This window comes from Miniopterus natalensis, chromosome X, assembly GCF_054644295.1.
Source record: "Miniopterus natalensis isolate mMinNat1 chromosome X, mMinNat1.hap1, whole genome shotgun sequence".
In the NCBI taxonomy this organism is placed as follows: domain Eukaryota; kingdom Metazoa; phylum Chordata; class Mammalia; order Chiroptera; family Miniopteridae; genus Miniopterus; species Miniopterus natalensis.
The window spans coordinates 54,371,031-54,443,119 of NC_142103.1; the positions used below are offsets into that span (position 1 = coordinate 54,371,031).

Consider the following 72,089-nt stretch of genomic DNA (forward strand, 5'->3'; position numbering starts at 1 on the left):
TCTTAGCAAACTAGTGATAGGAGAAAACTTTCTTAAATTATATCTACTAAAATCCTACAGCAGACTTAATATTTAATAGTGAAATGGTAGGGGTGTTCCCTATAAAATCACGAACTAGACAAGAAGCTATCACCAGTAGTCATCACTATTGTATGAGAGCCTTAGCTGGTTTGGCTCAGTGTTTAGAGTGTAGGCTTGCAAACAGAAGGGTCCTGGGTTTGATTCTGGCCAAGGGCACATACCTCGGTTCCGGGCTCGATCCTCAGCCCTGGTAGGGGCGCATGCAGAAGGCAAACAATTGATGTGTCTCTCTCACATTGATGTTTCTCTCTCTCCCTTCCAATTTTTCTGAAAAGCAATGGAAAAAATATCCTTCGATGAGGATTAAAATATATATAGTACTAGAGAACAAGAATATGAAACAGCAGTGAAAGAAAGAGCACATCGAAAGACACATAGATTGTGATTAAATTTAAAGTGAATTTTAGAAGGTGTGGAGTGGGGCAGGGGGACAAAAGGGGGAAATGGGAGACTTTTGTAATATTATCAACAATAAAAAATAAATTATGCCTTGGCCAGTGTTTCTAAGTGGTTAGAGCATTGGCCTGCACACCAAAGGGTCGTGCCTTCAATTCCTGGTCAAGGGCATGTACCTCGGTTGCTGGTTCTCTCCCTGCCTCCAGATGGGGCGTGTGCGGGAGGCAACCAGTAGATGTGTCTCTGTCACATCGATGTTTCTCTCTCTCTCCCTCCCTTCCTTCTACTCTCTTTCTGAAAAAGCAATGGAAAAAATCCTCAGGTGAGGATTAACAAAAAACATTTAAAAATTTAAAAATACAGTAAAAATAAAAGCAATGGAATAATATACGCAAATGCAGCTATCTGTAAGGCATTCATTTTCAAAGATGTGATATTTCTCCCAAGGGACAAAAGTTGATTTGGAGGGAGGCAAAAATACTTTAATCTGGTAATGTTAAATATTTTTCACCCTACTTTGTAGGTAACTTGACCCTATGATACAGTTCTAACCAATGAGATCTAGATAGATTTCATCTGAAAGAAAGGTGTTCTGTGAAGCTTTTTTTGTACTAATTAAAGGATATGGAAATGACGCCCCACTTTTGGCCCTTTGCTTTTCCATCCTAGAAGTAAGGACATGATGGCCTCTTATGACCATGAAGCAACAATCCAACATGTGAAGGATGACCCAGCAGAAAGATAGAAAGGACCTGGTACATTTGTCACAATTGATGAACCAACATTGATATGTTATCATGAACTGAAATCCATACTTTATTTATATTTTATTAGTTTATACCTAAAGTCATTTCTTTTATTCCAGGATCCCACCAAGGATACCATAACATATTTAGTCATTATATCTTTTTAGATTCCTCCTGACTGTGGCAGTTTTTCAGACATTCCTGTTTTTAGGTGACTTGAATAGCTTTAAGGCATGGTTAGGTATTTTGCAGAACGTTCCTCAATTAATATTCATCTTAAGGTTTTGGGGAGTTATCCTCCACCACCTGAAGGGTAGAGTATCTACATAAATTATTTTGAATTCTTTTGTATAAGGGATTTTCCTATTATCCCCCATTTATTTATTTATTCAATCACTTATTTATATCAATATGTACTCATGGCTACTTATTTTAAATATGGGCTATGATTCTATACTACTTTATTTTGTTACTCAAATTATTCCAGGTTTGACCATTGGGATCTCTTTTAATTGACATTATATCTTGTGTCTTTTTGTCATGGTCCATAATTTGTGGGCCTTTTTCTTGAGCACTTCATTACTTTCTGACTATACATGCTCTAGGTTCGTCTTGTATATTTCTTTCCCCAGTCCTAGAATAAGTGACTTCTTCATGGAACCTTGTTTCCTTTTAAGGGAGAATGGCTTAGAAACCAAGATCTGGGTGCTTGATGTACTATTTGATCCTGGAATATTGTTGCTCCTAGTCCCTCTCAACTTAGTGTGAAAGAGATATGTGTGTTTACTAACACTTCTATGCACACACATCGGTAAATATTTCTATATGCATCCATCTGTATATATATATTAAGCTCAAAATAAGTCATATTGACGTCTCCAACTTTAATTTATTACCACAGAGATCATTCTAACCTTCTCTTGTTGCTTATCTGTAACCTCCCTCTCCAACTATGAGAAATTCCTAACATCTGCCTTCAATTTACTAAATTTTCCAGTTCCACTATACATGTCATTAGAACTGTTAACTGATACCTGTGTAAGAAACAGCTTTATCAACTAGGGTACACTGCTTATATGCAATTACTTTTTACTTTAGTCTTACATAGTGCACTCATTTGAAAAATGACTTAGATTAGTAAATTTTTCCCCACCCGATTCAGTAAAATTGTTTCATTTCTTTGTAATAGAGTTAGACTGTTTTGTAACATTCTGCATTTCATCCCTGTGTCTCTGGATCTCCTAAATAATACTTAACATTTTATATAAATTAAGGTTTATTCTTTCTGCAGTAGAAATCTACAGTTTTTGACAAACAGTGTTATGTGCCCACAGAATTTCACTGCTCTAAAAGTACCCATGTGCTTCACTTCTTAACCTATCTACCACTTTCTTAAACCCTGGTAACTACAGATCTGTTTACCAGCTCTATAGTTTTTCCCTTTCCAGAATGTCATATAATTGTAACCAGACAGTATGTAGCCAGTGTAAACTGGCTGCTCTCATTTAGGACTATGCACATAACATTCATCCATACCTTTGCATGACGTGGTAATTCATTCCACTTTATCACTTAATAGTAAACCATTGGGTGACTGTACCACAATTTGCTTATCCATTTATCTAAAGAATATTTTTATTGCTTTCAGTTTGGGGCGATTATTAATAAAGCTGTTGTAAACATTTGTGTATGAGGTTTTGTGTTGACATAAATTTGAAATACATTGTGTAAATATGTAGGAGCTCAGTTACTGAATTGTATGGTAAGACTCTGTTTAACTTTGTAAGAATCTGACAAATTGTCTTCTAAAGTGGCTGTACCATTTTACATTTTCACCAGAAGTGATGAGAGTTCCTATTGTCCTGAATGTTCACCAGCAATTGGTATTATCAGGTTTTTAGATTTTGGGTTTAGTGAGTAGTGATATCTCATTGTGTTTTTAAAAAATCCTTACCCAAAGATATGTTTTCCATTGTTTTTCAGAGAGAGTGGAAAGGAGAGAGAGAAAAAAACAACAACCATCAATGTGAGAAAGACACATCAATTGGTTGCCTCCTGCATGAGCCCCAACCAGGGCAGGGAATTGAGCCTGCAACCAAGGTATGTGCCACCCCAAGACCCTTCAGTCTGCAAGCATTCAGTTCTAATCATTGAGCTACACTGGCTAGGGTGAGATCTGATTGTTTTAATTTACATTTACCTGATGACAAATGATGTTGATGATCTTTTCATATGCCATCTGTATATATTTGGCATCTGTATATATTCTGTGGTGAGGTGTCTATTCATATATTTTTCCCACTTTTTAATTAAATTGTTTGTTTTCAATTTTTTAAATTTAAGAAATTGAAGGAAAATTTACAGATTAAATTTCTAAAACTATTTCAGTGACATTTAGTACATTCACAATGTACAACCACAGCCTCTATTTAGTTACAAAACATTTCATCACTTCAAGTGAAAATTACCACGTACCTGTTAAGCAGCCACTTTCTTTTACTTCTTCCCTCCAGCCTCTGGCAAACATCAATCTTTTTTCTTTCTCTATTGATTTACCTACTCTGTATATTTTATATAAATGGAATCACACACTATGTGACCTTTTGTGTCAGGCTTTTTTCACTTAACATGACATTTTTAAGGTTTTTCCCATGTTGTAGCATGTATCAGTACTTCATTACTTTTTATGACTGAGTAATATTCCACTGTATGGATATACCACTTTTGTTTATCCATTCATTTATAGATGCGCAATTGGATTTTTCCTCTTTTTATCATAAAATATAGGAAACAAAAACTGCTAGCTTCTTAGGTTCTGATCCCCAAAACTTGAACAGTTTTACTTTTACTATTCTGATAAGCAGTCACAGACCACAGATACAAGGAGAAGGGATAAAGAGTCCATCTCTCAATGGGAGGACTGTCAAAGAATTTTGGAACCATGTTTTAAAACTCCCACAAAACCCCTGATCTCATGGAACTTATATTCTAGTTGAGAAGCACATAATAAACAAGTAACTATTTAATAGTCATAAGTGCTATAAATAATGTGATAAAGAGTATTTTGGGAAGGGCACCCTTAGTATGGTGATCAATGGAAGGCCTCTCTAAGCACATAACTTTTGAGTTGGGGCTTAAATGACCAGATGGAGCCAGTCATGTGAGGATAGGTATACTATCACATTTAAGGTCATGAGATAGATTGAGAGTTAGGTTTCAAACTCAGGCTCTTGACTCCAGAACCTATGCTTATATTCACCAGGGTATATCATCTGTCAACATATCTTGGCAGTAATATTGCAAAGGGAATGCAGACATTGTACTGGGCTTTGCATTGGATGGTCTTCATGGTCCCTGCCTGCTCTGGGATACTGTGAACTTTTGATGCTTTAAGTTTGTCCAAATAGTAGTAATAATAGTAGTAGTAATGATACATAATAGATTTTCAGTGCTTATTGTTTGCAAGATATCATTCTAACTGCTTTGTATTACATGTACTAATTCATCCACTTCTTTCAGGAACACAAAAGGTAGGTACCTTTATTATTATTATTTTCTGAATGAAGAAAACAAGGCACATAGAAGCTAACTTAATTGTACATGGTCACTCAATTAGTAAGTAAAAGAGTTAGGATTTGACAACATACAATCTGACTCCAGAGTTTATCTTTTTGTTAACTATCCCAAATCCTATCTCATGCATCCATAAACAGAGACCTTTACTATTTTCATCTTTTATAGTGACCTATTCTCATAAGTGCACCAATGAACACATACCCATATAGAACCATGTCAGCATATGGACCTTCATATGTACATGCTTTGTTGCGATATAGAAGACTTGAGTATGACTTGGTTAAATTAATTATAAATCGGCTGTCCTCTCAGCCTGAGCTAGGATGGGGAAAATATTGGGATAAAGCATGGATTTGGAGAGATGATGTAGAGAGGGAAAAGTTCTGTTCTAGTTCTTCTAGGAAAGTAGTGTGAGAAAGGAAACTTTATAGGAATACTTATCCATAAAGAGCCCCTCTCACTCTCAACACACACACACACACACACACACACACACACACGATATCTATGTATATTTAGATGAAGGCATATAAACCACATGCATACAAATCCTTATATACAGACAAGATTTTTATACATCACACACCTACATATATCCACACTGCCAACACACACACAGACATAGGAGTGAACTCACAGACCTTTCATATACAAACATAGACATACCAACAACACATGCATCTGCCCATAAATTCACAAGACCTTAAACACATGTGCACACACACATACTTCCATAGTAATGGCAATATGTATACTCTTCCTAAATGGCTATACACATATAAACACATAATCCCATGCATAAACACAGCATACACACATACACAGATAAAGCAGATAGATACCAAACTAAGGAAGTGACCTGAAAGTTGTTCATATCAATTCCACGTTCATTCCATCAGCCTCAATTTAGGTTCCTGGCCACACATAGCTGCAAAGGAAGTTGCGTAATGTAGTCTGAAAATATGTAGCCATATATGTAAATGGTGAAAGTACAGATGGTACTGTTACTAAAAGGAACAAGAGGAAAATGGATGCTTAGGGACAATTAACTGCATCTGGAACAGTAGGTCTTGGCTTGTACACATACATCAATGAGATTTTCACTCTCTCAAGACAACTCATTCTAGGGACAGTAAAGGTGGCGGCTAGGTAAATATGGTACTTGCATCCTCCCACAACCATATCAAAATTACAACTAAAATACAGAACAACCATCATTCAGAACTGCCTGAAATCTAGCTGAACAGATGTTCTACAACTAAGGACACACAAAAGAAGCCACATCAAGGCTGGTAGATGGGGCATAGAGGAATGCACTAGACCCATACCCATGTGTGGCAGATAAAAATTGGGAGGGATATCTCAGCTGAGGAGTTCCCTCCTAAAGAGTGAGGGGTCTCACCTTCACACCAGCACTCCCCACGCCCCAGCCCAGAGTTCCAGTGCCAGGAAGAGAAGTTCCCATAACTCTGGCTGTAAAAACCAATGAGGACTATGCCTGAGTGAGACAGAGAGCTGCTGGAGTCCCAGGCAGTTTCTCTTAAAGGGCCTGCATGTGGATTTACTTGGACTCACTCTCTCTGAGCTCCAGTGCTGGGGCAGCAGCTTAAAAGGCACCAGGGAAATATGGGGAGGAACAGAATTTTCTGGCATCAGGGCAATAGATGGAGGGGCATCTTTCTCTCAGAAAGATGTGTCGACAAAGGACATTGTTCCTTTGCTGAGCCCCCAGACCTCACAGAACCGACATGCGGGTATTATGAGTCTCCACCAACCTGGCTCACACTCTTTTCCTAGCTCTGGCAATTCCCTGAGACCCTGCCCCACCCACCACCCAACTTCTGGGCTGACCACAGCTGTTTCCAGTGGCTTTTCCATACAAATGGCTTGTCTTGGTTCATGCTTCAGACTTTACTAAAATCTCTCAAACAAGCAGCATCTGGCCTTGGTATTCTCCATATCTCTTGGTAAGTGGTCCCAGGCCTAGCACTAACAGCGTCTGGACTTGGTTTGCAGCTTGGCCTCTCCTGGGGCACCTCCAAGCCCAGCAACAGTAGCAGTCATCTTCAGATCACTTTGTAGCTTATGCTGGGTGGCCTCAGTGAAAACAAAGGTGGTGTCTGACCTTTACCTGCACCTCCTGGGATGCCTCAGAGCCAGCATACCTGGTGCTCACCTTCAGACCACATTGAAGCACACCCAACCACCTCCAGAAGCAACACATTCAAGGGGTGGACTCAGTGGCACCAGAGACCCACTGAAGTAAACCTGGCTCCATGGAGTGGGCCCCTGCACAGATGATCTTCCACAGTGGTCAAAGCCAGTCTTTGCAACCAGTTGGCTTGGAGGTAAATTCCTCCCATTGACATGCCAATAGCAATCAAGGCTCAACTACAACAGGAGGGTATACAAACTACATGGGACTGGGGTGCACCCAGAGTGCCCCCTCCAGTGAATGGAGAGGCTGAACCACTGGACCCTTAGGCCACTCTATCAAGCCCAGGAGACATAGAAGCTATACCTACGACATAAAAACAAACCCAGAAAGGCTGCCAAAATGAGGAGACAAAGAAACATGTCCCAAAAGAAAGAACAGAACAAAACTCCAGAAAAAGAATGAAACAAAAAGCAATCTACTAGATGCAGAGTTAAAAGCACTGGTTACACACTCCGGGAATTGAACCTGCAACCTAGGTATGTTCCCCAATGTGGAATCAAACCTGCAACCTTTTGGTGTATGGGACGATGCTCCAACCAACTGAGCCATCTGGCCAGGGCAAGAAAGAATCTTAAAAGCATCAAGAAAAACTCAGTTACCTACAAGGAAGCTCCCATAAGACTGTCAGCTTGTTTCTCAACAGAAACTTTGCAGGCCAAAAGGGATTGGTAAGAAATATTCAAAGTGATAAAAAGCAAGCTTACAACCAAGATTACTCTACCCAGCAAAGCTACCATTTAGAATCAAAGGACAGATAAAGAGCTTCCCAGATAAGAAAAAGCTAAAGGAGTTCATCACCACCAAACCAGTAGTACATGAAGTGTTAAAAAGTCTTCTTTAAGAAGAAGAAAAAATATCAAAAATATGAACAATAAAATGGGAAAAAAACAACAACCCCAAACCATATGAACAACTGAATCTAAAAAACAAACAAATAAGCAGAACAGAAACAGACTCATAGATACAGAGAACACTGTGATGGTTGCCAGATGGGGGGTAGGTGAAAAAGGCGAAGGGGTTAAGAAGTACAAATTGGTTGTTACAGAATAGTCATGGGGATGTAAAATATAGCATAAAGAATAATATTCTAATAACTATGTATGGTGTAAAATGGGCATAAGATTTATTGGGATGATTATTAGTAAGTTATATAATGTCTAATCACTGGCTGGTGCACCTGAAACTAATTTAATATTGTGTGTTAACTGAAATTAAAAAAAAAAAAAAAAAGATTTCAAAGATGAAAATATCCTAAGAAAGACAGCTCATTCCATCCACATACAGTTTTAACCATCATGAGGTTCTTCCTTATGTTAACCTGAAATCACTCAATCTGCTAGCCTTTCCTCTGCCCCCAGGGATCACACAGACTCTTTTCTGCTCATTTAATTATGTGACAGATGTCTAAAACAGAAACATGCCCAATGAATTTTTCCAGGTATAAAAATTTTAGCTCCTTTCATTGTTTCTCCGGAGATCTTGGGTCTAGCTGGCTATCTAGCTGCTTACTACCCTCTGGACATTGGCCCAGGGTGTCTGGAACTCGAATAGAGGATACACTACAGTGCAATTGGATCAGCACTGAGTAGAGAGGGACTGTCACCATACTCTTCATAGTTACTGTATTCTTATTGAATAAACTGGTATTTTATGTTTCCCCAGCCATGATGTGTAGTCAGTGAAAACACTCATTCTCTCAGTTAATATTTGTTGAACTTCTGCTATATTTAAAGTACTAGGGATTCAGCAGTAAACAAAATGAGCAAAGTCCTTGCTTTCATGGAGCTCACATTCTATTGGAGATATAGACAATAAACAAATGAATTCATATATAGTAAACCATGTTGTTGTAAGTGTAGTGAAAAGTAACACAAGATAAGGGGATACAGATGAAGGGACAAATGTATATTGTTTTATATAGAGTGGTCAAGGAAGGCCTCCCTGAGGTGGTGACATTTGAAGCATGAAGGAAATGAAGGGTTAATTCATGAAGATATCTGGGGAAAGAACATTATAAGCGTAAGAATTAGCATGTGCAAAAGATTTGAGGCAAGAGCATGCTTGGCAAGTTCGAGGAAGAACAAGGAGACTCCCAGGTTGATTGTGCATATGCTACTGCTCTCTTCTAATCTTTTCTTTTCTGGATCGGAATCTAATTGCTAAGTTTGACATTAATATAGATTAAATGTTCTCATTTATAGAAAGTTCTTAAACCCAATACTTAGCACAAAATAGATGATAATTCCCTTTAATTGCTGTTTAAAAAAATTAAGCCCATTTCCCGCCACATTTTAGAATATCTTTTCTGATGTTTATTTCATTGTCATGTCCCAGTTGGAGGTCACATGCATATATCCCAAGCTTTTCTTCCATATCTTTATTCAAGTCCCTTATAAGCATGTCTCTCAGACCTGGTCAGTTACAAAGCCTTTCGAAGTTACCATCAATCAGCTTCCATTGGATACTGTATTGCATTTAATAAGCTACAAAGGCATTCAAATGACCTTTCTGCAGTTTCATATTTCACCAGTTTATCCACAAGGCTGTCCTGAGTTTGTCAAAGATCTTGCTGAATTCAGGTACATATCTTCTGCTAGCAATCCCATGGAAGGTGTTCAATAAGACTCATTAAACATATCTGAATGTATGCCACAAGGTTCAGATTATTCAGTACAATCCATTTTCTAAATATATCTTAAGAGCTTATGGTAAGGCTGGAAGCTGCAGAGATAAATATAGAAGCCCATGAGCTGAATTATGTATTAAAACACCTGGGTTGGAACCTTGACTTTGGTTTAATCTTGCTGGAAAAATTTGGAGAAGATACTTTTTTAACCTCAGTTTCCTGTGAGAACAAGCCTTACCTTCCTCAAAATTGTGACAATTAAATAAGAAAATTTTAACTGGCTGAAATCAATTAGGTATAATATTTCAAAGATAAATACAAATTACCACATTTCGATTAAAAATTATTAACATAAGAATAAAAGGAAGAGGCCTAGATTGAAAAGTCTGAGTGAAAATATCTGGAGATTGTAAGTGACCATAAATCAGTGTGAAACAAAAGAATATTGTTGCTGTGTTGCTGCTAAAAAACTTGAAAGTTTAAGGAGATCATTTTAGATTGGGAATGAGTATGCAAGGCAGGTTGCATAGTCAGGGAATGGGGAATAACGTAGGTGAGTGTGTGTGAATATGCATGTATCATAGGACAGAGACAGGGTAACACAAGTGAGGAAGTAACATAACAGTAGAAGATGAGGTCAGAGAGGTAGGTAGAGACTAGATTTCCAAAGGTTTTGTGTGTAAGTTTAACTGTTCTGTACCTGATAGTGTAGGGAGTAAGTACTCCTTGTGGTTTCTCAGGAGAATGACCTCATTGCATGGGATTCGGAAAGTTGTAGTGTGAACAGACAAAAGGGTCTGTGATTGGGACTCAATTGGATTGCTAAACAGAGTATAATACAATTTAAAGGTGGGGAAGATTAAAATCTAGTGGCTAAGTTTTAGAATCCAATTACTTGAGAGATAAAGAATTTGTTTAAAAAGTATCAGGTATCAATAAAATGTAATATTAGAAAGATATTTAAGTGTGTAAATATAGTTTTATTTCCAGGGAAAGATGGTATGATGTTAAATTAAAAAACAGATTAAAACATTGACACAGGAGAGGGAAGATGGCAGCACTGTGAGAAGTAGCAGAGCGCCCCTGCTCCCAGCCACAGACTCGATTTACTCCTAAAATACTACATAACCTGCTTGGAAAAACCAGAGAAACATAGCTGAGTGGACAGAGTGTGAGTAAGGAGCACTGAAGAAACATCACAGAGTCCAGTAAGAGAGGGGGGAGTAGAAAGGGGGAGTCCCCCCTGAAGCCTGTGCTGGGTTCCGAGCCCCGAGGCTTGGAGGCTGCAAAGCTCCCTCCCCTGAGGAGTGTGGACCCGCATCCAAAAGCGAGGATCTCACAGCCGGGAGGGAGGAGAATGGAAGGAGTGCCTTACATGGAGGGCAGAAGGACCCAGGAGAGCAGTGAGTCAGAGAGGAGGGGACAGTGCCTTCCTAGGAAACAAAGCTTCTAGTGGCTACCATGACTGGCATGTAATGCTCAGGGCACTGACCATAGGAAAGGCTATCCCAAAGTCTGTGGCATCCTAATAGTAAGATACCAGAGGACTACAATGAGCAGCCATACACAGGGACCCTCTGCCTCCCTGTAAGGCAGTGTGCTGAGCCCTAGGAAGCATTGAACCCGCGTGGTGCAGGGAAGGGGAGGAGAGCCCTCCCGCCCTGAGCTCTTGATGCAGAGAGTATGGGGTTTGTGACAAGCCCTGAAGGGTGACATGGTGGCGGGTGAAGCTGCCCCAGCTTTACTGAGAGCAGTGGGGCAGAGGAGCTGCGTGGAGCTGGCTTTGGGTCCTTTCCCACTGGGTGCCTTAGCTCAATGACAGCAGGACCTTATAGGGAAGACCCTCTGCCTGTGCATAGCTTTGTGTGTTTTGGAGCTCTGATTGCTGAACTGGCTCCCACCTTATCTGCGTGCACTGAGCGGAGAGACCAGCTGAAGCTGGAATTGGTGTTTGCACAGTAGACTGATTGATGGGCGGGACTGGTGCGACCAGTCACCCAGAGCTGGGAGGGGAAGGGCCGAGCACGCCTGCCTCTCCAGGAGCCTGGGAGCACCATTCCCAACAGGAAAGGGGCTGGTCCATTTCACTGAGGCCCTAGACACACCCACAGGGCACAGTCCTGAGGGGGAAGGGAGAGCAGCTCACAGTAGGACATTTCAAGGATAAGACTCTCAGGAACTGTTGTTTGGGAAATGGAGGAAAAGCTGAAAACCCCAGCTGGGGGCTGGGAAGGCAAAGGGCTCACTGGAATGGTTTTTTAATCGATCCCACTGAGCCAAGGCTACTGAAATGGCCCATACAGAAAAGGAAACAGACTGAAATCAATTTGAAACTGCAGCAGGCCAGTGTATGGGGAACTAGAATCACAAGACAGGGAAGAGACTGAGGCGCTGGTTATGGAGCAGAGACTAACTCCCTCATAGTGAGTGCCAGATAGTGAAACCTCTAAGTAAGGGGATTGATACCCTGAGCTACACTAGCCACCCTAAAGACTCTAAGAAGACTCTGGAGTAAGACCAGGCAACTACAAAGATGAAAAATAGTTGACAAGAGGAAGTGGTCCACGGACAGCCTCAGATCAACCATCTACCTAAAGACACCAAAGCCAAACCTAGATGGCTCCTCACATTGGCTGATACATAAGTACCTTCCAGGAGAACGGAAATCAGCACACAAAACAATCAGCTGCAGACAACATAAGCTGCCCAGAAGAAACTCACCTGATGGACTTTCTTTTCTTTTCCTGTTTTTGTTTTTTTTTTTTGGTTTTGTTTTTTATTTTGTTTGTGTGTTTCTTTGTTTATTCTCTTTTTCCCTTAGGAAGAAGAGAAAAGGAGAAAAGTTTATTTGTTTTTTTCTTTGTAAATTTTATAATAATTTTTAAACAAAATATTTAAAAACATTTTTTAACTAAATTTTTTCCCTTTTTTTATTTATAAAAAAATTTTGTTTTATTTAGCTTGTTTTTAGTTTTGTTTCTTTGTTTTGTTTTATTTATTTGCTTTATTTTTTTATCCTTGCTTCTACAATCAAGACTTTCTTCTTATTTTTTTTTAATATATCTTTATTGATTTCAGAGAGAGGAAAGAAGAGGGAGAGAGAGAGATAGAAACATCAATGATGAGAGAGTCATTGATCAAGCCTGCAACTGGGCATGTGCCCTGACCAGGAATCGAACCCCAATTGCCTGGATTCTAGGTCGACGCTCAACCGCTGAGCTACGCCCAGCTGGGCAAGACTTTCTTGATATTCCCTGCTTAATTGCTGAGACTTTATCATTATACCCAAGTTTACTGCTTTACTCTATAGTTTTCCCCAAATATCTTACGGGACTCCCTCCCTGCCCGGGCTTTATCTCTGTCTCTCCTCTTGATTCATTGGCATAACTTTTTTTTCTTTTTCCTTCTTCTTTTCTTTCATTCTTTTGTTATCTTCAATTCTGTCTTCCTGTGTTTTTGTTCAATTGTTAGTTTCTCTTATTCTCTTTATTCTGTTTTTATTTTCTCATTTTCAACTATTATCCTATTCCTACTCTCTCCCTTAATTTTTTGCTGGCCCTTCTTTCAGAATCTTTTCCCTGCCTCTATTACCTCCCAGTAGCTTCCCTATTTTTTACATTTTACTTTATTATTATTTTCTAAATTTTCATCACTATTAACAACAATATAATTCTCTCTCTCTCTAAGCGTTACTTTTCTTTCTCTCTTTTTTTAAGATTTTTTTTTTGTGTGTGTATGTGTGTGTGTGTTCTCCCTTCACCCAGTTTTGTTTTCACTTGGGTTCTTTTCATTGAGATTGTCAAGGTATTTTGTAAGATGCCTCTTGTTTCCTGGAAGTTTAGTTGTGTATTGTACTGCCTTGCCAGCACCTGTACAACAGCTTACATGGCAAGGTTGGGGCAGTGAAACACAGTTAGCCAACCTGAGAGGAGAGTCCTCCCAAAGACTGGTCAATGACAATCTAGACCCAACCACAACAGGAAAACATAAAGAAACCACTGAAGGGACACCCACAAAACACACCTCTGGGCTTCACTGGACTCACAAGACAAACCCTCACCAGAAAGACTGAGAGACAGCAAATATATCTATTATATAGATACAAACACTAAGACCTACCAATATGGGGAGATGAAGAAACAACCCCTAAATTAAAGAAAAGAAAAAATCACCAGAAAAAGATTTTGATGAGGTGGAGTTAAGCAACGTATCAGAAACAGAGTTCAGAGTATAGATTATGAAGATGTTCAAGGAACTTATAGAGAGAAACAAAGAAATAGAGGATAAGATCAAGGGCTTTAAGGAGAAGATGAAAAAAGAGATACATAACAAACAAAAATCAGACAGACATAAAGAATGCTGTATCTGATATCAAGAATACACTGGTAGGAATTAAAAGGTGGTTCAATGAAGCAGAGGACAGAATAAGTAACTTGGAAGATAAGGTAGAAAAAATCAGAGCAGCAAAAAGAAAAAAAAACACTTAAAAAGCTTGAGGACAGTCTAAGGGAGCTTTGGGACAACACGAGGCAAACCAACATTCGCATTATAGGAGTGCCAGAGGAAGAGGAAAGACAGTAAGGGATAGAGAACTTTGCGGAGGAAATAATGACAGAAAATTTCCCCATGCTATTGAGGGAGAAAGTCACAAATGTTCAGGAAGCACAGAGGGTTCCAAACAGACCGACTCCAAGACACATCATAATAAAATGGCAAATGTCAAGGACAAAGAGAAAATATTAAGGGCTACAAGAGAGAGACAAGCAGTGACCTACAAGGGAACCCACATAAGGCTAACAGCTGATTTCTCAACAGAAACTCTTCAGGCCAGAAGGGAGTATCATGACGTTCTCCAAGAAATGAAAAGCAAGAACATGTAACCAAGATTGCTTTATCCAGCAAGGCTATCATTTAAAGTTGAAGGTGAAATAAAGAGCTTCCCAGAGAAAAAAAAGGCTAAAGGAGTTCAGTACCACCAAACCAGCATTGCAAGAAATACTAAAAGGACTGCTCTAAGAAAAAGAATGTATAGTGAGAGAAAGGCACATCAGCATAAAGGAGGGAAATAGCATTAAATAAGTTTATATCAAGAGCAACTTTAATTGTAAACAGAATACATGGTCGAATCAAGAGACATAGAGTAGCTGAATGGATAAAAAAACAGGAACCAAATATATGCTGTCTACAAGAGACCCACCTGAGAGCAAAAGACTCACACAGGCTAAAAGTGAAGGGATGGAATAAAATAGTCCATGCAAATGGAAAGGAAAAGATAGCTGGAGTAGCAATATTTATTTCTGACAAAAAAGATGTCAAAATAAAGACCATAACAAGAGACAAAGAAGGTCACTACATAATACTAAAAGGATCAATCCAACAGGAGGAAATAACCCTTATGAACATTTATGCACCCAATATAGGAGCACCTAAATATATAAAAAAACTCTTGGGGAACTTCAAGGGGGAGATTGACAGCAACACAATCATAGTGGAGGACTTTAACATCCCACTGTCATCACTGGACAGATCATCAAGACAAAGAATCAACAGGGAAACACAGACCTTAAATGACTCACTGGACCTAATGGATTTAATTGACATTTACAGAACATTTCACCCCAAAGCAGCAGAATACACATTCTTCTCAAGTGCACATGGAACATTCTCAAAAATAGATCACATGTTAGTGCACAAGGCAAGTCTCTACACATACAAGAAGACTGAAATCATATCAAGCATCTTCTCAGATGACAATGCCATAAAACTAGAAATCAACCACTATAAAAGAACTCAAAAGTATTCAAACACATGGAGTCTAAATAGCACGTTATTAAACAATGAATGGGTTGCCAATTAGATCAAGGAAGAAATCAAACACTTCACTGAAAGCAATGAAAATGAGCAGACAACAACCCAAAATCTGTGGGACATGGCGAAAGCAGTCCTGAGAGGAAAATTCATAGCATTAGAGGCCTATCTCAAGAAACAAGAAAAAGATCTAACGAAGCATCTAACACAACAAGTAAAAGAACTAGAACAAGAACAGCAAGAAAAGCCCCGAGGAAATAGAAGGAAGGAAATAATAAAGATCAGAGGATAAATTAATGACATAGACACTAAAAAAACAATACAAAAATTAAATGAAACCAAGAGCTGGTTCTTAGAAAAGATAAATAAAATTAATGCACCTTTAACCAGACTCACTAAGAAACAAAGAGAGAGGACCCAAATAAATAAAATCAGAAATGAAAGAGGCGATACAACACCTCACCCAACAGATATATAAAGGATTGTAAGAAAATACTATGAGCAACTATATGCCAAAAAATTGGACAACATGGGTGAAATGGACAAATTCCCAGAAGCATACAAACTTCCAAAGCTGAATCAAGAAGAAGCAGAAAACCTGAATAGGCCGATAACAACTAATGAAATTGAGGCAGTAATCAAAAAACTCCCAGCAAACAAAAGTCCTGAACCAGATGGATTTACAGGTGAGTTTTACCAAACATTCAAAGAAGAATTAACACCTATTCTATTCAAACTATTCCAGAAAATTTAAGAGGAGGGAAAACTCCCAATCTCTTTTTATGAGGCCAGCATCATCCTAATCCAAAACCAGATAAAGATGCTACAAAGAAAGAAAATTGCAGGCCAATATCCCTGATGAACAAAGATGCTAAAATCCTCACTAAAATACTAGCAATCTGGGTCCAGCAATACATTAAAAAGATCATACACCATGACCAAGTGAGATTTATTCTGGGGATGCAAGGCTGGTACAACTTCCACAAATAGATAAATGTGATACATAACATAAACAAAACGAAGGATGAAAATCATATGATCATATCAATAAATGCAGAAAAGAATTTGACAAACTCCAGCAGGGATTTTTGATAAAAACTCTCAGCAAAGTGGGAATAGAGGGATCATATTTCAACATAATAAAGGCCCTGTATGACAAACCTACAGCCAACATCATACTCAATAGGCAAAAACTAAAACCATTTCCATTAAAAACAGGAACAAAGTAGGAAAGTTCACTTTCACCACTTTTATTCATCATAGTCCTGGAAGTCCTAGCCACAGACATAAAGACAGGAAGAAAACATAAAAGATATCCAAATTGGAAAGGAGGAAGTAAAACTGTCATTATTTGTAGATGACATGATATTGTACATAGAAAACCCTAAAGACTCCATCAAAGTACTACTAGATTTGATAAATGAATTTGGTAAAATGATACAAAATCTACATCTGGAAATCAAAAGCATTCTTATATATCAACAAAGAAGTTTCAGAGAGGAAAACTAGAAAAATAATACCATTTACCATTGCAACTAAAAAAATAAGATACCTAGGAATAAACTTAACCTAGGATGTAAAAAACCTGTACTCGGAAATCTATGTGACACCAAAAAAGAAGTAGAGGAAGATTTAAACAAATGGAAGAATATACCATGCTCATGGATTGGAAGAATTAATATCAATAAATGTCCATACTACCCAAAGCAATTTATAGATTCAATGCAATTCCTATTAAAATACCAACAGCATATTTCATAGATCTAGAACGAACATTTTAAAAATTGATATGAAACCAAAAAAGACCCGAAATAGCTGCAGCCATCTTGAGAAAAAAGAACAGAGTGGGATAGATCACATTGCTGGACTTGAAACTGTATTACAAAGCCACTGTAATCAAAACAGCCTGGTATTGGTACAACAACAGGCATATAGATCAATGGAACAGAACAGAGACCCCAGAAATAGACCCACGACATTATGGTCAGCTAATATTTGACAAAGGAGGCAAGAGCATACAATGGAGTAAAGACAGTCTCTTCAATAAGTGATGCTGGGAAAATTGGACAGATACATGCAAAAAAATGAAACTAGACCACCGACTTCCACCATACACAAAAATAAACTCAAAGTGGTTAAAAGACTTAAATATAAGTCATGAAACCATAAAAATCCTGGAAGAAAACATAGGCAGTAAAGTCACAGACATCCCACGTAGTGGAATTTTCACTGATACGTCTCCTAGGGCAAGAGAAACAAAAGGAAAAATAAACATATCAAACTAAAAAGCTTTTGCACAGCAAAAGAAAACATCCTTAAATTTCAAAGGAACCCTATGGTCTGGGAAAACATATTTGCCAAAGATGTATCTGATAAGGGGCTAATTTCCAAAGTATACAAAGAACTCATAGTACTCAGCAAGAGGAAGACAAACAACCTAATTAAGAAATGGGCAAAGGACCTGAATAGACACTTCTCCAAAGAGAACACACAGATGGCCAAGAGACATGTGAGAAATGCTCAATGTTGCTAATCATCAGAGAGATGCAAATTAAAACCACAATGAGGTATCACTTCACACCTGTCAGAATGGCTGCCATCAAACAAGAGAACAAACGTCACGTGCTGGCGAGGATGTAGAGAAAGGGGAACCCTGGTACACTGCTGGTGGGAATGCAGACTGGTGCAACAACTATGGAAAACATTATGGAGGTTCCTCAAAAAATGAAAAATGGAGCTGCCTTTTGACCTAGTGATTCCACTCCTAGGAATGTACCGTAAGAATCCTGAAACATTAATCACAAAGATTATATGTACCCCGATGTTCATAGCAGCATAGTTTACAATAGATCTGGAAACTGCCCAAGTGCCCATCAGTAGATGAGTGGAATACTACGCAGCTGTAAAGAAGAAGAATCTCTTACTCTTTGGTACAGTATGGATGGACCTGGAGAAAATTATGCTAAGTGAAGCAAGCCAGGCAGAGAAAGACAAACATCACATGCTCTCGCTTATACGTGGAATCTAAAGAACTTAATAAACTGATGAACAGAATAGATTCAATGACATGGAAGCATAGATGAGGCTGACGAATGTCAGAGGGATGGATGAGGGTGGATGGGTGGAGGGGGAGAGAGTAACCAAAGAATTTATATGCATATATGCACAACCCAAGGACACGGACAATGGTGGATAGAGGGACTGGGGAGGGGGATGGGTTGGGGTGGAACAGGTCATTGAGGTGAAAAAGGGACATCTGTAATATTTTAAGCAAAAATAAAATTTAAAAATATAAAAAAACAGCTTTTGAATTTTTTCAATTTGTAAAAAAGCAAATATACATTTCCCCTTTCAAGTATGAGGGAATAATTTGCCATAGATGGTGCGACTACAAATAACAAGAAAAGCTGGATAAAAATAAAAACAATGACAAACAAAAAAATCTCTTTAAATATATTGTAGAGCTCTTAAAGTAATCAGAGTGAGAGAGGCCAATGATTGGGAGTAAGGATAAACCACAGAGAGTTGAATTAACATTTCTGTAGTCACTTTTTCTCTGGGTATTATTTGCTGAATTGGTGTTCAAGGCAAGAGGATGGAAATATAGACATGACCTCAGAGGGCCACTTCTGGGAGTTAGAGAAACTAACAGATTTTGGTAGTGTGTTGAGACTAGAGAGATAAAATAGGATATGTGAAAAATGAATATCCCAGTTAGAAGAGAGAGACAGAAATGAGCCTGATGCATGACTGGTTTCCCCCAAAGATTTTTGCCAAATTCTGTACTGGGGAAGGCAAGGTGCTAGAATGCTGAATGGAAAGCTTTCAAAAAGCAAAGAGGAGTTTTTGCAGTTAAACTGTTTTGAGTCTAGGTTTAAAATTCAGGGTTCATCAAGAGTATACACTCCCAAACAAAGCTCTCAGTTGGAAACCCTAGAGAGCTACACCCCAGAAATGTGGTAAGCCAGAGCTAGAAAGAGACTTAGAAAAACTAAAATCCAGCTTCAACTCAGTCCCTGATTGAGGCCCCCACTATATGTGTCTAGCAACAGAAAAAGAGAAACATCTCTGTAGAAATATAACATCCTGGAGCATATATAACTTTTGACAATATAGAATGCCTAGCATTCAATAAAATACATTAGGCATTTTAAGAGCCAGGGCCATATACCTAAAAGAAAAAATAGCAATAAAAACAAAATAGACGCATGATGTTCTAGATATTGTTGTTAGAAGACAAGAACTTTAAAGTAATAATAATTAATATGTTCATGGAACTAGAAAAGATAGTAGATGAAATTGTTACTATGGATAGCTAGTTAGGTATTAACAAAAGAGAAGAGAGCAAAATTGGTGAAGCCTGGTTAAGCCTCAAAGCTACAGCTTCACAGACACCCAAGGGGACAGCCACATCCTCCGTCAAAAGGATGTTAATCCCTGTGCAGGCAAAGATCAACTTTCCAATCTTCCTAAGGGAAACTACTGGCCCATTTGCCCAGATGATCAATTGGAGGGTGGCATAAACAGAAAAAGGAAAATTCCTTTGCTGAGTGCATTCACAGTAGAAATGAAGATGGCACAGGGATAGGTTCTTCTACAAATCACATGCACTGTAGAGGCCAGATGACTAGGCAAAACCATGAGACATGAGGAGTATGAGCAAAAATGGTACCATAAAGGGGAGGGTCTAGCTGGGAAAATTTGGCAAAAGGATCAGATAAGATGAGGGCATGAAACCCCAGAAGACCCAGGGAAAGGTTTGGATAGGAGAAGGTACCAGCATAGCCCGGGGCTATCTAGGAAAGAGATTGGATAGTTTGAAAGAAAGCTTATCCCTTCCCAAACTATAGGAAATAAAATCAAAGCTTAATAAAGGCCCAAGGCACTTTCTCTCTTCAGCAGCCGTACTAGCCAAAGTGCAGCACGCATCACTGGCTATGTGGGAATAGAGACTAAGATAGACTAATGGAGCCTTTAGCGCCTGGCTAATGGCACAGCAGGTCTGGGCCTTGGCCCTCCTCCTGGGCTTGGAGGGGACAAGTGCAAGCCTGCAGTCCCAGAGGCTGAATTTCTTCTGCATCAAGATGGAGCTGAGCTATCTGGTTGTAGATGAGACATGGGGTACGGTGTACTTGAGGGCAGTCCTTTGTTTTCACTCTGGTAAATCTTGCCACTATATCTCCAATCCTCCTATACCTGTATTCTGGAAATGCACTTTCTGTGATACCATGGAAGAATCCTGTTTCCTCCAGCAACAAAACAATGGAGAATTCCACAGAGTTGGAATCTATTAATAAATGCCAGATAGGAATTCTAGAAGATAAATACAAAAGATGAAATAAAGGAGGCTCAACAGTTTTTTTGTTTGCTTGTTTTTTATTTTTAGATTTTATTTTTGTTTAAAATATTACAGATGTCCCTTTTTCTCCCCAATGACCCGTTCCACTCCATCTCGTCCCCCTCCCCAGTTCCTCTCCCACCATTGTCTGTGTCCTTGGGTTGTGCATATATGCATAGATTCTTTGGTTACTCTCTCCCCCTCCACCTACCCGCCTTCCTCTGACATTCGTCAGTCTCATCTATGCTTCCATGTCATTGAATCTATTCTGCTCATCAGTTTATTAAGTTCCTTAGATTCCACGTATCTGTCCAATTTTCCCAGCATCACTTATTGAAGAGACTGTCTTTACACCATTGTATGCTCTTGCCTCCTTTGTCAAATATTAGCTGACCATAATGGTGTGGGTCTATTTCTGGGGTCTCTGTTCTGTTCCATTGATCTATATGCTTGTTGTTGTACCAATACCAGGCTGTTTTGATTACAGTGGGTTTGTAATACAGTTTCAAGTCCCGTAATGTGATCCTTCCCACTCTGTTCTTTTTTCTCAAGATGGCTGCAGCTATTTGAGGACTTTTTTGGTTCCATATATATTTTTGAAATGTTTGTTCTAGGTCTGTGAAATATGCTGTTGGTATTTTAATAAGAATGGCATTGAATTTATAAATTGCTTTGGGTAGTATGGACATTTTAATGATATTAATTCTTCCAATCCATGAGCATGGTATATTCTTCCATTTGTTTAAATCTTCTTCTATTTCTTTTTTCAGTGTCACATAGTTTTCCAAGTACAGGTCTTTTATGTCCTTGGTTAGGTTTATTCCTAGGTATCTTATTTTTTTAGTTGCAATGGTAAATGGTATTGTTTTTTTAGTTTCTCTCTCTGAAAGTTCATTGTTGGTGTATAAGAATGTCATTGATTTCCGGATGTTGATTTTGTATCCAGCTACCTTGCCAAAATCATTTATCAAATCTAGTAGCACTTTAATGGAGTCTTTAGGGTTTTCTATGTACAATATCATGTCATCTGCAAATAATGACAGTTTTACTTCCTACTTTCCAATTTGGATACCTTTTATGTTTTCTTCCTGTCTGATGGCTAGGGCGAGGACTTCCAGTACTATGTCAACAGACAGTTTTAATAGCACCATAGAAGAAATTATTGATAGACCAAAAGACTGGTCAATAGAAAATATTGAAACTTAAGCATAGACAGAATATATATATATATATATATATATATATATATATATATATATATATATATATATATATGGGATGGTGGTACATGTAGGTCACAGAGAAAAAATATAATATGTGTGTAATTAAAAAGACTGTACTGACATCTCACTGATCTCACGATGTGGTTTCCTTTAAATAAAAATATAATCTAGCAGCTTTCTAAGATACTTTGCTGGCTTTGATATGTTTTCAGCACCTAAAGGTGGGAGGTTGTTCCAGTCCTAAGAATCTTTTGTAAACCATAGCTCACAACTTTGCTGGGTTGTCCATTCAGTGTTCCTAAGGTTTACCCCTCTGTTGCTATTGCTAGTCCTCCCAAATAAAGGAATCTAAGTGCACTTACAAAAGACAGGAGAAACAAGACAGCATGGTATCAAAAGTCTTAGGTTCTAATTCCAGCTCTGACACTTGCTGGGGTGTGACCTTTGGTAAATCATTTCAGTTCAGAGAAGTTCAGTTTCATCATCTGTCTTGCCTGGTGGCTAGAATATCTGGACCTCATGAAACCTGTAAGGGGATTAAATATGATAATGAACATTCTAGCAGGGATAGCTACTCTTAAGTCTTTGGCAAAATAATGGTCCTGATCTATGTGAATAAGTCATCCTCTTCAACCATGGAAGAGTAGCACACAGGATGACAAAGAATAAGGAGGAGTCAACCTTGGGGAGGGCGTCAATGGGGTGACAGATAATGTATCTAAAAACCCCTCATAGCAGAATGAGATAATGAGAAGGTGTATAATAAGCTCGGGGGCCTTAAGAAGTGTTAGTTGCCTTCCTTTCACCCTTCCTTTTTCAGGGGAAAAATCACTATTTTAGAACTTCTTTCTTCCTGATATCTTCCCTTAGGAGGTTCAGATAAAGCTGCTAATCAGGTTTATTAGTGTGTAGCAGATTAGCTCAGTCGATTGGCACACCTTATTATTGAAACCAGCGGCCCCATTCAGCTCCCCCACGGGTCATTTACCTTTGTTCTAATTCACCATGGACCACAAAGAACAGTATGTCAGCTTTTTTGAAGGGGTAGAAATGCATGTCAGAGGTGGAAATATACACACTCTCCAAGTGATGGAGGGGCTGATTTGGTGTTCTCCTTTCTCATTGCTATTTGAACACCAAAACTAACCTCAGGAGGAACAGGTAGTGATGAGACAGTATTAATTCAGAAAACATAAAAGTTCAAAGGGCTCTCAGAGATCACCCAGTTCAATTTCTTTTCTCATTTGTCAGATAAAGAGACTCAGAACCAAAGAGAATCTGGACCAAAAGTCCCACAAATTGTCAATATCAGATTTTGCACTCCTGGTTAACTGCTCTTCTCACAAGCTCATGGTGCCTCTTTGAAATTAGGTTCAATTCCTAAAATGGTGTCTATTATGTTATAAGAGCCTTTTGAGAACAGGAGCCAGTCCTTGGCAACCAATGAGGGGATTGGTCTCTGTGGGTATCAGTTCTGTCTCTTTTGACCCCTTTGGGGCCCTTATAGTTCTACTGGAATAAAAATGTAAAAGAATGTAACAGAAATAAAAAAAGTTTTTTCTTATTAAAAACTACATTAAATAAAATAAAAGGTAGTAGGAGTTTTCTGGGCAAATTCCCTGGGTTGGACTTCCCATGCCCACTTGGGGAGTACCTCCCCATGTCCCTTTCCTTCTCTATTTCTCTTCTTCTTCTTCTTCTTCTTCTTCTTCTTCTTCTTCTTCTTCTTCTTCTTCTTCTTCTTCTTCTTCTTCTTCTTCTTCTTCTTCTTTTTTTAAATAGTTTATTGAGTTTTAAGGAGAGAGGAAGAGAGAGGGAGAGGGAGAGAAACATTGATGTGAGGGAGTAACATTGATCATTCAGCTGCCTTCTGAACACCATTACCAGGGATTGAGAACACAACCCAGGTATGTGCCCTGAATGGAAATCAAACCAACAACCTTTTGGCACACAAGATGACTTTCACACCAGCCAGGGCTCTATTTCTCTTTACATAGGGAGGAAGGAGGTGCCAATAGACATGAGAAATCAATTGCACACTGTGATAGCAGAACCAAATATTTCAGTATGAAAAAAATCTTGGATCTAAGATCTTATTATGAGATGCCCGGGGACCTGAACAGATTGAGGTAGGAAATAATAGGTACAGCCCAGGCCAGGACTAGGCAACCAGGGACAGACACTAATGAGATAGAGAATCTTTCTAGGATATGGGGAAACTGACTATAAGTTTGGCACTTATTGATTTAATAGAGCCTGGAAGAGTTGTATCAACATGAGTGGATCTGGCTAAGAATTAGAGTTTCTTCTACAGAAAAAAGGAAGAAGACTGTATTGGGTATGAAGGCACAGAAGCACAAATGGCTGAAATGGCGAGTAACTAGACAAATTAGAGACTGAAATAATCTGCAAAAACGTCCACAAGGCAAAGAATCTTGATGTAGATTCAGCCTCCACTTTGCTTCCAGAATAAAATCCTAAAGCATAAAGCCAGTCATATCCTTATTCCTTATAAAGCCCCAAGCTTGGCATTCAATAATCTTCAGGAGAGCACCATTTTACCATATTCTTTCACAAAACCTATGCTCAGATCTACTAACTCTTGACCAGTGTCCTTTTTACTATATTATGCTTCTTGCACAACTTACTTCTGCTTGATGGTTATTATCCATTATATCAACGAATAATAATAGTATAAAATTGTTAATGTTTGTGGAAGACTATGTTCAAAGGTCTTGATACATGCATTCCTTCATTTAATCTTCACAGCATCTCAAAGAAATAGGTGTTATTTTCCAGATGAGGAAATTGAGGCTCAGAGACGTTATATAATTCACCCAAGATTTCACAGGTAGCAAGTTGTGGAAACGAGATTGAAATTTAGGTGTCTGACTGACTTCAGAGCCTGTGCTTATAATAACTGCTCTATGCTATCTCTGAAAAGATTCTTTTGACCCATAATGCATACAGCATATGATTTGACTTACATCTCAAGAAACGGACTACATAAGCAGCAGTGCATTATAACTGATGGCAAACAACTGAAATAGATGCATGGAGAGAAGTGCAGTTACTGTTTGGGGAACCAAAGTCTCTCTATTGGAATCTACCTGTTTCCTAGGAAGATGTAATCCATTCTCTGGTCTCAATAATCTGTATTCTACTCCTAACCCAGAATGTATGCCTCGGAAAATATTTGTGGAATTAATGGTGGGTTGCTGCAGAAACTAGATATTCTAAGTAATGAGAGAGATTGATGCTATACATAGCCTTACAGTTACTTAAAATCAGTTTTCGAAAAAAAATACCACAGACCCCAAATACAGACAGTCCTACCATTTCATTATTGGTAGGTTCTACTTGCTTTATTAATTCAAAATTAATGGTATAGCTATATAAAATCTGAATTTATAAAAGTCTGTAGTGAGAATGTAACCTGCAGAGCTTTGTTTACTTCTGGGACTTACTCTTTTAGATGGATATTACCTAATCAGAGCTTGTTTGGAAAACAGAAAGTCAAATTATGAAGGAGTGGGATACCATAAGAGTGAAGATACCATGGACAGTGGTAGAATCAGGACTGTTTGGTGAGAAGTGATAACTCAGAGAAATCCAAATTGATATCCTTATCCTGGGTTCCTCCCTCTCTAATGCCCTACATCCAGTCACCAGTCATGTGGTTCTAACTTTTGAATATCTCTCAAAATATAATAGAAAAATAGAAACTTGTAGAATAAAATAATTCACAAAGATACAAGCTTGAATAGCTCATTAGTATATGAAAAGACATTTAATTTATTGGTAAACAGATAAAATTATGAACCACCACATTATACACATAAATGTGACAAAAAGTAGTAAGGAAGAAAACATCAAATACTGATGAGCATATGTGTACATAGGAATCCTAAGGCACTACTGGCGGGAGTGTAAACTGGAGAACAATTTTTCATTCCTTCAAGAAATGATGTGCTTGTTATTCCTTCATTCTACTTTTCTTGGGTTTGTTTTACTTTTACTTTTTAAACTTTTTTTTCTTAAAATATGTTTTCATTGATTTCAGAGAAAGGAATGGATAAGAAGAGAGATAGGAACATCAATGATGAGAGTTATTGATTGGCTGCCTCTTGAATGACCCTGACTGGGGATCAAGCCCTCAAACCAGGCATGTGCCCTAACTGGGAATCGAACCATGATTTCATGGTTCATAGGTTAACACTCAACCACTGAGCCATGCCAGCCAGGCTTTTCATTTCTTTTTTCCCCATTTTTTGACTTCTTTATTTTTATTATTTTTTAAAATTTATTTTTATTTTTGAGAGTATTACAGATGTCCCCCATTTCCCCTCCTTTGACCTCCTCCACCCAGCTTCTGTCCCACCTCAGGCCTTCACCCCACTATTGTCTGTGTCCATGGACTATGAATATATGCATATAAGTTCTTCGGTTAATCTCTTCCCCTTCTCTCCACTTGCCTGTGAGCTCTGTGCATCCATGCTTCCATGTCTCTGGACCTATTTTGTTCATCAGCTTATTTTGTTCATTAGATTCCACATATGAGTGAGATCATGTGATATTTGTCTTTCTCTGACTGACTTATTTTGCTTACCATAATAATCTACAGGTCCATCATGGTGTCACAAAGGGTAAGAGATATGTTTTATAGCTGCATGGTATTCCATTGTGTAAATGTACCACGGCTTTTTTAACCACTCATCTACTGATGGGCACTTAAGCTGTTTCCAGATCTTAGCTATTGTAAATTGAGCTGCTATTAACATAAGGGCTCATATATTCTTTCTGATTGGTGTTTCAAGATTCTTATGATATAGTCCAGAAGTGAGATTGCTGGGTCAAATGGCAGTTCCATTTTTAATTTTGGAGGGTGACTTGATACTGTTTTCCACCGTGGCTGCACTGTTCTACATTCTCACCAACAGTGTACTAGGGTTCCCTTTTCCTCACATCCTTGCCAGCACTTGACCTTTGTTGATGGTAGCCATTCTGGCAGATGTGAAATGATACTTCATTGTAGATTTAATTTGTATCTCTCAGATGAATAGTGACATTGAGCATTTTTTCATATGTCTATTGCCTGTCTGTATGTCCTCTTTGGAGAAGTGTCTATTCAGGTGTCTTAGCCCATTTTTTAATTGGATTGTCTTCCTTTTGTTTGGTTTTATGAGTTCTTTATATATTTTGAAAATTAACCCCTTATCAGATGTGTCATTCGTGAATATGTTCTCCCATACAGTGGGTTCCCTTTGCATTTTGATGCTGGTCTCTTGCTTTGCAGAAACCTTTTAGTTTGATGTAATCCAATTTGTTTATTTTTACTTTTTTTTCTCTTGCCTTAGGAGATGTAACAACAAAAATTCTTCTAGGTGACATGTCTGAGATTTTACTGCCTATGTTGTCCTCTAAGATTTTCATGGTTTCATGACTTACATTTAAGTCTATCTATTTTGAGTATATTCTTGTATATGGTGTAAGTAGGTGGTCTAGATCATTTTATTTTTTTTGCATGTACCTGTTCAATTTTCCCAGCACCATTCATTGAAGAGACTTTCTTTAAGTTCTCATCTTCTTTGTCAAATATTTATTGACCATATAGGTGTGGGTCAATTTCTGGACTTTTCGTTCTGTTCTATTGATCTATATGACTGTTCTTATGCCAGTACCAAGATGTTTTGGTTACAATGGCTTTGTGGTTTGGTTTGATATTCAGTACTCCAACTTTGTTTTTTCTCAAGATTGACCAGCTCTTCGAGGACTTTTTTGTTCCATATAAATTTTTGGAATATTTGTTCCAGATCTGTGAATTATGCCAATGGTATTTTAACAGGAATTGAGTTGAATCTATAGATTGTTTTGGGTAGAATGGACATTTTAATGATATTAATTTTTTTATGTCCATGAACACGGTGTCTTCCTCTATTTCTTTTTTCAATGTCCTGTAGTTTTCTGAGTACAGGTCTTTTACCTCCTTGGTTAAGTTTATTCCTCGGTATCTTATTTATTTATTTATTTATTTATTTATTTATTTATTTATTTGCTATGGTCAATGGGATAGTTTTTTTAGTTTCTCTTTCTGAGAGTTCATTATTGGTGTATAAAATGCTATAGATTCCAGGATGTTAATTTTGTATCTTGCTACTTTGCCGAATTCATTTAGTAGTTTTTTGGTGGCATCTTTAGGGTTTTCTATGTACAATATAAGGTCATCTGTGAATAATGACAGTTTCACTTCTTCCTTTTGCATTTTTATCCCTTTTATTTTTTTCTTGTCTGATTGCTGTGTTATGACTTCCAGTACTATGTTGAATAAGAGTGGTGAAAACAAACAACCCTGTCTTGTTTCTGTTCTTAAGGAAAACACATTTAGTTTTTGCCCATTGAGTATGGTGTTGGCTGTAGGTTTGTCTTATATGGTCTTTATTATGTTGAGGCATGTTCCTTCTATTCCCACTTTGCTGAGAGTTTTTATCAAAAAGGGTGCTGGATTTTGTCAAATGCTTTTTATCCTTCATTTGTTTATGTGGTATATCACATTTATTGACTTGTGAATATTGTACCAACTTTGCATCTGTGGAATAAATCCCACTTGGTCATGGTGTATGATCTTCTTAATGTATTGCTGGATCTTGTTTGCTATTAGGATAATACTGGCTTCATAAAAAGAGCTTGGAAGTCTTCCTTCCTCTTGAAATTTTTGGAATAGTTTGAGGAGAATAGGTGTTAATTCTTCTTTGAATGTTTGGTAAAACTCACCTGTAAATCCATCTGGTTTAGGCTTCTGTTTGCTGGGAACAGAAATGAAATTACTGCTTCAATTTCATTAATTGTTATTGTCTGTTCAAGTTTTCTGTTTCTTCTTTTTTTTCAATTTTTTATAACATTTTATATAACTCATGAAACAGTGCTTGTATAAAAATTCACACAAAGTTGCTAGAGAGCATACAATTTCCAAAAATGTCCTGGGTTTTTGCGACATTCAGTTTTCTAAGGATGCACTCAAGTCAATGGTAAAATGCGGAAATTATGTGATATTTCATTATCTTTGGTAAAACTATTCTCATTATTTTGTCTCCTCACAGTATTAACTCTGATATCCACTTTGTGCAGGGTGTATCACTAGGATGTCAGAAAAACATTAAGGCTGAATCTATGCAAAGCAAGTATTTCCAAATGGCAGTAATAGCCCCTTGGCTCCCACCCCCACTTCATATCATCTATTTACACAGGCAGGTGAGAGCTCAATGACCTCTAATCAGGGGTCTTGAGACAAGCCCTTCTCAATCAGACAAGATGCAAACATTTGGGGGAAAGGTGGAAACAGTCCATCTCTCCAGGAACCCGGTGGCCATGCTGTGTATGGTCAGCCAGTGACTCTTACCATTTAAACAGCTACTCCATTCATCACTAAGTAGGTCCCACTGGTTGGGTGATGATTGCTGCTCATGTGATACTCCCCCAAACACTTAAAGAAAGGAAGGTATAGGGCTGACACTGAATGGGGAGGGGCACATTAATGCCCATGACACGAGACGTGGCTTTATTCCTTGTCAAATGGTTGTTGTCATGTAGACACAGCGAAAGTGAACTGAAGCAAGATTAGAACACCTAGCACATTCATGACTATCTTCATACATTCTTTTAAAAGTTACTAACACAGAAAATGAGGGACACTAACACCTATTGTGACTTGCTATTTTACTTAAGATCAGAACGTGTTTGTGCTAATTCTTTAGTTTTCTGGATACAAGGCAATAAAAAAAAAAAAATCTGAAAAACATGTAAAACCCAAAAATATTTAGAGAGAGTGGGAAGGGATTTGCCAACAGATTTTATGGAAAACATTACATTTTGGAAAAAATAAGTATTTTGTACTGGTATTGTTTCATGTAAAAAACTGCCCTTGGAGCCCACCTGTATGGCTGGAGAACTGAGGACACCACACAGAGAGACACAGGACCTGCTTGTGCTTCCTGATTGACAGTCCAGAGGGACAGGAAACAGCTCCCAGAGTGTGGCCACCTCTCTTCACTGAAAAGGACTCTAAGGTTTGGAGAGGTGGGGAGAAGAAGCCCTACGCAGGAAGGGTACTGGAAACCACCAAAATATGGTTTCCAAAAACTGAACATGCTCTAGGTTACAGAGATGTATTTCATCCTTAGAACCTAGAACTGTTGATTTTTTTAACTTGGATAGACAAGATTTTTAAAAATTATTAATAAATGATTGTGCTTCTGAAGTTGCAGGGTCACGTTCCACCCTCTACAAAGCAGGACAATTTTCACATGGCTTGGAATCCTCTTGGATACATCCTAGAGACCAGAAAAAATTCCATGGCACCCTCCAGCCAGCAGGGCTAGAGGGCGAGTGCCACTGACATCTTTGGGTAGGGCATGTGTGCATGTGTGCATGTGCATGCTTGCATTTGTGTGTTGGGGATACTAAGGCATAGAGAAAGGCCCAGGTGTGTGTGTGGGGGGGGGGGGGGGAAGTGAGCCTCCTGGTTGCTCCAGTCCCTTCTTCTTTCCAGGCACAGAGAGGTTGAACTTGCTTATGCAGGTCCCCGTCATCTCACCTCATTTTTTTTTTAATTTAATTTAATTTAATTTTTATTTATTTATTTATTTTAGTTTTTATTTATTTATTTTTATAATTTTATTTTTGTTTAAAATATTACAGATGTCCCTTTTTCTCCCCAAAGACCCGTTCCACCCCGTCCCTTCCCCATCTCCAGTCCCTCTCCCCACCATTGTCCATGTCCTTGGGTTGTGCATATATGCATATAAATTCTTTAGTTACTCTCTCCCCCTCTGCCCACCTGCCCTCCTCCATCCCTCTGACATTCATCAGTCTCATCTATGCTTCCATGTCATTGAATCTATTCTGTTCATCAGTTTATTAAGTTCTTTAGATTCCACATATAAGTGAGATCATGTGATATTTGTCTTTCTTTGCCTGGCTTATTTCATTAGCATAATATTCTCCAGGTCCATCCATACTGTCCCAAGGGTACGAGATTCTTCTTCTTTACAGCTGCGTAGTATTCCATGGTGTAAATGTCCCACAGCTTTTTTTATCCACTCATCTACTGATGGGCACTTGGGCTGTTTCCAAATCTTAGCTATTGTAAACTGTGCTGCTATGAACATAGGGGTACATATATTCTTTCTGATTAGTGTTTCAGGATTCTTAGGATACATTCCTAGGAGTGGAATCACTGGGTCAAAAGGAAGTTCCATTTCTAATTTTTTGAGGAACCTCCATACTGTTTTCCATAGTGGTTGTACCAGTCTGCATTCCCACCAGCAGAGTACTAGGGTTCCCCTTTCTCCACACCCTGGCCAGCACATGTTGTTTGTTGATTTGTTGATGGCAACCATTCTGACAGGTGTGAACTGATACCTCACTGTGGTTTTAATTTGCATCTCTCTGATGATTAGCGACGTTGTGCATTTTCTCGTGTGTCTCTTGGCTATCTGTATGTCCTCTTTGGAGAAGTACCTATTTAAGTCCTTTGCCCATTTCTTAATTGGGTTGTTTGTCTTCCTCTTGCTGAGTACTATGAGTTCTTTGTACACTTTGGAAATTAGCCCCTTATCAGATACATCCTTGGCAAATATGTTTTCCCAGACAGTGAGGTGACAGTCTCTTCAATAAGTGGTGCTGGGAAAATTGGACAGATATATGCAAAAGAATGAAACTAGACCACCAACTTTCACCATACACAAAAATAAACTCAAAATGGTTAAAAGACTTAAATGTAAGTCACGAAACCATAAAAATCCTGGAAGAAAACATAGGCAGTAAAGTCACAGACATTCCACATAGTGGACTTTTCACTGAGACATCTCCTAGGGCAAGAGAAACAAAAGAAAAAATAAACATATGGGACTACATCAAACTAAAAAGTCTCTGCATGGCAAAAGAAAACAGCCTCACCTCATTTTAATAACAAATGTGTGTGTGCATGTATGGGTGAGTAAGTCATGAAATCCCTGTGCACTTCTAAATTTCAATAATTTACTCTTGCAGTTTCAACAGAAATAATCTGTAAATGACATTTAAGAGCAAATTTACTAAAGTTAGATCAGCACGTATACATTGTTCAAAATCTTGTCATATATATTTAAAAAAAAAAAAAAAAAAAGCCTGCTGGGTGCTGGCAAAATTCTGTCATACAGCTACAGGAACTGAAGTCCTTATCAGCTGTACAAAGACAATTCACAGATTGTTTCTGCATTTTAAGGTAGCAAATTATTAAACAACAGGGTTTTATGAGTACCCCATGTGATTCACTCATTTTTCCAGGTTTCTGATATGATGCATTCAGTTTGAGTTAAACTGTTTCCTTTCCCTCTTAGAAATTTGGCACCCAAAGTCTGGTACATAAAAGTGTTGTTTTCAAGGTCTTTAACTATTGGGGAATTTCCTGGTTGGAACTCTGGGAGAACATGCCACCGGCCTGAAGCAGTCTGACCATCCCAACCAGTGGGGGGAGAAGAAATGTTTCAGGCCAAGGCCAAGGGACCAGCCAGATATAGAACAGCAGGACCTTCTAGGGGTTCTGAGGGGGAAGCTCTGCATGGACCTTGAAAAGGGACATGGGAACCTCACTTGAGATTACCTGTGTCCTTCCAATACCAGGCATCCCCAAGATGGCCCAAGGGTCTGAGCCTGCTCTGAGGAACAAGGATGCATACTGACTGGAGGAGCCAACACAGAGGTGTGGTAAAGTCACCATAAGCTCCCAGAACCTAGGCTTTGTAAAAATACACATACAGAAAGTAAACAGTTCTTGATGAGTCCAAAGGGACCCACCCTTACATCAAACAAGAAGCCAATTATTCACTCACACTGTTCTCCAAGGAAATGTGTCTGCCCTTCCCACCAGTATCCTCATGTGGAGAGGGAAGGGAGCAGTGGAAGGACACAGCTCAAATGACATTGTGAACATGTTTGCACATTTATCTACATTCATATCATCATCATCATCATCATCATCATCATCAGTGTTCTTGTCTACAGAGAGTGAGCACAACATTCTACCTGCCCAGCAACGGAGAACAGGCCAGGCCACAAGTATGCCCCTTCCTCGGCACTACAGCGGAAGGGAGAAAGCGGCCATGGTCAGGAAGGACATCTTGCTATCCCATCCCCTCTACTGCCATCCAAGGGGCATCTTGACTCTTCCAAAATCAGATGTAAAAGACAAGGCCAGTAAGACCAGTCTCTATGCCACCTGAAGCTATTATTAGCCATCATGCATAAACATGGTCATTCTAAAAATTTCATAAAGCTGAAACCATCTTAAAAAGAAACCCCAGCAACCGAAGTCTTCTAACAGTATTTCACCATGAATATTTAAAAGATTTTTTTCCTAAGAAAAGTGGCCCCCAAATTGCCCAATGATCTTTTAAAAAGGGTTTCCTTTTAATTAAAAAAACAATTGATAAAAATGGAAGATGTAAAATGTGGGAAGAGGAAGAAGAGTTGCTGAATTTGCATTTCAAATTGAAAAGAGAGGAGGACACAGCTAAGGAGAGAGAAGCCCTGCTCCTGAGGCCTCTCTGCTCTCACAGCTCAGCCATTCCCAAACTGGTTGCACCCTTGGGGGACTCAGGACAAAGGTTGGAAGTAAGAGAGACCAAATGTAAGACTTCTTTCTCGTGGTTGGGTGGGTGTTCATGTGTGCAAAAGTAATAAACTACTTCCCACTTACAAGGTGCATGTCTGTGGATACCATACTCATGCTCCAAACGAAGGTTCAGGCCCAGGGTACCCATCACTTCACTTTCTTGTCTTTCTTCAGGATGTCACTTTTTTTTCTGTTGGGGCGGCGGCACCGCTTATCGATTCTGGGGATACATTCACAATGCCAAACCTTCTCCATCTTCTCCACGGGGTAAACTGCCTCCACATAGTGGCGGATGAGCTTGAGCCGCTTGGGGTCCAGCTGCTTCTTGTTGCATGCCTTGGAGCGGTTGTACTGCAGCCGGAGGTTCTCAGAGGTGAAGAGTTCGGGAAAGAGCCTGATGAGGAGCTGGGAGACAAAGTTGCCCACGGAGAGGCTCTGCTCACGATCTCGTGCACCTCCTTGTCTGACAGCAGGTATGGCGAAGGCACCAGGAAGTTGGGCGAGGGGACCACCAGCTCATCCAGAGGGATCTTGCAGAAGTCCTTGCTGCTTCTTTTGGGGGGTAGCGGGGGCCCCTCAAATTCCTCTCGGGCTGCGGGATCTTCAGCTTATCAAAGTCGATGGGCACCAGCCACATCTTGGACCGCAGGCCAGGCCGCTCGCCCTGAAGCTGTCCTCCACCTTGACCACGGAGATATCGTCCGGCAAGCTCGAGGAGTCATAGCAGTCTTCCCTCGGGGGCTCGCCCTCCCTGCCCCCATCCAACCCCAGGCCCTCGAGCTCATCGTTGATGTGCTGGGCACACTGCTGCAGCCAGGCCTCCTCCTCCTATATGTCGGGTAAGTAGATCTCTGTGTAGTTGCGGAAGATCTGCAGCCTCTGCAGGTCCAGCTCCTGCTTGCCGCCATCCCCATAGTCGCTGTACTGCTCACCCAGATTCCGGTGGTCAAAGAGCTTGGGGAAAAGCCAGTGTAGAAGGAAGACTGCAAACTTGGCTGGCGAGGAGGCTCTGTCCAGGAACCTGGTGAGGTCCTGCGCGTCCACCACGTGGTCTGAGGCGATGGTGCTGCTCTGATCCAAGGACAGGGCTTCCTCCTGGTCTTTGTAGTCTAGGAAGTGGCAGGGATCCACCTGCTCAGCCTCAAAGAAGCTGGCGACCTGTTCCCCTGGCTGGCTGTCCTCCATTTCCCGCTGGGCCCGGAAGCTGCTGAAGAAATCATTCAACTGGGGCAGGCACTCGGCCTGCCACACGGCAGTGTCCTTCACTGAAGGATAGTAGATCTCCACATAGTTGCCTATGAGTTGCAGGTGCAGTGACTCCAGCTTCCGCTTGGCCTCAAAGCCGCAGGCACTGCAGCCACGAGAGAAGCCCACGTCACCGAAGAGCTCGGAGAAGAGCTGCACCAACAGGTGGCAGGCCAGGTCGCTGCCTGACAGGCTCTGGTCCACCATCTGCTTGAGTACTGCGGCTGTCAGCTGGTACTCAGGGGAGAGGAGGGGCGGTTGGAACTTGGCCACCATCTCTCTGGGGTTCACCTGCTTCTTTTCTTTTTTTTTAATCTCATATATCTGTTTATTACAACAATTTTTGAGCAGAGGAGAGTGAGGGGTTATGTTTTAACAAAATTAGCATATTACAACACTTTCAAACTGATGGAACTTTTTCCAAATCTGCACAAAGAAGCTGTATGGTTTTGTGATGGCCCTGTAAGCAGTTCCCAGGCCTACACACATCATCCAAGATCACCACCATAAATCTCCCATGGATTTAGCTTTAATTCGAGGTTTCTACTCCCTGAAAGGCACTCAATAGGAGGAATCCCCAAATGCCAATGGCTTGGAACCTGTTAGCTGTGGGACCCCCTGAGCCCACCCCTTCTGGCCCTGCCACTCATCTCTCCACACTGTTGTGGTGGATGCATCCATGGGAGCCACCAACAGCATAGATGTGCCCATCGATGACCCCAACCTCAATTCGGTTGCGTGGCACACTCATGGGGGCACAGGGCAACCACTGGTTGGTCATGGGGTTGTAGCAGTCCAGGGCATTGGAGTCGGTGTTGCCATCAGGCGAGTTGTTCCTGCTGCCCACAGCATACAGCAGCCCACCCACCACGCAGCCTGCCAGGCCACTATGAGGCACCTGCAAGTCTGCCAACCTGAGCCATGTGCCATCACTGGGGTTGTAGGCCTCCAGGTAGCTGAGTGATTGGCGGAAGTAGTCAGCAGCAGTATAGATAAGCTGGCCCACCTTGGGAGCCTGGCAGGGCATCATCTGTGTGGGCTTGTGCAGGGTGAGCTCCTGGAAGATCTTGATCAGGTAGTCCTTGCAGCGGAAGTCCGACTGCAAGATCTCGCACTTCTGCAGCTGCAGCTGCATCTGCAGGAAGAGGGGCATCAGTGAGTGGCAGCACACAGCTCGCGGCAGCGCACAGCCGGCAGCAGCGCCTGTACATAGAAGCGTCGGTGCTCACAGTCGTACTTGATCCAGTTGATACAGGCATGGAAGGCCTCAGATTCGCAGTGTACATTCAGATCATCACAGCTGATGAGGGTCACCAGCTGGCAGTGGGACAGATTGAAGAACTCCTCTTGCTTGGCCACCTCTCCAAAGTGCATGTAGATGTACTCTCGGGTGCGCTGGTGCAACTCAGCACGGCCAATCTGCTCTGCTAAGTTGGCGATGCCAATGGCATTGCTTGGGTCCAGCTGCTGCACCAAGAAGTCACTGCAGGCACAGACGACGCTGTCGATCTGGTACATGACGGCACCATTCATAACATGGAGCACACACTTCTCACCCATGGAGATAGAGGCTGTGTAGGTGAACTCTATGAGATGCTCCATGACCTTGGGGTGGATGCCCTCGATGGATACTACCTCCATGCCCTGCTCCCACAGCCCATTGGTGAACATGGCCTTGAAGACAAGGCTGGATGAGGCCAGAACACCTTGTGGGCCATGAACTATGCAGCTGGTGTGTCCTGATACTTGACCTGAAGCATGACATCACACACCTGCTGGCTGAGCCGCAGTTCATTCATGATTCCGAAGACCTGCTTGGTGTGGTCCTCCAGCATGTAGCTGAAGGTGCAGTTGCCATGCTGGGAGAGTGTCACCTCAGCCTTGCACTCGGTGGAGGCGTACATCACTGTGTCCCCTGAACTCTCAGGGCTCTGTGACCTCAGGGGCAGAAATTGGGTGTGGACCCCAGCCCCGCTAGGCCTCGGTTGCGGCTGCATGGTGTTCCAGGTAACTCAGGGGCCTAGAGGAGGAAGAGCACAGGGCTGGGGGCAGGGCCTGGGCCAGGCCTCCTTTTTAAAAATAAAGTGACTCCTAGACCAGTTTTCCTTGACAACCCCAGGTGAAACAGCATCCATTTGTTCTTGCTAAATGTCCCATAGCTTCACCAGCCCAAGGTTCCATCTTAAAACATCAGATGATGTCCCTTCCTTGCTCAGAATCCCCCCACAACTCTCTATAGCACAAAGAGTAAAACCAAATGACCTGCAAAGCCCTCCAGTCAGCCCCTGTCCACCTCTTCCCTTTGCTCACTCTGTTCCAGTGGTTTGTGGGGCCTTCTCTTCCTAGAGCATGTCCAGCTCACTCTTTCATTCACTTCACCAACACTTATTGAGCAGCTGCTGTGTTCCAGGCACTGTTCTAGGCATCAGAGACACAGCAGTGACAAAGACATAAACTGTGCTGGAATTGACACCTGGGGAGGGAATGGCCATAAATAAAATAAACAATACTTGAGTAGAAATTGGACATGAAGAAAATGACAACAGCATTGTGAGTGTGACTTGGGGACAGTTACTTTAAATTGGGTAGTCCAGGCTGCTGTTGGAGCTGAGACAAGGATGAATATAGGAAAGGGGGTGGGGGTGGGAGTTAGTTTTCCAGGCAGAGTGAACAGCAAGTGCAAAGGCTCAAAGGCAGAATGAGAGAGACAATATGGATTATCAGGGAAGAGTGTAATAACAGATAATGACTACAGAAAGGAGGGTTTCCATGAAACCTGTGGAGCCTAGAAAGCCGGGGCATGAATTGTGTTTTCAAAGGTCCTGCTGGGAAATGGCAGGGGCAGGGGATCTGCAAGAAGCTCCCCAGGTTCTCCACCTTATCTTTCTGAGGCTGGGCTCAGATTCACCTCCTGTTTTTATTTCCAGTACCGCACTTGTCAGGAACTGAAATGAGCTTGTTGGCTTGCTTGTTGAGGGGTGGCCCATCCCTCTGACCCTCAGCACTAGCACTTCAGAGGGCAGAGAGCCCTGTGTAAGTCACGGTTGTACCCACCCTTCATATGCCTCCCCCACGTCCAGCCTGGGACGTGGCACTGAGCAGGGGGTCAGTAAGCGTGTGCCTGGCTGACTGCCCACTCCACTGTGCCTACCAGAGCACCCTCCTCCACCGGGCCCAGGGCGCTGCTTGACCACCTCTCCCCTGCCAAGGCTCGGGGCCCCCTGAGCTCTGGGAATTCACAAAACGCTAGGTGGGGGACTGCGCATGCCCTGCTTGAGCCCCCACCAAAGCCTGGAGAAGGGAGGAAGTGACCCCACCGCAGCCTCTCGATTGCCGACCCCAAGGCGCAGATCAAGCCCCCCAACGCCTCAGGGTCCCCAGGCCTCAGTCTGAGCCGCGCTCCCAGGGCCTCTCGCTGGCCTTGCTACTCTCCCGGGCAACCCCGACAAAAGGATCAGACTGGAGCCGTGCCCTTCTGGCCCTCCGCAGGGGCCGCGGGGACCCAAAGGCTACTGGGCCAGCGGGGCCGTGTCTCCAGGCCCCTCGGCACCGCGGCAGGGGCGCTCCAGCCTGCCGTGCCCTCAGTCCAGGCCATGGCCGCCTCATCTGCTTCTTGATGCGGCTCACCTCCAGGGACGGAAGGTCCACCTTTCTGTGCAGCTGGGACATGTTGGAGGAGAGTGTATTGACCATGTAGAACATCTTCTGGATCAGAAAGTAGATGTTGGGGTCGCCGTCGGGGGCAGGGGCAGCACTGCTACTGTCCTGCTTCTGTGTCTCTTTTAGGAGCTGCAGCGGTGAAGGGCTGTTGCTGGGGTTTGCCTTCTCCAAGAGCAAACCCCATACGTGCTGAGCACATCCCCCGCAAGAGGTTCTTCTCCATGATCTTGTGCGAGAGGCTTCTTGTAGGAGGGGGCGGTCACGTCATTGCAGGGCTTCTCCTCACCCGGCCACAAGGAGACCAAGTTCTTGCCACTGCCGGCCGGCTCCCCATTGCCCTGGTAGAGCGAGCTGTTCTCCAGGTTCCTCAGGCCTACTAGGAGCGCCTTGGGAATCAGCTGCCGCCTCTTCACGCTGGAGACAGAGTCTGGCTGGCCCTCATTGCCCAGCTGCTTTCACTTGGAGTCCTGAAGGGTGGTGAAGACGCTGTCTAGAGGGTGCTTCTCTGAAGATCTGGAATTCACTGAGCAATCCAGGGCAGCATCTTTGGCCTCTGTCTCTACTTTCACAGTGCTATTTTTTAGAACTTCTTCTACATTTTCACTGAATTCAGTTGAGTTCATCTTCTGTTCCACTGGGACAGGAGTTCTGTACTTTGCAGAGCCGGCCCGCTCCGAGTTTGGCGCAAGGTGGGGTGCAGGGTAGCACAGGTCAGGGGAGTGGGGGACGCGCCCAGAGGACCTGGCAGGGGCGGCCTGAGGAGTTGCTGGGGGCGGTGGGAGAGCACCATGTATTTCCCCCTCTTTGTGTGTGTCAGTGCGCTGCGCTCTTGCATGACATGACGGGACTCCGTCTGTCATTTCCCCACAAGCACGCAAGAGCCCCTGCAGCATTAGAACCACAATCCCTCCGCCACCACCCCTGGCCCGCCCCTCCCCCTCAGCAGAGGTGTTCCGCCATGAACGGCCAAGGCCACCGCGGGGAGCTGAGGCGCACACTCCGGGGACCCAGGGAACACTGCACGTTGGGTGGGTGCTGCTCTGCTCCACGTGGGCCTGCGCTGGTGGGGGGGAGGGGGCGCTGGTCGCTCTTGCGCAGTGCTGAGTAACAGTAACCTTTTGTTTCTTCTTGATTGAGTTTTGGAAGATTGTATGTTTCTAGAAATTTGTCCTTTTCGCCCAGGTTGTCCCATTTGTTGGCATGTAGTTGTTCCTAATATTTTCTTACAATCTTTTGTATTTCTGTTATGTCAGTTGTTACTTTGTCTCTTTCATTTATGACTATATGTATCTGGGTCCTCTCTCTGTTTCTTGATGAGTCTGGTTAAAGATTCATCAATCTTGTTTAACTTTGTTCAAAGAACTATCTTTTGGTTTCATTGGTCTTTTGTATTGATTTTTTTAGTCTCTATGTCCTTTACTTCTACTCTGATCTTTATTCTTTCCTTCCACTTACTCTGGGCTTTTCCTGCTGTTCTTTATCTAATTCTCCTAGGTGTATGTTTAGATTTTTTACTTTAGCTTTTTCATGTTTCTTGAGGTACACCTGTAATGCTTTCACTGTGTTTCATAGATTTTTGGTTGTTGTGTTTTCATTTTTCTCAAGGCATTATTTGATTTCTCCTTTGATCTCATTGTTAACCCATTTATTGTTCTGTGTAACATGTTAAGTAGCTTCCATGTCTTTGTGTCTCTTTCATTTTTTTTTCTTGTGATTGATTCTCTTTTCATACCACTATGGACAGAGAAGATGCTTGTTATGATTTCCATTGTCTTAAATTTATGGAGTCTTGATTTGTGTCCTAACGTGGTAGATCTTAGAAAATGTTCCATGTAAACTTGAAAAGAATGTATATTGTGCTGCTTTGGTGTGAAACACTCTGAATATATAATTTAAATCCATCTCATATAATATGTCATTTAAGGTTGTGAGTACCTTGTTTATTTTCTGCCTGGAAGATTTATCTGTTGATGTCCATGAGGTGTTAAAATCCCCCAGCATGACTGTGTTACTGTCAATCACTCTCTTTTGTTCTTCAAGATTTCCTTTATATATTTAAGTTTTCTTATAATAAGTGCATAAATGTTTATTAGAGTTAAACCTCTTGTTGGATTGCTCCATTTATTACTATGTAGTGTCTTTCTTTGTCTCTTACTACGGCCTTTGTTTGATTTTTTATTTTTCCTCCATATTTATTTATTTATTTATTTATTTATTTATTTATTTATTTATATTTATTTATTTATTTTTAATTTTATTTTTATTTTTATTTAAAATATTACAGATGTTCCTTTTTCTCCCCAATGACCCATTCCACCCTGTCCCATACCCCTCCCCAGTCCCTCTCCCCACCATTGTCTGTCCTTGGGTTGTGTATATATGCATAAAAATTCTTTGGTTACTCTCTCCTCCTCCACCTACCCGCCCTCCTCCATCCCTCTGATATTCGTCAGTCTGATCTATGCTTCCAATGTCATTGAATCTATTCTGTTCATCAGTTTATTAAGTTCTTTAGATTCCATGTATAAGCGAGATCATGTGATGTTTGTCTTTCTCTTCCTGGCTTGTTTCACTTAGCAAAATTTTCTCCAGGTCCATCCATACTGTCCCAAAGGGTACGAGATTCTTCTTCTTTATAGCTGTGTTGTATTCCATGGTGTATATGTCCCACAGGTTTTTTATCCACTCATCTACTGATGGGCACTTGGGCTGTTTCCAGATCTTAGCTATTGTAAACTGTGCTGCTATGAACATCAAGGTACATATATTCTTTCTGATGAATGTTTCAGGATTCTTAGGATACATTCCTAGGAGTGGAATCACTGGGTCAAAAGGAAGTTCCATTTCTAATTTTTTGAGGAACCTCCATACTGTTTTCCATAGTGGTTGCACCAGTCTGCATTCCCACCAGCAGAGTACTAGGGTTCCCCTTTCTGCACATCCTCTCCAGCACATGTCATTTGTTGATTTGTTGATGGCAGCCATTCTTACAGGTGTGATGTGATATCTCACTGTGGTTTTAATTTGCATCTCTCTGATGATTAGGGCCGTTGAGCATTTTCTCATGTGCCTCTTGGCCATCCGTATGTCCTTTTTGGAGAAGTGTCTATTCGGGTTCTTTGCCCATTTCTTAATTGTGTTGTTAGCCTTCCTCTCGCTGAGTACTATGAGTTCTTTGTACACTTTGGAAATTAGCCCCTTATCAGATACATCCTTGGCAAATATGTTTCCCCAGACCATAGGGTTCCTTTGTATTTTGAAGCTGTTTTCTTTTGCTGTGCAGAAGCTTTTTAGCTTGATTTAGGCCCATATGTTTATTTTTTCTTTTGTTTCTCTTATCCTAGGAGAAGTATCAATGAAAATTCCACTACGTGGGATGTCTGTGACTTTACTGCCTATGTTTACTTCCAGGATTTTTATGGTTTCATGACTTATATTTAAGTCTTTTAACCATTTTGAGTTTATTTTGGTGTGTGGTGAAAGTTGGTGCTCTAGTTTCATTTTTTTGCATGTATCTGTCCAATTTTCCCAGCACCACTTATTGAAGAGACTGTCCTTACTCCATTGGATGCTCTTGCCTCCTTTGTCAAATATTAACTGACCATAATGGCGTGGGTCTATTTCTGGGAACTCTGTTCTGTTCCATTGATCTATATGCCTGTTGTTGTACCAATACCAGGCTGTTTTGATTACAGTGGGTTTGTAATACAGTTTCAAATCCCGTAATGTGATCCCTCCCACTCTGTTCTTTTTTCTCAAGATGGCTACAGCTATTTCGGGTCTTTTTTGTTCCATATAAATTTTCAAAATGTGTGTTCTAGGTCTGTGAAATATGCTGTTGGTATTTTAATAGGAATTGCATTGAATTTATAAATTGCTTTGGGTAGTATAGACATTTCAATGATATTAATTCTTCCAATCCCTGAGCATGGTATATTCTTCCACTTGTTTAAATCTTTCTCTACTTCTTTTTTCGGTGTCATATAGTTTTGCTAGTACAAGTCTTTTACAGCCTTGGTTAAGTTTATTCCTAGGTATTCTATTTTTTTAGTTGCAGTGGTAAATGGTATAGTTTTTTTAGTTTCTCTCTCTGAATGTTCATTGTTGGTGTATAAGAAATACCATTGATTTCCAGATGTTGATTTTGTATCCACCTACCTTGCCAAATTCGTTTATCAAATCTAGTAGTACTTTGATGGAGTCTGTAGGGTTTTCTATGTACAATATCATGTCATCTGCAAATAATGACAGTATTACTTCCTCCTTTCCAATTTGGATACTTTTTATGTTTTCTTCCTGTCTGATAGCTATGGCGAGGACTTCCAGTACTATGTTGAATAAGAGTGGTGAAAGTGGACATCCCTGCCCTGTTCCTGTTTTTAATGGAAATGGTTTTAGTTTTTGCCCACTGAGTATGATGTTGGCTGTAGGTCTGTCATATATCGCCTTTTAATGTTGAGGTATGATGCCTTTATTCCCACTTTGCTGAGAGTTTTTATCAGAAATGGGTGCTGGATTATGTCTAATGCTTTTTCTGTGTGTATTGAAATGATCATATGATTTTTGTCCTTCATTTTGTTTATGTGATGTGTCACATTTATTGCTTTGCAGATGTTGTACCAGCCTTGCATTCCCAGAATAAATCGTACTTGTTCATGATGTATGATCTTTTTACTGTATTGCTGGAAGTGGTTTGCTTGTATTTTAGTGAGGATTTAGCATCTATGTTCATCAGGGATATTGGCCTGTAATTTTCTTTCTTTGTAGTATCTTTATCTGCTTTTGAGATTAGTATGATACTGGCCTCATAAAAAGAGTTTGGGAGTTTTCCCTCCTCTTGAATTTTCTGGAATAGTTTGAATAGAATAGGTGTTAATTCTTCTTTGAATGTTTGGTAAAACTCACCTGTAAATCCATCTGGTCCAGGACTTTTGTTTCCTGGGAGTTTTTTCATTACTGCTTCAATTTCATTAGTTGTTATCAGCCTATTTAGATTTTCTGCCTCTTTTTGGTTCAGCTTTGGAAGGTAGTATGCTTCTAGGAATCTGTTCATTTCATCCAGGTTGTCCAGTTTGTTGGCATATAGTTGCTCATAATATTTTCTTACAATCCTTTGTATTTCTGCTATGTCAGTTGTTATATCGCCTCTTTTCTGATTTTATTTATTTGGGTCCTAGCTCTTTGTTTCTTAGTGAGTCTGGTTTAAGATGTGTCAATCTTGTTTACCTTTTCAAAGAACCAGCTCTTGGTTTCATTGATTTTTTGTATTTTTTTTTTTTGTCATTTTGTCATTAATTTCTGCTCTGATTTTTATTATTTCCTTCCTTCTACTTCCTCGGGGCTTTTTTTGCTGTTCTCGTTCTAGTTTTTTGTTGTGTTAGATGGTTCATTAGATCTTTTTCTTGTTTCTTGAGATAGGCCTGTAATGCTATGAATTTTCCTCTAAGGACAGCTTTCGCCATGTCCCATAGATTTTGGGTTGTTGTCTGTTCATTTTTGTTACTTTTCATGAAGTGTTTGATTTCTTCCTTGATCTCATTGGTAACCCATTCACTGTTTAATAACGTACTATTTAGACTCCATGTGTTTGAATATTTTTGAGTTTTTTTATAGTGGTTGATTTCTAGTTTCATGGCATTGTGATCCGAGAAGATGCTTGATATAATTACAATCTTATATTTGTAGAGACTTGCCTTGTGCCCTGACATGTGGTCTATTTTTGAGAATTTTCCATATGCACTTGAGAAGAATGTGTATTCTGCTGCTTTGGGGTGAAATGTTCTGTAAATGTCAATTAAATCCATTAGGTCCAGTGAGTCATTTAAGGTCTGTGTTTCCCTGTTGATTCTTTGTCTTGATGATCTGTCCAGTGCTGACAGTGGGGTGTTAAAGTCCACCACTATGATTGTGTTGCTGTCAATCTCCCCCTTGATGTCCCCCATGAAATTTTTTATATATTTAGGTGCTCCTATTTTGGGTACATAAATGTTTATAAGGGTTATTTCCTCCTGTTGGATTGATCCCTTTAGTATTATGTAGTGACCATCTTTGTTTCTTGTTATGGTCTTTATTTTGAAGTCTATTTTGTCAGAAATAAGAATTGCTACTCTAGCTTTCTTTTCCTTTCCATTTGCATGGAATATTTTGCTCCATCCCTTCACTTTTACCCTGTGTGAGTCTTTTGCTCTCAGGTGGGTCTCTTGTAGACAGCATATATGTGGGTCCTGTTTTCTTATCCATTCATCTACCCTTTGTCTTTTGGTTGGACCATTTATTCCATTTACATTTAAGGTTACTATTGACATAAACTTTTTAAATGCCATTTTTCCCCTTTATGCTGATATAGCTTTCTCTCACCAGTCCTTCTTTTTCTTAAAGCAGTCTTTTTAGCATTTCTTGCAATGCTGGTTTGGTGGTACTGAACTCCTTTAGCCTTTTTTTTTTGTCTGGGAAGCTCTTTATTTCACCTTCAATTTTAAATGATAGCCTTGCTGGATAAAGCAATCTTGGTTGCATGTTCTTGCTTTTCATTACTTGGAGAACTTCATGACACTCCCTTCTGGCCTAAAGAGTTTCTGTTGAGAAATCAGCTGTTAGCCTTATGGGGGTTCCCTTCTAGGTCACTGCTTGTCTCTCTCTTGTAGCCCTTAATATTTTCTCTTTGTCCTTTTAAATGACATTTGCCATTTTAATTAGGATGTGTCTTGGAGTGGGTTTCTTTAGGTCCCTCTTGTTGGGCACCCTCTGTGTCTCCTAAACTTGTGTGGCTTTCTCCTTCGCCAACCTAGGGAAGTTTTCTGTCATTATTTCCTCCACCAAGTTCTCTATCCCTTGCTCTCTTTCCTCCCCCTCTGACATTCCTATAATGCAAATGCTGTTTTGCTTCATGTTCTCCCAAAGCATCCTTAGACTGTCCTCATGGTTTTTAAGTGTTCTTTTCTTTTTGCTGCTCTGATTGTGTGATTTTTTTTCTACCTTGTCTTCTAAGTCACTTATTCTATCCTCTGCTTCATTGAGCCTGTTTTTAATTTTTTCCAGTGCATTCCTGATATCAGATACAGCATTCTTTATCTCTGTCTGAGTTTTGTTTATGTTCTATATCTGTTTTTTCATCTTTTCACTAATATCCTTGATCTTATCATCTAGTATCTTGTTAAGTTCCTTGAACATCTTCATAAACAATACTCTGAACTCCATTTCTGATAACTTGCTTAACTCCATCTCATCAAAGTGTTTTTCTGACGATTTTTCCATTTCTTTAATTTGGGGGTTGTTTTTTTGTCTCCCCATTTTGTTAGGTCTTAGAGATTGTATCTATATATTAGACATATTTGCTATTTCCCAGTCTTGTGGGATGGGATTTTGTCTTGTGGGTCCAGTGGAGCCCAGAGGTGTGTTTTCCTTATACTTCTGAGCTCTTTGCTCTAGGTGTGTCCCTCTAGCCGGTGTCCCTTTTGTGGTTCCTTTATGTTCTCCTGTTGTGGTTGGGTCTAGATTGCCATTGATCAGTCCTTGGGAGGACCCTCCTCTCAGGTTTACTGACTGTGTCTCAGCCCCAACCTTGTTGTGTAAGCTGTTGTACAGGTGCTGGCCAGGCAGGACAATACACAAGTAAAGTTCCAGAAAACAAGAGGTATCTTACAAAATATCTTCACAGTCACAATGAAAACAACCCACATGAAAATAGAACTGGGAGAGTGAAGGGACAACACACACACACACACACACACACACACACACACACACACACACAAAGCTTAAAAAAAGAAAGAGAGAAAAAAAGTAATGCTTAGAGAGGTATATATTGTTGTTAATACTGGTGAAAATTTAGAAAATAATAATAAAGTAAAATGTAAAAAATAGAGAAGGTACTGGGAGATAACAGAAGCAGAGAAAACATACTGAAAGTAGGGCCAGCAAAAAATTAAGGGAGAGAATAGGAATAGGGTAATAGTTGAAAATTAGAAAATAAAAATACAATAAAGAGAATAAGAGAAACTATCACTCAAACAAAAGACAGGAAGACAGAAGGGAAGATAACAGAAGAATGAAAGAAAAGTCAGAAAAGGAAAAAGAAAAAGAAAAAAATTATGTCAATGGATCGAGAGGAGAGAGAGAGATATAGCCCAGGCAGGGAGGGAGTCTGGTAAGAGATTTGGTGGAAACTGTAGAGTAAAGGAGTAAACTTGGTTGTAATGATAAAGACCCAGTTGTTAAGAAGGGATATCAAGAAAGTCTTGATAGTAGAAGCAAGGATAAAACAAAGCAAAGCAAATAAATAAAACAAAACTGAAAACAAGGTAAGGAAAATTCTTTTATAAAAAAGAGAAAAAAATTTAGTCAAAAAATTTTTTTAATTAAAAAAGAAATTATAAAATTTAAAAAAGAAGAAAAAACAAATTTTCTCCCCTTTCTCTTCTTCCTGAGGAATAAAGAGAAAAAACAAACAAACACATGTGCAAACAAACAACAACACAAACAACAAAAAACAAAACCAAAACAAAACAAAATGAAACAGAAGAAAAAAAGACAGTCAATCAGGTGAGTTTCTTCTGGGCAGCTTATGTTGTCTGAGGCTCAGTGTTTTGTATGCTTATTTCAGTTCTCCTGGGAGGTACCTGTGTATCAGCCAATGTGAGGAGCCATCTAGGTTTGGCTCTGGTGTTCTTAGGTAGATGGTTGATCTGAGGCTCTCTGTGGACCACCTCCTCTTGTCAACTATTTTGCAACCTTGTAGTTGCCTGGTATTATCCAGAGTCTTCTGTAGAGTCTTTAGGGTGCTGGATGTCAAGTGTAGCTTAGGGTATCACTCCCCTTAGAAGTTTCGGTGTCAGGCACTCACTCTGCTGGAGTTAGTCTTTGCTCCACAGCCAGATCCTCAGTCTCTGTCCTATCTTCTGATTCTAGTTCCCCATGCTCTGGTCTGCTGCAGTTTCAGATTGATTTCAGCTTGTTGCCTTTTCTGTATGGGTCATTTCAGCAGCCTGGGCTCAGTGGGTTCGATTAAAAAATCATTTTTGCGAGCCCTTTGCCTTCCCAGCCCCCAGCTGGGTTTTTCAGCTTTTCCTCCAGTTCCCAAACAACAGTCCCTGAGAGTCTTATTCTTGTAATGTCGTCCTGTCAGCTGTTCTCCTTTCCCCCTCGGGGCTGTGCCCTGTGGGTGTGTCTGGGGCTTCATTGTGTTGGGCCTGCCCCTTTCCTGTTGGAGGTGGTGTTCCTGGCTGCAGGAGAGGCCAGAAGGCTCTGCCCCTCCCTGCTCAGCTCTGGTTGGCTGGTCGCACCAGGCCTGCCCCTCAGACCGTCTACTGTGCAGGCCTCACTCCCATCCTCTGCTGGTCTGTCTGTGCAGTGCATGCCAGGAAGGTGGGAGCCAGTTCCATGATCAAACTCACAAATGCACAAAGCAACACACAGCCAGAGAGTCCGTCCTGCAAGGCCGTGCTTTCTGTGTGCTAAGGCACCCAGCGGGAGGGGACCCAAAGTCAGCTCCACACAGCTCCCTGCAACGCTGGTCTCAGCAAAGTTAAGGTGGCTTCACATGCCTCCAAGGTACCCCTCAGGGCTTGTAACAGATCCCAGGCTCTCTGCACTGGGAGCTCAGGGCGAGAGGGCACCCTCAGGGCTGGTCACAGATCCCAGCCTCTTCGCACCAGGAGCTCAGGGCAGGGAGGGCTCCTTCCCTCTCCCACACCATGCAGATTCAGTGCTTTCTGGGGCTCAACACAATGCCTTACAGGGAGGAAGAGGGTCCCTGTGTTTGGCTGCTCAGCACAGTTCTCTGGTCCCTTATCACTAGGGTGACACACACTTTGGGACAGCCTTTCCTATGATTGGCACCCTGAGCACTAGACGCTGGTTGCAGCTGCCACTAGAAGCTTTGTTTTGCTAGGAAGGCACCATCTGCCATTAGAGGCTTTGTTTCCTAGGAAGAAGCTGTTTCCTCCTTGTGGACTCACTGCTTCCCTGGGTCCCTCTCCCCTGTGTGCAAGGCGCTCCTTCTCCTCTCGTTGCTGCTAGTGTGAGATCCCTGCTTTTGGATTCCAGTCCGCACTCCCAAGGGGAGGGAGCTTTGCAGCCTCCAAGCCTCTGGGCTTGGAGCCCAGCACAGGCTTTAGGGGGGCTCCCCCTTCCTACACCTCCCTCTCTTACTTGACTCTATGATGTTTCTTCAGTGCTCCCCACTCGCACTCTGTCCACTCAGGTATGTTTCTCTGGTTCTTCCAAGCTGGCTACGTAGGATTTTAGGAGTAAATCGAGCCTATGGCTGGGAGCAGGGGCACTCTGCTGCTTCTCATAGTTCTGCCATCTTCCCCTTTCTCTGGCCTTTGTTTTAAAGCCTATTTTGTCAAATGTATGTATTGCTACCACAGCCTTTGATTGGGAATTGAACCCATGACCATTAGGTGTGCAGGTTGATGTTTTAACCATTGAGCAACACTGGCCAGGGCTTAAAGTACCTTTTATTTCCACCTTGATGACTTCATTGACACATTTATTGTTAAGCAGCATGTTTAGCCTCCAAGTGTTTGTATTTTACCAGTAATTGATTTCTAGTATCATATCATTGTGATTGGAGAAGATGCAACCTATTATTTCTATCTTCTTATATGTACTGAGAATTTTTTTTGTGGCCTAGCATGTGGTCTATCCTGTAAAATGTCTATGTGCACTTCAAAATAATGTGTTCTGCTGATTTGGGGTCAAAGGTTTGCTTAATATCAATTATGTACAACTTTTTTTATGTATCACTTAAGACCACTGTTTTCTTGTTGGTTTTCTATCTGAATCGTCTATCCATTGTTGTAAGTGGGGTGTTAAGGCTCCTACTATTATTGTATACTGTGTCTTGTATATTGTATCTCTGCTTATGTCTGTTAATATTTATTTTATGTATTTAGGTGTTCCTTTGTAGTGTGTATAGATGTATACATCGTGTTATGTTTTTGGGAGATCTACTATATGTAGTAATTATTTACATTTTCAATGAGATTTTCCCCCTTATTTTATTTTTAGTTTTGGCCTTTTGTTTTCAATTTTTTGTTGTTAATCCTCACCTGAGGATATTTTTTCCATTGATACGTATTTTTCAGAGAAAGAGTGGAAGGGGTGGAGGGGAGGGAGGGAGAGAAAGAGAGAGAGAGAGATTAATTCGAGAGAGACACATCCATTGGTTGCCTCCTGCATGTGCCCTTATCGGGGCTGGGATAGAACCTGCAACCCATTGTATGTGCCCTTGACTGGGAAGCAAACCCTTTAACTTTCTGTGTGAGGGTCCACAGTCTGCTGAGCAACATCACCCTAGGCTCTTTTCCATTTTAAGAAGTTTACATAACATGTCTTATAATGCCAGTTTAGTACTGATAAACTTATTTAGCTTCTTCTTGTCTGGGGTATCCTTCAATTTGGAATTATAACCTTGCTGGGTAAAGTATTCTTTTAAAAAAAAATTATTAAATTAATTGGGGTGACATTGGTTAATAAGATCTTATAGGTTTCAGGTGTAGATTTCTCTGTTACAAGATCTGTATATTGCACTGTGTGCCCACTACCCAAAGTCAAATCATCTTACCTGTCCATATATTGGGGCCCTTTCACCCCATACCCCCATACCCTTCCCTCTGGCAACCACAACACTACTGTTTTTGTCAACCAGTTTCAGTTTTATATCCCACATATGAGTGAAATTATGCTTTTTCTTTCTGACTTATTTCACTTAGCATACTATTCTCAAGGTCCATCCATGTTGTCACAAATGGCAGTATTTTGTCTTTTCTTAAGGCTGAATAGTATTCCATTGTGCACATGTACCACATCTTCTTTATCTAGTCCTCTACTGAAGGACACTTTGGTTCTCTCCATAACTGGCTACTAATCATGCTGCAAATAACATAGGGGTACATATATCTTTGTGAGTACACATTTTTGAGTTTTTCGGGTATATACCCAGGAGAGGGGTTGTTGGGTTGTATGGTAGCTCTATTCTTAATTTTTGAGGAATCGTCAGACTGTTTTCCATAGTGGCTGTACCACTTTACATTCCCACCAGCAGTGAATGAGGATTCCATTTTCTCCACAACCTCTCCAACACTTGTTATTGCTTGTCTTGTTGATAATAGCCATTCTAACAGGTATGAGGTGGCATCTCATTGTAGTTTTGATTTGCACTTCTCTAATTGCTACTGAGATTGAACATCTTTTCATATGTCTATTGGCTGTTTGTATGTCTTCTTGGAAGAGGTGTCTGTTCAGGTCCTCTGCCTACTTTTTGATTGGGTTGTTTGGTGTTGAGCTCTTTATATATTTTGGAAATTAAACCTTTCTCGAAGCTACTGTTTGCAAATATCTCCCATCTGGTTGGCTGCCTCTTTGTTTTGTTGTCAGTTTCTTTTGCTGTGCAGAAGCTTTTCAGTTTAATAGAGTTCCAGTTACTTATTTTTGCCTTTCCTTCCTTTGCCTTTGGGGTCAAGTTCATAAAATGTAATCTATGACCAAGGTCCATCAGTTTGGTACCTATGTTTTCTTCTATGTGACTTATTGTTTCAGGTCTCACATTTAGGTCTTTGATCCATTTTGAGTTAACTTTTGTACATGGGGACAAACTGTAATCCAGTTTCATTCTTTTGCATGTGGCTTTCCAGTTTTCCCAGCACCACTTATTGAAGAGACTATCTTTACTCCATTGTGAGTTTCTGGCTCCTTTGTCAAAAATTACCTGCCATATACATGTGTTTTTATATCTGAGCTCTTTATTCTGTTCCACTGATCTGTGTGTCTGTTTCTGTGCCAATACCATGCTGTTTTGATTATCCTAGTTCTGTAGTATAATTTGAAGTCAGGTAGTGTGATACCTCCAGCTTTGTTCTCAGGATTGCTTTGGCTATTCGGGGTCTTTTGTGGTTCCATATGAATCTGATGATTTCTTGTTCTATTTCTTTAAAAAATGACATTGGTATTTTGATGGGGGTTGCATTAAATCTGTATATTGCTTTTTGGTAATATGGTTATTTTAGGTATGTTGATTCTTCCAATGGATGAACATGAGATATTTTTCCATTTTGTTGTGTCTTTTTCAATTTCCTTTAATAATGCTTTGTAATTTTCAGTATACAGGTCTTTCATGTTCTTTTTTAAGTTTATTTCTAGGTATTTTATTCTTTTGGATGCAATTGCAAAAGGAATTGTATTTTTCATTTCTTTTTCTGACATTTTGTTCTTAGTGTACAGAAAGGCAATGGATTTTTGTACATTGATTTTGTATCCTGCAACTTTACTGTATTTGTTTATAGTTTCTAATAGTTTTTTGTTGTTGTTTTTGTTTTTGTTTTGGTGGAGTCTTAAGGGTTTTCTATCTACAGAATCATGGCATCTGCAAAAAGTGAGTTTTACTTCTTTTCCAGTTTGGATGCCTTTTATTTCTTTCTCTTGCCTTACTGCTCTGGCAAGGACTTCCAGAACTATGTTGAATAAGAGTGGTGAGAGTGGACACCCTTTTCTTGTTCCTGATCTTAGAGGAAATGCTTTCAGTTTTTCACCACTGAGTATGGTATTAGCTGAGGGTTTATCATATATGGCCTTAATTTTGTTAAGATACTTTCCTTCTATTCCTATTTTATTGAGTGTTTTAATCATAAATGGATGTTGTATCTTATCAAATGCTTTTTCTGCATCTATGGATAAGATCATGTGATTTTTATCCTTTCTTTTGTTACTGTGGTATATTACATTGATTGATTTATGTATGTTGAACCATCCTTGTGCCGCTGGAGTGAACCCCACTTGATCATGATGTATTATTTTTTTATCTACTGCTGTATTCGATTTGATAGTATTTTGTTTAGGAATTTTGCGTCTGTATTCAGCATATATATTAGTCTGTAGTTTTCCTTTTTTTTTTTTTTTTTTTGGTGTTATCCGTGCAAGGTTTTGGTATCAGGGTTATATTGGCCTCATAAAATGTGTTAGAAAGTATTGCCTCTTCAATTTTTTGCAAGATTGTGAGAAGGATAGGTTTTACATCTTCTTTGGATGTTTGATAGAATTCACTGGTGAAGCAAAATGGTCCTGGACTTTTATTTTTTAAGAGGATTTTGATGGTTTTTTCAATGTCGTCACTGCTGATGGTTTAGTTAGATTTTTCAATTCTTCATGGTTTAGTGTACAAAGGTTACATATTTGTAGGAACTTATCCATTTCTTCTAGGTTATTGAATTTGGTGGCATACAGTCTTTCATAATATTCTAGTATGATCATTTACATATCTGTGATGTCTGTGATGACTTCTCTCTCATTTCTGATTTTGTCTGTATAGGTCTTTTCCCTTTTTTCCTTAGTGAGTCTAGCCAAGGTTTTGTCAATGCTATTAATTTTTTTAGTTCTTTGCTTTATTAATTTTTTGTATAGTCATTTTGTTCTCTATTTCATTCAATTCTGTTCTCTCTCTCTCTCTCTCTCTCTCTCTCTCTCTCTCTCTCTATATATATATATATATATATATATATATATATATATATATATATATATAATTTTAGTTCAAAATATTACAGATGTCCCTTTTTCTTCCCATTGACCCATTCCACCTTGCCCCATCCCCCTCCTCAGTCCCTCTCCAAACCATTGTTTGTGTCCTTGGGTTATGCATATATGCATATAAATTCTTTGGTTAATCTCACCCCCTCCACCCACCTGCCCCCCTCCATCCCTCTGAGATTTGTTAGTCTCATCCATGCATCCATGTCTCTGCTCTAATTTTTATGATTTCCTTTCTTCTGCTGACTTTAGGTTGTTTTTCTTTTTCTTTTCTTGTTCTTTAAGCTGCGATGTTAGTTTGTTTACTTGGGATTTCTCTTGTTTCTTGAGGTAAGCCTGTAATAATATAAACTTCTTTCTTATTACTGCTTTTGCTGCATCCCAGAAGTTTTGATATGTTGTATTGTCATTCTCACTTGCCTCTATACAGCTTTTGATCTCGTTGTGCTTGCGGAATGCGAAGAAAACTTGAGACATGGAGAATGTAGAATTTAGGTGGAGATGCAGAGGGTTGAGGCTCTGGAGGCGCTGCAACAACCCTCCTCACCACCCAGCGATTTTTATTGTGAGTTACAGAAAGGCAGGTGTGAAAGATAGTGATCAGTAGAAACTATAAAATGAGCATGAACAAATGGCTTTGTTTTGTGCTAATGCTTCACATTTGTTCTTAAGGCCATAACTCTCCTGGGGGCAAGCTTCCCAGATGGATAAGGATCTGTTTTCAGTTCCTGTCAGAAATGTTTCCCTTGTTTTCAAGGGGATTTCTGCGATTCTGGGGAAGCTTGCTACCCAGCTCCTTCAGAGTTTGTTGTTTCCTGGCCTTTTCCTACATGATCTCATCTTTTTTTCTTCTTTGACCCAGTCATTTTTTAGTAGTATGTTGTTTAATCTCCATGTATTTGTGGGTTTCTTCCTTTTTGCTGTTGATTTCTAATTTCAAGGCATTGTGGTCAGAGAATATGTTTGGTATAATTTCAATCTGCTTTAATTTGTTGATGCTAGTTCTGTGGCCCAACATATGGTCTATCCTTGAGAATGTTCCATGTGCAGTGGAGAATGTATAATCTGATATTCTGGGATGAAAGGCTCTGTAAATGTCAATTATGCCCATTTGGTCTAGTGTTTCATTTAAGGTCAATATTTCTTTATTGATTTTATGTTTGGTTGATCTGTCTATAGCTGTCAATGAAGTACTAAAGTCCCCAACTATGATTGTGTTTTGATTGTTTCTCCCTTTAGTTTTGTGAGTAGTTGCTTTATGTATTTCGGTGCTCCTTGGTTGGGTGCATATATATTAAGAAGTGTTATGTTTTTTCGATGTAGTGTCCACTTTATCATTATAAAGTGCCCATATTTGTCTCTTGTTATCTTTGTTGTCTTGAAATCTATTTTGTCAGATATAAGTATGGCTACACCTGCTCTTTGGTGGATGTTATTTGCTTTCTACCTTTTACTTTGAATCTACCTTTGTCTTTGCAGCTTAGATGTGTCTCTTGTAGCCAATATATGGTTGGGTTTTGTTTTTTGATCCACTTTGCTACTCTGTGCCTCTTTATTGGTGAATTCAGACCATTTACATTTAGGGTAATAATTGATGTATGAGGATTTCCTGTAGTCACTTTATCATTTGTTTTCTGGTAGGTCTGTTCCTCCATTGGTTCTTTTCCTTTGTATTTCTGTCTGTTTTTGTTTGGTGGTGTTTCATACTTCTTTCCTCTGTGTCCTTTTTTTTAAAACTATGCGTCCTGGTTTGGAGATTTTTGAATGTGGTTACCATTAGGTTTATAAAAAATAAAGTAGCATATAAATAATAGTGGGGTTTTTTGCTTTAGAGTGCATCTTATGCTCATCCTCTTTTGCCACTTCAGAACTTTACCCCCTCCCTCTTTATGTTTTTGTTGTCGCAAATTATCCCTGTTCATGCTGCAAGTTTTTTGGTGACCTTACTCATAGTGTTGTGTGCTTATGTTCTTTGTTTCAGGTAGAATAACTCCCTTGAGTGTTTCTGGCAACGGAGGTTTTCTGGTGATAATATCTCTCAGCTTCTGTATATCTGGAAACGTCTTTATTTCTTCTTCATATTTAAAGGATAATTTTTATGATTATATTATTCATGGCTGGTAATTTCTTTCTTTCAGACTTCGATTATTTGGTTCCACTCTCTTCTGGCTTGTGGAGTTTCTGCTGCAAAGTCAGATGATCTTCTGATCATTTTTCCTTTGTAGGTCACTTCTTTTTGTTTTAAATAAATATATCTTTATTGATTTCAGAGTGAGGAAGGGAGAGAGAGAGATAGAAACCTCAATGATGAGAGAGTCATTGATCACTGCCTCCTGCATGCCCCCTACTGTGGATGGAGCCTGCGAACTGGGTGTTTGCCATGACCTGGAATCAAATCACAATTTCCTGGATCATAGGTCAATGCTCAACCTCTGAGCCACACTGGCTGGGCTGTAGGTCATGTCTTTCTTTTCCCTGGTTGCATTGAGAATTTTTTCTTTGTCATTAATTTTTGAAATTTTTAATACAATGTGCCTTTGAGAGGGCCTCTTTGGATTGAGGCAACTTTGTGTTCTCTTTGCTTCTTAGATTTGAGGATCTAGTTCTTTCCATAGTTTGGAAAGTTCTCATCCACTATTTATTTGAATAGACTCTCTGTTCCCTTCTCCCTCTCTTCCTCTTCCAGAATGACTACTATTCTAATATTGCTTTTTCTGATGGACTAAGATAGTTCCCATAGAGCTCTTTCATTTTTCTTTATGTTCAGGCCTCTATCTTCTTCCCTCTGTGTCATTTCTAGATTCCTCTCTTCAATATCACTAATTCTTTCTCCCATATGATTCGCTCTGTTTTCTACGCTCAGTAGCTCATTCCTAATCTCCTTAATTGTATGCTTCACTTCCAGGATTTCTGATTGGTTCTTTTTTAAAGTTTCAATTTCTTTGGTAAAGTACTCCTTTGTTCATTGATCTGTTTGCACTGAATTGCCTGTTTGTATTTTCTTGCATCTCATTGAATATTTTCAAAACTGCAATCTTGAACTCACTATCATTTATATCACATATTTCCATGTGTTCCAGCTTGCTTTTTGGGGACTTTTCAATTTCTTTCTCATCATCCTCATTACCATGGTTATTCATGGTGTTTGCTCCTCTCCCTTGTCTAGGCATAAATATCCCTTCTATTGCAGTTTTCTCTGAAGAGGTCTTTCTACTATTTTCCAGTAGATGACCCTGAATTGCAATAATTTTTTTACCTCTATGATCTTCCAAGACTTGACCTTCATGGCTTCTGTAAGCCACTATAACCACATTGCTTAAGGGTGGGATTTGTTTTGCCTTAACAGTAATGATGACCCCATACCCCAGAACTCTGTGGGGTCCAACCCCAAGCACCAAACCTGGGGATCAGTCTCAGAGGGAAACAGCAGTTTCATGGCAATAGCTCTTGGTTTTCAAATAAAAAGTTCCTCAACCTCACACCAAGGGCAATGGAAGGCAAGTTTTGGTATTTCAAGGGGATGGCAGGGCTATGTGGTTCAGTTTCTCTGTCAGGAATACCCCCATCCTACAGTAAGCAGTCACATGACAAAACCCTAAGCTCTGTCAGGTGTCTGCTGGGTCAGTCACTGTTCTCTCTGCTTGCCCTGCTTGACTGGTCCCCACAGCTCTCTGTTCCTCCAAGCTGGTTGAAGGAAGAGCCTGCTACAGTAGGCTTTCTCCCCTCTTCAAGCTGTGCTGGAAGCTCCTGGCTGCAGGGCTGCTTCTAGGGGGCTATCTGAACTTTCCTCCCTTCTCATCTCCCCACTTATTCCTAGTTGACCACTTTTGGATTTTCGGTGCATGGGTCTCTCAAGCATGCCTCTGTGTTGGGTAGGGAATTTTTTATTGAATTATACTTGGTTAACTTGTTGAAATTTCAGGGGGAGAAGCCAAGGGTATCTCTCACCCTGCCGTTTCTCTCACTGGCTTTTCAAATTTAAAATGTATGTGGCATACTTGGAAGTTTTTTAAAATGTGGTTTCAGATTCATTAAGTCTGGGATGGGTTTGAGATTCTACATTTAGATCAAATCCCAAGTGAGGCCAATGTCATTGATTTAGGACCACACTTTGAATAGCAAGCTGTTAGCATGTATTATCAACTCAGATGACATAGTCCCCAAACAGGTGAAAATTGGCTTTTGAAGGTTTGAGGAGAGAATTTTAGTTATTACACTGGTTTATGGCCCTACAAAATGTCACAGTATATGAACAGATAAACAGTAAAATTGTGCTATTAAAATTTCATTGGTAGGGTGACTTGGAAAAGAAATGTTTAAAAATATTCCTGGTTGGGAAGATCTGATCAAATAATACACTTCCTTTATTGTTTTTCCATGTTTTCCCATTGTTCAAACCAAACAATTTCTTTAGTATGGATTCTAAAGCTTCCACTAACTTATTCTCTACTTCAGCTCCTAACTCCCACTCCCAGTCCCTTGTGCCTTGTGGCTTATGGAGCCATTTGCCTCAGTTCAAAGGTAAATACTGCCAGCTTCTTAGCTGCATTACCTTGGACAAGTCATTTCACCTCTCTGTGCCTCATTTTTCTCATATGTCAAATGGAGATTATTTGAGGAGGATTATCATGAGTTACTGCATAGTAAGTGCTCAGACTGGTGTCTGGCACATAGGAAGTATTTAGTAAAGCTCAGTGTTAGCTCTTCTCACTCAACATAATGGAGAACTCAAGATGGAAAACTGAGGATAACTAAATTCAGCGGGGATCAGGAATGTGCCCTGATATCAAGCTGTGTGCACAGGGGTATGCCTAAATGTAACCCCTGAAGTAAGACAAGACCTTCAATCAAAACTGTATTCGCTGTGTGCTTGGTCGTGGGAAAAATGAAGTTTAGGTCTTTGTTCTCCTGCAGTTCTTAGTACAGGCCAGCAGAGGGAGAAGTTGAGAAAGGAGCACTTCACTGTTATAAATGCATGGGATTAAGAGGCAGTGGGAGATAAATTGCAAAGATACACAGATCAGATTCTAGAAGGGAGGTTATATGTAATGCTAAGCTTGAATTGACCAGTCCTTTGAGTATCAATGTCCCAGTCTCAATAGTGAGATGAATCATCCTACCTTTGCCTCTTCAACCCTGGGGAATGCCTTTGCATTATGTAGAAGCACCTTTGAATTCCCAGAAGTATGGATTTAGCATGCACAAAATGATATCTGTTTGTGCTCTATCTGCTACTGACAGAATTGCACTAAATCCAGGGTTCATGTTGTGACCTCAAATTCAATCTAGTTCTTTAAAACAAGTCAGATTCCTCAAAAGAACCTATGTCTTCTTTTTTTTTTTAAGTATGGTGAAAACAGTTTTCCCTTTCTGGGATGGTAAATTATTTCCTTCTGATGCAGTTGTCTTCTTTGTCTTTGGGAGTAGAATGATGGGATAGAATCACAAGTAGATGATTTGCTTTAAATTATATATGTAGACAATTTAGTCAGGATGATGGATACACAGACACTTATAATTGGAGGTCTCCTTCAAGATCTTTTGGTTCAATCCACACCCATTTAAGCCTTGAGTTGATCCTACTGCAATGCTAACAAATGGTTTTCCAGTTCCAATCACATTCCAGTGACAAGAAGCTTGCTCCTTTCTAAGATAGCCCATCTCATTTCTTAACAGTTCTACCAATTACATATTTATTTATTCTGTTAAACTGAAATATGTCTTTCCACAGCTTCCACTCACAGGCCCTAGCTTTATCTCTTGGCACTATCTGGAGTCCACCCGCTCCCTTCTTCCATGGCTGAGAACGTGTGCCCAGCCAGTGTGGCTCAGTGGTTGAGCATCAACCTATAATCCAGAAGGTCGTGGTTCAATTCCCAGTCAGGGCATGTGCCTGGAATACAAGCTTGATCCCCAGCAGAGGGCATGCAAGAGGCAGCCAATCAATGACTCTCATCATTGAAATCAATAAAAACATATTTTAAAAAAAGGGGGAGCAGAGAACATGTCTCCCTAAACTATTCTCCAGACTAAATAGGTTTGGTTCCTTCAAAGGTTCCTCACGGTCCTTATTAAAAGCCCTTTCCACAGACTGTCCACTACCTTTTGGACATACCCCAGTTTGTTCATGTCACTATAAAATCTCCTCACACTGAATCCAACACCAAAAATCAGTGGCTACCAATATTTAGGTCAGTTGGAAGAACATTGAAAGTCAGGAACCCTACATCTTCATTCCAGCTCTGTCACTGCTTCACTGGGTAATGTAGGCCTCTTCTCTTTTCTGTGCCTCAATTTCCCTAAAGGCTGAGAAAGACAGCCTCTTTGACTTGCGAATACTTTCTTGGCTAGAATATTTCATAGCTCTGTCTAAGACAAAAAGGTAAACTCAAATGGAGAATGAAGGGCCGACTTTATGGTAGGAATGCCTGGGCCACATAACTTATCATTTGAACTCCAGTAAAGCCTCTTAGCCCCCAGTTGTCTATATATGAAAAACTTTGGTCTGTAACTGTTTCCCACACTTTGATTCAGAGACCTGGACTCCTAGCCTGGTGGTTTAAAGGTTACATAATGGCTGAAAAACCAGAGCCAAAACTTGCAGACACAAAGTAAACCTGAGACAGTCAGGATGAGAGCCTTTTTGGCCCTTCCTAAGGAGAAAACATTCACAAACATGAATGGTAACTCAAACTATAGGGAGACAGACCCAGCCTCAGAGCCTTACCAACATGTCCATTACAAATTAAAATGCCTAGAAATTTAGCCACCAGAGTCAACCTTTTTGGATTATCTGTTATATTCCTACCTTCTTCTATCTCAACCTTTGCTATGGTAGAATGGCTGTGTTTGGATGGAGTCTTAAGAAGCCCCACATGGAAGAATGTCTTTACTTGACATGGTATAAAAACACTCTCCTAAGACTTCTGGCATAAACTAGACAAGATGACATTCTCTTTGTCTCTCCTTGCTAAGGACAACTACAAACTCTAAAAATAATGCTAAGAGGCAAAAAAAAAAAAGAACTCTGAAATGTGGTTTGAAAACTGGTTTGAAACTCTAGGCCTACAGCATGATGATAGGGTGTCTTACACTCATAAATTTTACCATTTAATACAAATGGATCAATTCTGACAATCAACTTGAATAACCAACTGAAGACGATCTTATAACCAAAGATTTACAGAAGGAAATACATTGAGACTGGTAAGAAGGATGGAGACCCAAAAAGAGCTGGCCCCATTCCCATGGGCAGCAGCTGGGATTCAAGAGGGATATCTCAGCTGCAAAGATTTCCCCAAAGGAGCATGTCTCGACCCCAAGCCTGACTCCCCAGACCAGAGGACCAGAGCCAGAAAGAGGCACCCATATAACATCTGGCTGTGAAAATCAGTGAGGATTCTGTACCACAGGGAGAGATGAAAGTGTGCTAGAGACACAGGTACCCTCCCCCTTTTTTTTTTATTTTAATAATCATCGGAAGGTATTTTTTCATTGCTTTTCAGAAAGGGTGGAAGGGAGAGAGAGAGAGAGAAACAGCAATGTGAGAGAGACACATTGATTGGTTGCCTCCCACATGTACCCTGACTGGGGCGAGAGATGGAACTTGCAACAAAGGTAGGTGCCGTTGACTGGAATTGAACCCAGGGCCCTTTAGTCCATGGGCTGACACTCTCACCACTGAGCCATACCAGCTAGGGCCAGGCACCCTCTCTTTTTCCCTTTCATTCTTACCAGAAGATATGCTTTTATTTTCTAGAGAGAGGAAGGGAAAGAGAGAGTGAAACATTGCTGTGAGAGAGAAACATCAACATTGATGGATTGCCTCCTGTATGTGACCTGACCATGGATTGGACCAACAACCTAGGTATATGCCCTGTCTGGAAATCAAACCTGCAATCTTTTGGTGAATAAGACGATGCTCCAACCAACTGAGCCACCCAGCCATTGCACAGGTGCCCTCTTAAAGGGCCAAAATCAAAATCTCATTCACAGCCACTCACCTTGCATCTCCACAGAGGGAGGGCAGAATGGACTAGAATCACGTGAAGAGAGACTGGGGTTTGTGGCTCTGGTTAAAGAGATAATGGGACAGTAGCCAGGATCCTTGTGCTGAGTCTTTCTCTTACACTGCAGATGCCATATTTTTTGGGTGGAGCACTCCTCTCCCTAAGGTAGTAGCCTGGGGGAATGCAATAGACCCACCCTCTGGACTCCCTGGTTGCACAGCCATGCAGAGCTTAGGCCTTCCTGAGGAGACAGTTGCCTGGGCCAGAGTGTAGAATTTTGAGCAAGCTTAAGGGGTGTCAGTCACTGAGTGAACCTGACTGGTACCTCTCCTAATGGGCTATCTGCTATCCTAGCTCTCTGGGCTTCCAGGGGCCCCACTTTCCTGAATGCAAGACAGACTGAGTTGTTTGGCTCAAGGAAAAGGGCCACTCCCCCACCTTTCCACAAACCTGACCAACACCTTTTCCTCATGGAAAAGCCACTAGCCCCATCCCCTTAATTCCTGGTGGACCTACCCTCCCTACTGAGATTGGGTTCCTGGCTGAATCTGGGACAGACTGGAGTAGCGTGGCTCTAGGACAGAAACCATTTTTCCCTTGCACACCTGACCAATGCAGAGCTCTCCCTTCACATGGCAAAATACTGGTCTGATTGGGCTTCACAAACTCTGATGACTCCCTGAGACCCCGCCCTACCACATAGGTTTGCAGATGCCCAGTGGGTGGCAGATAGACTTGGAATACCCTGGAACATTTGCTGAGTGACCTCAGACCACACTTGCACTGAGATTGAACCTATGTCAATCTGGTGAACACCACTTGCCCATGCCTGGTGACTCACTGAGAACATACCCCATGCAACTCAAGTACAACCAGAAGTTCTTTTAGTGACTGGGCCTATCAAGCTGCCAACAAGCAGAGGAAGGCAGAGGCAGATTTTGAGGTGTCTTGAGCCTTTTATTTCCCTGCCCCTGTGCCTGTTGCTGGCAAAAGCCAGACTTGATGCACAGGTTGGTCCTTCCCATGAACACTCAAGCCCAGCAGAGGCAGTCATAAACTGTGTAGCATTTCATAGTTGCAAACAAGTTGCTCAGGGCCAGTCATAGGCAACATCTGACATTGATCTGCACCAGAATCCCTCCCAAGAGGCTCCAGAACAAACACACCCAGTGGCCAGCTTCACACAACATCATATCAAGAATCCATTAGCTCCACAAGCAACATATGCAAAGTAAAATCTCAGCAGGCACCAGACCCTGCTGAGGTGAATTTCACTTTGTGTGGTCACACTGGCAGAGCAGTTTGTACACTGTGGCTGGGATTCATCCTTATAGTCAGCCAGCCCAAAGGTTGATGCCATACATGAAAGGTTCAATAGCAATCAAAGTTCCATTACAACAGGAGGGCCAACATAACCCACGCAAAGGACATTCCTAGAGCACAAACCTCAGGAGATCAAGGAGACTGCACCACTAGGTCCCACAGGACACCAATTGTATAAGGCCACCGTACCAAGACTGAGAGTCAAGCAGATTAACCTAATACATAGAAAGAAACACAAAGAGGCAGCCAAAATGGGGAGACAATGAAACATGCTCCAAATGAAAGAACAGAAGAAATTTCCAGACATAGAGCTAAGTGATATGGAGGCAAGCAATGTATCAGATACAGAATTCAAAAAAACTGTTTTAAAAATGCTCTAGGAACTTAATGAGAACTAAAACAGCATGAAAAATAACATAAAAACCATAAAAAGAAGCAATCAGGAAGGAATAATATAATATGTAAAATGAAGAATACACCAGAAGGAATAAACACTAGGTTGCAGAATCATATGATCAAATCAACAATTTGGAAGACAAAGTAGCAGAAAACACCCAATAAGAACAACAAAAAGAAAAATGAATCAAAAGAAAATTAAGAGAGTTTAAGTGACCTGTGGTACAACATGAAGCATAATAACATCTGCATCATAGGGATACCAGAAAAATAAGAGAGAGCAAGGGAATCAAGAACCTATTTGAAGAAATAATGACTGAACACTTCCCTAACCTGGTGAAAGAAGAAGACACACGAATCCAGGAAGTGGAGAGAGTTAGAAAACAAAATGAAACCAAAGAGGCCCACATCAAGAGTGAGAGGTGATTTCTCAACAAAAACAATTCAGGGTAGGGGGGATTGGCATGATATATGCAAAGTGATGGAAAAAAAGGGACCTAGATTAGTTTTCTCAGCAAAGATATAATTTAAAATTGAAGGACAAATAAAGAGTTTCCCAGACAAGAGAAAGATAAAGAGTTTGTTATTACCCAAATGGTATCTCAAGGAATGTTAAAGGGTCTTCTAGAAGAAGGGGAAGGAGGAAGAAGAGGAGGAGAAGAAGAAGAGGAGGAAGAGGAGGAGGAGGAGAAAACAAAAACATAGTTAAAAGAATAAAATGGCAATAAATATGCACCTATCAGTAATCACTTTAAACGAAAATTGCTTAAATGTTCAAATCAAAAGACATAGGGTAGCTGAATGGATAAGAAAACAAGAACCATATATATGCTGTCTGCAAGAGATCCACCTCAGAATGAAAGTCACACACAGATTAAAAGTAAAAAAATGGAAAAAGATATTTCATGCAAAAGGAAATGAAAATGAAAAAAAAAAAGCTGGGGTAACAATATTTATATCTGACAAAATAGTTTAAAACAAAGGCTATAACAAAAGATAAAAGACACTACATAATCATAAAGGGAACAATTCAACAAGAGGATATAACCCTTGTAAACATTTATGCACCCAACATAGGAATACTAAAATATATAAAGCAATTTTTTTTTTTAAATATAATATATGACACAAAAATTTTTTTTAAAATAAGTTTTTAATGATTTTTAGAGAGAGAGGAAAGGAGAGGGATAGAGAAATAGAAACATCAATGAAAGAAAAACATCAGTTGGCTGCCTCTTGCATGCTCTCTACAGGGGATTGAATCTGCAACCCAGGTATGTGCACTGATGGTGAATTGAACCATGACCTCTTGGTTCATGGGTAGACACTCAACCACTGAGCCACACTGGCCAGGCTAAAAAGCAATTCCTATTTTTCCTTTTTCTTTTTCTTTTCCTTTCTTTTATTTTGTTTTGTTTATTTTTGTTTAAAATATTACAGATGTCTTTTTCTTCCTAATGACCCATTCCACCCCCTCCCTTCCCCCTCCCCAGTGCCTCTCCCCACCATTGTCTATGTCCTTGGGTTGTGTATATATGCATAAAAATTCTTTGGTTACTCTCTCCCCCTACACCCACCCGCCCTCCTCCATCCCTCTGACATTTGTCAGTCTGATTTATGCTTCCATGTCATTGAATCTATTCTGTTCATCAGTTTATTAAGTTCTTTAGATTCCACATATAAGCAAGATCATGTGATGTTTGTCTTTCTCTGCCTGGCTTATTTCACTTAGCACAATTTTCTCCAGGTCCATCCATACTGTCCCAAAGGGTACAAGATCCTTCTTCTTTACCTCTGCATAGTATTCCATGGTGTAAATATCCCACAGCTTTTTTGTCCACTCATCTACTGATGGGCACTTGAACTGTTTCCAGATCTTAGCTATTGTAAATTTAAAAAGCAATTCTTGATGGAAAACGGGAAAGATCAACAGTAATACAGTGATACTAAATGATTTTAACACCCCACTGGATAGATCACTGGATAGATATTCTAGACAAAAAATAAGGAAAAACAGCCTTAAATGGCACACTACATCAGATGGATTTAATTGATACCTTCAGAGCATTTCATCCCAAAGTAGCAGAATATATGTTCTTTTCAAGTGCATATAGGACATTTCCTAGGATACACCACATGTTAAGACACAAAACAAGTCTCAATAAATGTAAGAAGACTGAAATCATATCAAGAATCTTCCCTGACCATGATTATATGAAACTAGAAATCAATCACAAGAAAAAAACTAAAAATCACACAAAGACATGAAGGCTAAATAACATGTTTACTAAACAGTGAATGGGTTAACAATGAGATCAAGTAAGAAGTCAAAAGATACCTTGAAAGAAGCAATGATGAGAGCACAACCCAAAATATATGAGATAAAATAAAAGCAGTCTTAACAGGGAAATTCATAGCTTTACATGTCTATCTCAAGAAACAAGAAAAATGTCAAATAAACAATCTAAATCTACAGTTAAAAGAACTAAAGAACAACAAACAAAACCCAAAGTAAGTAGAAGAAAGAAAATAAAAAGAAATCAGAGAAGAAATAAAAAAAAATGGAGTCTAAAAAAATACAAAAGATCAGTGAAACCAAGAGCTGGTCCTTTGAAAAGATAAACTAAATTGACAATCTCTTAACCAGATTCAAAAAAACAAGAGAGGACTCAAATAAAATCAGAAATGAAAGAAGAGAAGTAACAATTGACATTAAGGAAATACAAAGGTTTTAAGAAAATATTACTAACAACTATATGCTAACAACTCGGACAATCTAGACAAAGTGCACAAATTTTTAGAAACATACAAACTTACAAAACTGAATCAAGAATAATCAGAAAATCTGAATAGACAGATTACAACTAATGAAATTGAAGCAGTAATAACAACAGCACCCTCAAAAAAACCCACAAAAAAAAAAAAAACCCTAAAATTCCCATACAAAACTCCTGGAGAAAATGGCTTCACAGGTGAATTTTACCAAACATTCAAAAAAGAACTAACACCTGTCCTTCTCAAATTATTCCAAAAGATTTAAGAGGATGTAAGACTTCCTAGGTCATTCTGTGAAGCCAGCATCAACCTAATTACAAAACCATATAAAGACACAACAAAAAAAGAAAATAATAGACCAATATCCCTGATGAACATAGATGCTAAAATCATCAACAAAGTATTAGCAAACTGAACCTAGCAACAAATTAAAAAGATCATACACCATGATCAAGTGGAACTTATTTCTGGGATGCAAGGTTGGTACAATACCCAAGAATCAATAAACGTGATACACCACATAAAAAAGTGAAGGATAAAAATTACATAATCATATCAGTAGATTCAGAAAAAGAATCTGATAAAATCTGACACCCATTTATGATAAAAACTCTCAGCAAAGTGGGAATAGAGAGAACATACCTCAGCATAATAAAGGCCATATATAAGAAACCTACAGACAACATCATACTCAATAGGCAAAAACTAATAGTGTTTCTCTGAAGACTGGGATCATACAAGGATGTTCACTTTCACCACTTTTATTCAACATAGTACTGGAAGTGCTAGCCACAGGCATCAGACAAGAAGAACTAAAAGGCATCCAAATCGGAAAGGAACTAGTAAAACTTTCATTATTTGAAGATGACATGATACTGTATATAGAAAATTACTAGAATAGATTAATTAATTTAGTAAAGTAGCAGGATACAAAATAAATTTACAAAAATCAGTTGCATTTTTATACACCAATAGTGAATTATTAGAAAGGGGAACTAAGAAAACAATTTTCTTTACAAATGCTCCAAAGGAAAAATAAAATTCAAAGGCATAAATTTAACCAAGGATGTAAAAGGTCTGTACTCAGAAAATTATAAGAAACTGAAGGAAGAAATCAAAGAAGATATGAATAAGTGGAAAAATGTACCATGTTCATGGATAGGAAGAATTGATGTCATTAAAATGTCCATACTACCCAAAGCAATCCACAGATTCAATGAAATTCTTATCAAGATACCAATGGCATATTACAAAGAACTAGAATAAATATTCCAAAAATTTATATAGAACCACAAAAGACCCAAAATAGTCTCAACAATCTTGAGAAAGAACAAAGTTGAGGGGTATCACAATACCTGATATCTAGCTTTACTACAAGGCCATAGTAATCAAAAAAGCATCATACTGGCATAAAAACAGACATATAGATTATTGGAACAGAATAGAATCCTGGAAAGAAGCCTATGCCTTTATGGTCAATTGGTATTTGACAAAAGAAGCAAGAACATACACATACAATGGGGTAAAACTAGTCTATTCAATAAAGGGTGTTGGAAAAATTGGACAGATAGGTGCAAAAAAAAAAAAAAAAAAAATGAAACTAGATCACTTTCTTACACCTTACAGAAGAATAAACTCAAAATAGATTAAAGACTTAAAGGTTAAACTCAAAACCATAAATATCCTAGAAGAAAACATAAGCAGTAAAATCGCAAACATTTCTCATAGCAATATATATCGCCTCGAGCAAGAGAAACAAAGGAAAAAATAAATGGGATTACATCAAACTAATCAGTTTTGCACAGCAAAGGAAACCATCAACAAAATGAAAAGTTAACTCACTGTGTCAGAGAGCATATTTGCCAATGATACATCTGAAAAGGGGTTAATATCCAAAATGTATAAAGAACTTATACAACTCAACACCCCAAATTAAACAAACCAATTTAAAATGGGCAAAGTACCTCTGTAGCCACTTCTCCAAAGGGGACATAGACATGGCCAATAGATATATGAAAAGAAGCTCACTGTCACTAATCATCAGAGAGATGCAAATTAAAACCACAGTGAGATATCACCTCATACCTGTCACAATGGCCATCACCAGTAAATCAACAAACAACCAAGTGCTAGCAAGAATATGGAGAAAAGGGAACCCTTGTGCACTGTTGGCTGGAATGCAGATTAGTACAGCCACTGTGGAAAGCAGTATGGAGTTACCTTGAAAAATTAAAAATGGAACTGTCTTATGACCCAGCAATTCCACTTCTGGGAATATATCCAAAGAAACCCAAAACACTAATTTGAAAGAATATATGCACCCCTATGTTCATTGCAGCTTATTTTCAATAGGTAAGATTTAGAAGCAGCCCAAGTGCCTATCTGTTGATGAGTGGATAAAAAATCTGTGGTACATTTACACAATATTACCTGGCCATAAAAAAGAAGGAAAATTTTTCTTTTTAATACAGCATGGATGGACCTGGAGAGTATTATGCTAAGTGAAATAAACCAGTCAAAGAATGACAAGGACCATATGATTTCACTTATATGTGGAATCTAAGAACACAAAAACCTAACAAACAACATTGAAAAAAAGCTCATAGATAGAACAGACTGAGAGATTTCAGAGGGTAGGAGGTTGTAGGGCTGGGTGAAAACGGTGAAGAGATTAAGTAAACAAAAAACCCTACAAACGAACTCATAGACACAAACAATAGTAGGGTGATTATCAACAGGAAAGATCAGAGGGGAAAGATAAAAGAAGGTAAAGGGGGCATAAATGGTAATGGAAGGAGACTTGGGGTAGGAAACACAATACAATATACAGATGATATGTTATAGAATTGTACATCTGAAACCTATATACTTTTATTAACCAATATTACCCCAATATATTCAATAAAAATAAAATATTTTAAACAAACATATAACCAAATGGATCACTTACCTGAAAGCCTGAACTACTGAAACTTAACCAAGATGTAACATGTAATTTGAATAGTTGATAATCATTAAGAAAATGAATTAAAACTCTCCAGAAAAATTAATTTCCAGGACCAGATTGTTTTACTGAAGCATTCTCTCAAGTATTTACAATAAATTTAACACCAGTTCATACCAAGTTTTTTCAGAAGTCAATATTACTCTGATACTAAAAACAGACAAAGACTATATATAAAAAAGAAACAATTATAGACAAATATATCTCATGAACTTAGACTCAAAAATTGTCAACATGATACTAGTAAATTGAATCCAACAATATATCAAAATTATATATGAGAGTACTAGAATTTCTAACCATTGCAAAAAAACAAGGAAGAGAAATAAAAGGCATATAGACCTGCATGGAAAAAAATAGACTTTTCCTAATTTCAGATTGTATGATTTTATATTTAAAAACATTCTAAGGGATCTACTAATAAAAACCTTCACAACCAATAAGTGAGTTTATTAAGGTCACAGGATGCATGATTTAGACAAAAAGAAATCATACTGCTATATACTATCAATAAACATGCAGTCAACAACATTAAAAACACATTTATAATTGTTGCAAAGAAAATGAAATATAAGCTTAGAATATGTGTAGAATCTGTATGCTGAAAATTACAAAATGTTGTTAAAAGTAAAAAAAGACCTAAAAAAATAGAGAAACAGATTGTGTTCATGGATTGAAAGTTTCAACATAAGAAAGATGTTAATTCTCCCCTAATTGATATATAGATTTAATGCAATTTCTCTCAAAATTCTGGCAAGTGTTTGTAATCATAGCCATGTTGGTTCAAAATTTTATGTGGAGAGGTGTAGGCCCTAATATAGCTAAAACAACTATGACAAAAGATAAAGAGTAAAGAATTACATAGCACAATATTAAAGTCAATTATACATCTACAGTAATCAAGACAGTATAGTATTGGCAGAAGGATAGACACATAGATCAATGGACTAGAATAAAAAATCCTGAAATAAACACAAATATGCTCAATAGATTTATCACATATTTGCAAAAACAATTCAATGTAAGAAAGATAAACTTTACAAAAATAATGATGGAGCAATTGGACAGCCAGAGAGAGAGAATTTTCAGAATGTAGGGTTAGGTTGAGTGTTCTTAAATTTGATGCCAAAAGCCTGATCCATAAAAGGAAAATTTTGTAAATTGGACCTTATCAAAGTGAAAAACTTTTACTCAGAGAAAGATTCTGTTAAGAAGATGAAGAGACAAGTTACAGACTGGGAGAAAATATTTACAAACCATATAGCTGACAAAGGACTAGTATCTCAAATATGTAAACTAGTATTTCAAAACTAACCAGTAAAAAGTCACTTTAATTAGAAACTGGGCGAAAGACATAAACAGATATTTCATTGAATAAGATGTATAGATGGCAAATAAGCACATGAAAAAATGTTCAAATTTATTAGCCACCAGGTAAATGCAAATTAAATCCACAATGGGATATAATTACACATTTATCAGAAAGGTTAAAATAATGACAATACCAAGTAATTCAGAGAAACTGAATCATTCACTTTTTTATAAAACCAAACATAAAATTACCTTATGACCCAGAAATTGCACTCTTTGGCATTTAGCCCAGAGAAATAAAAACTAATGTTCATACAAAAACCTATACATGAATATTTGTAGAAGCCTTATTCATAATAGTCCCAAACTAGAAACAGCCCAGCTACATTTCCAGGGGTGAACAGTTGAACAAATTATGATAAATATATACACCATGGAATACCATTCACCAATTAAAAGTAACAAAACTATTGATACAAGTAGCAACTTGGATGGATCTCAAGGTAATTATGCTGAGTAAAAAAAAAAATCAATCCCAAAAGAGTGCATACTGTGTGGTTCCATTTATATGGCACTTTTAAAATTATAAAATTAAATGAAAACAGAATAAATTAGTGGTTGCCAGAAGTTAGGGGAAATGAGAGGGTGGGAAGTGGATGTGGTTAAAAGGGGCAACAGGAGGGAAACTTGTCACATGGAACTGTTATATAGCTTTGGTGGTGGATACACACACCTATACATGTGATAAAATTGCATGGGGCTTTATAGACAACACACACACACATATACACACATTGAGGACAGATAAAATTGGGAAATCTGAATATAATCTGTGGATTGTAATATCTTGGTTATGATATTTATTACAGTTTTGCAAAATGTTATTATTGGGATAAACTGGGCAAGGTGTACAAAAAAATCTATATTATTTCTTACCAATGCATGTGAATCCACAATTACAAATACTCACGTTTCAAATGTAAAAAAAAATATCTCCCCTTCTTGGGCCAGTGGGTTGGAACCACAATCCTGACCTTAATCTACTTTTCATTTGTTTTCCTCAAGGAACAATGAAGCTACTTAACTAAAAGTACCATGATTTCAATTTCAGTCCCTTTTCTGTCTCATTGCATGTCTTTGAGTAAGTCCCCTCCTGCTCCTGTCTGGGTCTAAGTGTTCTCCTCTGATAATAGTAATAACATTTAACATATGCATAACCCTTCATGGTCTATGAAATATTTTTTATTATTTAATTTGAGCTTCAGAAAACTCTGAGAGTTAGGTAATGTTTTCTTTATAGGTAGGGGTCAACTGAAGATTAGATAATTTGTTTAAGATCACATAGAGGCAGACTAGAATCCAAGTCTTTCTGACTCTAAAAACCACAGTATTTCTGTTATACTACACAATCTCCTTAGTTTTTACTTGGGAATTTATCATCCATCTATCCATTCATTCATACAACAAACGTTCATTGGGAGGCCGTTTTTGTGTCTTGCCTTATGGTGGGCCCTAGAAATATAGAGATAAACAAGAACAGCCCTTGCTTTTAAAGAACCCATACTCTAGAGTGGTTGAGTAAAACATCATCAGAAACATTGCCATCAATTTACCATATAGAATGCAATAAAATCCACAACAATGGCAGAATTATCAATACAGTTGGGTAGTCATAGGTTTCTACCTTAGTCACCAAGTCCAGCTTGTACTCAGCTCATTTCTGTGGACTCCATTTTTGCTTTTCTTGAGAATTTTTGTGTTCTATTACTTCTCATTCTTTCTAGTAATGCTGGTCACTGAGAAGCCAGGTTCTTCCTGTCTTGGTCTCTATATTAACTCTGGGAATTCAGGTAGGATCACACTCTCAAATACTTTCTGCCATAGAATTGGACCTCTCCTGATCTATTCTTCAAAATTCTCCTGAACCTCATTATTTTCAAGTTGTTGGCCTCTCCTCATCTCTTGTTAATCCAATCTCCTGCTAATTACTTTACCAACATGTTTCTCTATCATATCTTAACTTGTCACTGCTTTAATTCCAATATGTATCTTGGTCCAATTTTTCCTTTCTTCTCAGTACTTATTCATAATTTAAAAAATCTTTATTAATTTCAGAGAGGAAGGGTGAGAGAGAGAGAGAGGAACATCAATGATGAGTCATCATTGATCAACTGCCTC

The 72,089-nt window shown here is 39.6% G+C and overlaps 1 protein-coding gene and 1 pseudogene across 1 annotated transcript; both read right to left on the minus strand.

Moving 5' to 3' along the window:
* Nucleotides 1-33,809: 33,809 nt before the first annotated feature.
* Nucleotides 33,810-39,238, minus strand: LOC107534903 (BEN domain-containing protein 3 pseudogene; annotated as a pseudogene).
* On the minus strand, nt 35,554-36,904 carry LOC107534910 (kelch-like ECH-associated protein 1). Its single transcript, XM_087829448.1, is given in 3 exon segments — nt 35,554-36,072; nt 36,075-36,613; nt 36,616-36,904. Coding segments are annotated over 3 exon segments (1,347 nt in total).
* Nucleotides 39,239-72,089: the final 32,851 nt, after the last annotated feature.